Genomic DNA, 54768 nt, shown 5'->3' on the forward strand with positions numbered 1-54768 from the left:
TTTGTGATTGTATTGACAAAATCAACTGATTATTGCTTTTGGAGATCAGTGGAGTTGACAGAAAATTGAATGATGAAAGTTGGTTTCCAGTAATGTCAAGATGCTAGCCCATCATAACAAACAAAGTACATTATTACAAATCTCTTCATGCCCAATCTTCCAGGAAGATTGGTCAGGTTCTGTTTATTAAACCTCATCTCTTCCACCTGTCCACATGTTGCAATTATGTCTCACCCTCAGTTAAAACCATTAGCCTTAAGATTTTCTATAAACTCCAAGACAGTGTTCTGTGAGATGTAATTACAGAGATTTTCTTTTGTAAAATGGATTGATTTTAGCAGTTCCCATAGAGACCATTTATTTTTTAGACAATGAAAAGTGCTCAGAGTGAAGTCTGTGGATCTTTATAGCCAGTGCACAATGATTCAGTACTTGGTGGTTTTTTTCTGTTTTTTAACAGAACTATTCAGTCAAATGCATTAATAATTTATGTAATAGACAGATGGAAGGATTAATCTGAAATAAGTGAACAGCTAATTAAGTTTATAAGAAAATAAAAAGTAAAAAAAGTAATGGGCAATTTTTCTCCAATTATAGACTAACAAAAGCAGTTAAAGTTATACTTTGAATTTAGATTTGGAAATTAGAAAATAGTTATGATTTTATTTTAGATTTATTCAAACATTGTAGTTAATTGGCCTTATTCAAAATAAATAAAAAATAGTGACCCAAAAAAAAAAAGAAATAGAAACAAATTAAGTATTTTCTGGCACCAATTTTAAAGAACGTGTGTTGTTTGTTAAGATACCCTGTTTTAAGGTCCTGCTGTAATGTGTAAATATATGTTAAATATATATATATATATATATATATATATATATATATATATATATATATATATATATATATTTATTTATTTATTTATTTATTTTTTAAATACCGGATATCATTATAGAATATTACTTTAAATGTTGTCACAACATGAACACTGACATAATGATCAAAACTGACTGTTAGTTGGGGAAGAAAATTTGTTATTGCAGCTGTTCACAGCAGTAACCTCTCCTGAGGTATTTCTTATTTTCTAGTGCTTTTATTTTGTATTTTTTTGAGTGCTGAAAATTTTGTTTGTAAACTAATTATGCTGCTGTGTAACTAAGGTATGACATAGTAAAAGAGTTGATCTGAACTAATCTTCAAAGTAGGAAAGAAAAGGGAAAGTGCCATTCTAAAAAGCCAGATGTTTTCTGCATCATGGTAAGACAGGAAATGGTTACAAGAAAATTATCATAATCACTTTTTATCTACAGTAAGAGGAACAGATAAACAGCTAAAAAAAACTGGAACAGTCAGAAACAAAGCTGGCCAAGAACCGAAGTTCATCTTGCCAACCATAAACAGTGAGGAGGGTGGAAAAATAATTATATATGAAAAACTAATTAAATTAAATAAATTTAATTAGTTTTTATAGTAAGCTTAATATATTTCACAGTTTTTTTTATTATTTTAATGTACTTTACTTTCTACTTTTTAATGGATCAGCTTTAAAATACATTAAGATAATGAATTTTAAAACCTACTGTGGACTTTAGAATTCTCCTAGTTTTGGTGAGGACACAAGCAGCATTGTTCTGGATCAGCTGCAGCTTTCTCAGGCTGACCTGCGAAGACACTTGCAGTAGTCAATCTACTTGAAAATAAATAAGATGAAAGAGTTTATCAGCGTTGATCATTTATTTGTGTCAAATACTGTATATTTGCATACATCTCTGAAGGATCAGAGCTTATAATGAAGAGGATTATTAGTAACATCTAACTGCATGATCTATATCATGACCTCATGATGACCAACTGCTTTGACACTTTCCAGTCTGGTTTTCGTGCTCACCACAGCACGGAGACTGCCCTCGTAAAAGTATTCAATGATATCCATATAAATACGGACTGTGGCAGAACCACAGTGCTGGTTCTGTTGGACCTCAGTGCAGCTTTTGATACTGTCGACCACGACATATTATTGAATCGACCTGAAAGTTGGGTTGGACTCTCTGGTTCGGTGCTCGACTGGTTTGAATCTTACATAAAGAACAGGAATTTATTTGTTTCAATTGAAAACTTCTTATCAAAGAGGTCAAAGGTCACATGTGGGGTACCCCAAGGTTCAATCTTAGGACCCCTCTTATTTAATATTTATATTCTCCCACTAGCTCAGGTCATAACAGGAAATAATATTAGCTACCATAACTATGCTCTACATTACGATGTCACCAGGTGTCTCTGAACCCATCCAATCACTGAATAAATGTTTAGAACAGATAAATGTGTGGATGTGCCAAAACTTTCTCCAGCTGAACAAAAACAAAACTGAAGTCATTATATTTGGACCTAAAGAGGAACGATCTAGAGTCAATGCACAGCTTCAGTTATTACAACTAAAAACTAGCGATCAGGCCCGAAACCTGGGAGTAGTGATGGACTCGGACTTGAACATTGCGAGCCACATAAAGGCAATTACAAAGTCAGCCTTCTATCACCTGAAGAACATCTCCAAGATTAGAGGACTAATGTCTCAGCCAGATCTAGAGAAACTCATTCATGCGTTTATTTTTAGTCGCATTGATTATTGTAACAGCGTCTTCACAGGCCTGTCTAACAAATCAATCAAACAGCTGCAACTGATCCAGAAGCTGCTGCTCGCGTTCTCACTAGAACCAGGAAGAAAGAGACATAACACCAGTTTTAAAGTCCCTCCACTGGCTCCCTGTAGCTCAAAGAACAGATTTTAAAATACTGTTGTTAGTTTATAAATCACTGAACGGTTTAGCACCACAATACATCAAAGATCTGCTGTTGTTGTATCAACCTTCCAGACCTCTCAGGTCTTCTGGTTCTGGTCTGCTCTGCATCCCCAGAACCAGAACCAAGAGAGGAGAAGCAGCTTTCAGCATCTATGCACCAAAAATTTGGAACAAACTTCCAGACAACTGTAAAACAGCAGAAACCCTGACTTCTTTTAAATCGCAACTAAAAACACACCTGTTTAGAATTGTTTTTGAAATGTAATATGTAACAATGTATTGTCTATTATATGTTGCATGACTTTGTGTTCTTGTGTTTATGATGTAAAGCACTTTGAAATGCCTTGCTGAAATGTGCTATACAAATAAAATTTGATTGATTGATTCACAAACTGTCATATTTTAAAAATGCAACCTGTGTGTTGGCTGTCAATGGTTAAAGTTCTGTCCCCCTAGAAAATAGCAAAAGTGAAGAGAGGACCCTTTTCTTCATATTTTAACTTTCATTTCAGTAAAACTGAACCACCAACAGAAGCCAGCAGCAACATCACTGCCTCCTCCTGCTTTCAGGCTTAGAGCAGAGAATGTGATGATTGGAATATTAAGCAGAATGAGGGTTTAAATTAGAGGTGCTTCCTATCTCTTAAAACTGTAAAGTGCTTATGCAGCAGTCACTGTGCACCTGCACAAGCACAAATAATATTTTAACATTTTATGGCTGGGCATGTTTAGAGGCTCTCAAATTTGAGATCCAATGAAAAAACTACAACTTACCATACCTGATGTTGGCACTGGACGAAGTTGGCGACGTCTTGTAAAAGCATCTGAACCCCTTGATTTTATTTGATTTTTTTCTTGTATTTTGTCATTTTTCAGCTACAAACGTCAATGTATTTTATAGTAATTTTGTGTGCCTAAGTGGAAGGAAAAAGTAACATTATCTATTTTTTTAGTATATATATAAATATTATTAAAGATGTTTAGATATTTATCTACTTTCCATCCATCACTACATTGGAGAAGAGTTGGGGTTCACACTGAACAGGTTGCCAGTACTTCATGGACCCTATTTTCCTTCTACTTAAAAATAATTTACTACTTAGTGTTAGTCTATTCTAAAAGTCCAAGCGGTGTGAACACTCTTGTGAGGCATTGTGTTTCTGGTACAGTCTCTTCTGTGCCAGACTTTGATAGGCATGTGAAATGACCTGACAGAAGGAATCAATTTTATAAAAAAAATATTAAGAAATATTTTGAGTAAAAATAAGTTGTATATTTAAACCAATTTTACCAATAACAGGCTGCAAAGAAATATTAAATATAATGTTAATGGCCTTACTCAATATATTATCAATTGCTCAGATTCGTGCAAAACAATTTATTTTTCTAAAATAAACTAATGTAATAGAGTAAGATCCATGGCAAATTTGTAAACTTGGCTCACATTTGTTTATTTTAATTAATGCTGGGAGACGTTCTGAAAATAGACAAAAGCCTCAAAGGATGCACAGCTTAATTAATCCAAAAAAAAAAGGGGGGGGGGGGAAATCCTCTTATGTGAAGAAATTAATTTTCGGTCTGAAATTTGTTAGCAATGTATGGAGTCCAGAAGGCAAAAACAGACCGTTTTGGTTTTCTTACGTTTTCCCAAATAGAGCAAATAGATAAATTATCCATTTGCCATTAGAAGTGGAGCAGTGCCAAGCAAGTGACCATGATCACATACAAACTAAACCAAGACTGCTGAAGTCAAACGGACAAAGCTTCCACAGCCCCAGGCTAAAGAGAAGCTGAACATCACATCAGCAAAATCACCAACAATGATGCTATGTTAAAGAAAAAGACTCACTGAAAATCAGAGGAAGGACAAGGATGAGGCAAATGTGAATCAGAGACACTGACACGAGTAGGGACTGGAGGGAAAGAGAGTGTGGGTTAGTGTTATGCAAACCCCAGGTGGCCCTGGTAAGATGAAGTATCATTGGGCAGAAATAAGAAGAGGAGGGCTTTAAAGAAGTCAGGTTTAAAAGGAGAAATAATATGCACAGACAGTAGAGATAAATGTGCTGAATTAAAAAAAAGGAAAAGAAGCAAGAAGTTTGATGTGCCAAAATAAATTTCAAATTATAAATTCTTTATTACTTCACCTTTGGTTTCTTGTATGAGAGAGCAAATTTATTTGGCAAATGATGTCTTGATCTTTTGGTTCCCTCTCTGTGCGAGTAACAGTTTCTAATGAGCACAACATCAAGAAACAGCTCTCACAGATACATCCCCCACACACACCCACACGAAAAACTCAACTCCCATGGGGGCTGTTGTCGATAACAGCTTGTACTCTACACCTGATGCCTCTGTAGGGATAGTTGTCTTCATGCTGAAGCAGCGGGAAAGAACATCCGCAGAGATATTTTATGATGCCTGCCTGACTTCTGACTTAGGAAGGGCTTCACTGTTCCAGATCTTGACCTGGCTATTGCTTTGGAAATCCCAACTCTGACCTCACATCAGCACTTAAAACTGATGTCACCCTGCTGAGCCATTGAAGCGATAGAAAAGAAGCCGGCAGCCAGATCTAGGGCAACATTGCCCCCTAACGGTTGAGATGTGAAAGCATGTCTGGAGGAGATGACGTAAGCCTGTAGTATGTAGTGTATTCATGGTAAAGATGCAGAAATTAAACAGTCATTATTCTGTAATAATTTCAAAATGATAAGCAAAACTTATCTGAATTTGTGTCAAATTCTATCATGTGACTAATAAATTAAAAATTACAAAGTATGTATGGTTATGTCTTAATAGACCCTAAATTACATGGTAGATGAAACCCAACAAGGAAGAGGAAAACACCCCAATTGATCTTATACTTTTTCTTTGGTGCACCCTGAACAATGTTTAAGCCTTCCTATGAATGCAGAAGTTGAACTTCAATTCATTGAAATCAATTTTTCAATTTCTGAAGAAAAAATGTAAATAAATAAATAAAAAGAACATTGGAGGATTAATTTTTACATCAACATTAAATACAGAAATTATAAATTAATTAAACTCCTCTTGCCGTCTTGACGTCTTACTGTTGCCCATCATTGTGTCTGATAAATTAAAATAATAAACGTGTCTCTCCTATCAGGTGTTTTTTCCCCAGGCTTTGGAAACAGCAGTTATCAAACGGCTGTTAAAGAAAGAACAATCTGTACAAATCACTTCTGCAAAATTACAGAACAATATCTTACCTTAAATCTGTAAAAAAAAATACAGGAAAAACTGTGTTTTAACAGCTGAACAGCATCTAAACAATGACCAATTGCTCTGATGTCTACTGGTCTGCTCTTCTTGTTCAACACATTCCTGGCTGCCCTCATCAAAGTGTTCAATAAACATAAATATAGACTGTAGAAGAATTTCAGCGCAGCATTTGTCACTGTCGACTAAGACATATGCAAGTGACTGGAGAGCTGGGTTGGATTCTCTGGTCCAGTATTTGACTGGTTTGAATCTTATTTCTTTGAGTCAATAAGTTATATCTCATTGAAACATATATCAGTCACTTGTGGGGTACCACAAGGTTCAATCCTGGGACCCCTTTCATATACTGTATACTCCCGCTTCCAAAGAGAATAGCAAGTAATAAAAAGATTAGGTATCATAACTACACAGGTGATACACAGTTCAACAATACAATGTCACCACGTGACTCTGAATCCATCCAAGCATTGAGCAGATGCTTAGCAGATATGCTAAGCATCAAACGTGCATAAATATTTGCACGTTTGTGAGTGTGACTGGGTGGATGTGTCTGTAGTGTAAAGTGCTTAGCGTGGTCAGTATGAGTGAAAGGAAACAAAAACAGCACCATAGGTGTAAGGTGCAGTCTTTAACAGACTCTTCCATTTTGCTGTGGTATATTTTTAAATAGTTTGTGTTCTCTATATGTTGATTGCTCCTCCCTAACCCTTTTCCAACATGTAACTAGTGTTCTGCCTGCTAAGTCAAAGATCTTCATTACCATTTGTCATCTCTATGCTTTGATCCATAGCGCATCTCGGCTGCAAATTTACAGAGATGAGCTCAACTCTGCTCTTAACAATGATTTCTTAAAGAAATGCAGCCATTCCTCTTTAACATTCAAATGGATGTAAAAGTAATCCATAATGAAAAACAAACCATAAAAATAAAACAACAAAAAATACCAAACTAATAGAATGAAAAAAGAATCAACTTTTCAGTTTGAAGTTACAAAAGCATCTTGATGATGATTTAATAGTTCAAAACTAGAACAAATAGTCTTGATGAAGCTAAGACCTGCCCTTACACTCTCTAATAAATTGAACCAATTTTAAAACTTTTACATTTCATCACACAGCTTTCCACCAAAGAACAATCAGATTTATATCTTTATCTTGACTTAAACCCAATTTTTTCTATTTTCCCATTTCATTCACAAAAGCTGCCAGATGGGAGACTGACTGCAAGAGTTATCAAATTACATATTTGCCCTTTGAGGATCCATCTGCCTTTGTGAATAAATAACATTTTCATATCCGCTCAGTCTGGTTGGCATTTCAGGTTCAGGGAAGCAGGGCAATCAGGACTGGGTTAATAAAATGATTCAATGTCTATGGATAAATCAAGGAATGCATGTTTAAAGGAATAACAGGAATAGAAAAACTGTTTGGTTTTTTCGTGTTGAAAGACTGCAAACTGTACTGCTGGTGCTGCATACAGAACACAAGTAAATCTGTTACAATAGTAATTAGGTCTTCTAATAGCAAACCGTATATTGCAAGTTCATTTACAGTGTTCTGGATCTGTCCTCTGACATTCAAACATAATTTATCATTTTGATCTGTAAAGACTTCCTGTCAAAATGAATTATCTGCTCTGTCTTGCCCTTCATTGAGTGGTGACCTTTTCTTAATAAAGAGAAAGAAAGTGTCAGAGAATCTAAAAATAAAAAGAATTTTCAGTTTATTAAAAAAATTTACATTTACAAATTAATTCAATGAAGTCGGAGAAAAAGTAAGCAATGCAAAGTCAAAGGCATTGCATTTGGGGAACATACAGACTGGCGTTTGCATCTACTTATTTTCATTATATGCATATGAGTCAATTTCTCTTTACAAAACTGGGTACACAATACAGAAAATTAACCTTATAACTCACATTTGTGTAAGAAAATGTTCAACTGCACCACCTGCTGATGAAGTTCTGTAAAGTAACAATTATTACATTTGGGGTTTTTAAAAATAAATTTAGTACTTAAAAATAAATCAGGCTAGAAAATGACTTGATCAGTGCCATGAAATATTAGTGTAAACAGTTACAATAAAATGTGTATTTAAAAAAAAAACGATAATTAACTTGTCATACAAATACTTTGGGTGTTCAGAACAGTCAGAATAAAAAGGTTTATAATGAAAACGCATATCCAATATAAGAAAAAAACAGAAAATGCTAACCGTTTTTTAGCTTAAAATCTTATCTAATCTTGAATTTTGTGACAAGTATCTCACATTTGATTTTCTTTGACAATTTAAAGCACATTGTAACACAAGTGACAAGGTCAGTTCAGATGCTGACTGAAAAAGTGCCAAGAAAAGGTCTAATTGGGTTCAAAGTAATCTGAAAGAGGGCATTAAATTATTAGAACCATCAAGTTGTAAAGTCTTATCTTTTGTAGCAAATAAATCTTAGATTTTGAAAGCAATGTCATAAGAGTAAAAGCAGAATTATAGTTGTGATAAATGCAATATTTAATCCATTTTAAGGATGACTTCAGAGTGTCAGCTAATATGCCTACATGGTGAACACAATAACAGGACTATTGTTTTTGTAAAACAGGTTTAACTGTATGTTCTTTTCTTCTCTGTGTTTGATTACATTTTTTACCAGCTGTTTGTTTGATGTCAGTTGGAATTGAAAAACAGGAAAATCCTTCATCTTCCCACCTGTTTTTCATACATATGCAAATGTGACCACAAAATCATTTCTTTCAGAGAAATAATTCAAGCTATTAATATTCAAACAGCAATTACAATGTTTTTTTTTTTTTTTTCTCTCTTTGTATTTACAAATCTTATATCCCTCAGTGGAGCTTTAAAACCTGGACATTTGGCTCCATTGTTTCACCCTGTTTTGATTTCCAGTCTTTACATTTTAGAGCAAATGTTTTAAAAGGCTAATCCTATGCCAGTGATATATTATGCTAATCTCAGTTCACTTCACTGATCCGTGTTGCAAAGTTAAAGCAAAGGACACAGTTGTGGACAACAGTTTCTTCAGGAAGATTCCATCACTGTAGACACTTGATATGTCTGGGTCTTCATCCTGCACTTCATCTCTCTTATCATTTGACATACAGCCAGAGGGTAACAGCAATACACTGCACTCCAGTCCTCACACACACTTCCCTGTGGGTAAACATGCAGGACAACGAGGAGCAGACATGCAGCACATGCAAGCAAGTGGAGGAAGCAAACAAAATGAGGTAGTAGAAAAACAGAGAGAACACATTTTTAACTACAAAGGCATAATATAGAAATGCACATTTTACTTTTAAAACACATAGAACTATGTACTGCACTTACCCGAATCTTGTAACGTTCCCTGATTCCAACTCTGATGGCAAAAGTGGATCCTGGTAGGAGAGGCATGCAAAGACACTCCCCAAACTGCTGGGCTAAACTCAGATCTAAATAGCACGGCACCAGCGCCCCAATAATACCTGAAAGAATGTAAGAAGGAAACTATAGTTTCTGTGTGAGGATTTCTAAGTGTTTTGCTCAAGATATAAATTCTTGTTCTTTGAAGGTATTTAAAAAGTAGAACCGACTAAAATACAAAAGAAACAAATGTATTTTGCTGATGCTTTCTTTTGAGTGCTTTGTAGAAAAAAATATTCAAAATGTTGATGCATGTTAAATTACTATGTGGATGAAATTCACACCGTCCCACAAAACTACAGGATAAATAATAATGACAAAAAAAAAATTTTTGATTATTTTTTGCTTTTGTAAAGAAGTTTATTAGCTGTATTTTGTTTTACACTTTAGTTGTTTTAGGTTTGGTAATATATGTGTAAGACTGATGGAATTGGGAAAATCAGAATAGAACACAGCTTGAATGAATGAATGAATTTTATTATTAACATCAATGTTAATTTAGAAATGTGCTTTAGTGTAGTGTGTGAGTGCCTCTTACATGTTGTCTTGTCTCCACAGACATTAAAAAGTCCAGTGCTCCAGTCTCCCCCTGTTTGTGTGACGGTGGTGATGGTTGTTGTAGCGATGCCAGGCCCAGGCTGAGTTAGCACTGGGCTCATCGTCACAGGGAATTCATTTGACCTCTGACTATCATCAGTTTGTGTGTCAAAGCCTTCCACTTCTTCATCTTGACACATCGACGCCGAAACATTTTTGACTGAAAGTTCTGATCTAAAAAACAAAGAAAAAGCAGCTTTAAATGCAAGCTGATGCTCTTTTTGCATAAAAGGGATATAATCTAAAGGTCTGATTTATTCCTTGTCCATATTGTTCACGAAATAGACAAAAAAAAAAAAACAGGATTATACAGTTATTGCAGTAAATATGATGAGAAAATACTTACTTTTGCACACCAATGATATGCAAAATAAGTAAATCAAGAAGTGATACATAGGATGTGGTGAAACTGTTGCCTTTAATTACATTGTGCCAAGTACTGGGAACTTAATGAAGCAGTTTGGAACAACATAAAACACTTACTGGTCAGTAACTGTCGTCTCCTCCATTACTTGCTTCTACCAGAAGCTCCTTGAGACGGGTGACACAAGGAGGAGATACGAGAGTGGAGCTGGGAGTCAGCAGGAAAGAGGAGCCGAAGTGACACTCTCCCAGTGAGAGGCTGTGTGTCGGAGCAGATAAACCTGCAGTCAGAGGGCTCAGCCAGAAGCTGCGTGACTAAGATAAGTCTTGCTGTCTTCAGTCTGAGACTTTGCTGTGCACCCTGCTAATACAGCAAATAAAGAGAGGGCAAATGAACGTCAGAGTGCAAAAAACATAAAATGTTCAGCATGGGAGTACAAGGATGCATTCAAATTAGAGGATATCTGACAAAATTTTAAAAGAAAATTAAAAGAAAATGTATGCAAATAATTACAAAAAAAAGAAAAAAAAACAAACCAAATAAATCAAATCTAACACTTTATCTGATTCATTATATGTAGTTATTAATTTACATAAATTCTTAAACAATGAATGCAACACTTACCTCTGAGGTAAAGAACTCTTGTATGAGGCGCTGAGAGGGAAAATCTTGGTTTTTGAAGTCATGAAACTTCTGCGGTTTTCATTTAAAAGGGCTCATTTCCTCTGCTCTGACAATGACCTCTTATTTAGATTGATGCACTTTGTACTTGAGACTTAGTAGGTGACAGAAAAAAAGGAAGAGGCGCTTTGTACGTGCTGAAAAGTCATGCAGTGAAACTAAGAGGTTCAGAAGCTTAAACCATCTTCCAAATTATAATGCAAGTGATATTTTCTCAGATTCTCTTCAATCGTCAATGGAAGTGATGGTCATCAAGTCATTACAGTATAAATCAAATTTTATAGAACAAAGCAAATAAATGTTTGCTGCTTTGTAAGGGCATTTTAACAGCTGCTCTGTTAAGCCCATGATTTTGTCTAACAGAAACCTTCCTCATTATGCCTTTATCTGCACAAACCATCTTTGTTCTGAATCAGCCACAAATCACTTCACAGAATGATAACACTTCAGTTTTCGTTCACTATCTAATGTTTCCATGCGTTGTCATACGACACTACACTATATGATGATTTTTGTCAGCAGAGATCCTTTCTCTTTCTCTTATTGCTTGAAACCGGTGGCCTGCTTAATAATCTGGAACATCCTTCTTAAGTAATTTTCTTTAAGTGAGCTCATCAAACAAACTGATCAACCAGCTCTCTGAAATTAATTATAGAGACCTGACACACAAAACCATCTATAAATTTGATAGCACAACAAAAAATGTAATTTTTATGACACTTAAATCCAATTTGCATAATAATTTGGAACACAGTGTAGATTAAACATATGTACACTCCCAAACAGCATTTCTGATTTATTATTTCTCCTCAAGTCACTGATGATTTCTGTAAGAATATTTAAAACAAGTCAGGCTGATACAATTCCTTGGGTGAAAGTGACTTTGCTGCCTCAAATACAGAGGGTAATACAAAGTGTGGTCAGTTTTCATTAAAAAAGGGCTTCCACAGAGGAAGTCCAGACTGAAAAACCAAAGCTCAGCAAAACAAAAGGGCAGAGTAAAGGTTTGAAAGACCCATCTTGAGGATCCCAACATTTGAGGAAATATTCTGTGTACTGATGAGACAAAAAGTAGACCTGTTTGGAAACAGTGCATCCTTTTATACCTTGTATAAATCTAACAAAATTTCAAAAAACAAAGCAGCAACCCAACATCTGAGTGAGAGAAAAAATACTAAAAGAAAGTGTTTGAAGAAGCCTAGTCAAAGTCCAGAGTTAAATTTGATCAGGATGCAGTGGTACGACCCAAGCAGGCTGTTCATGCTCAAAACCCCTCCAGGTTGGCTTAATAAAAACAAAGTCATAAAATACTTCACACAGCAAAAACAGACACGGTCTGAAAACGTTCCTTTGAAAACAAACAAGCGTCTGTTTTTGTTTCTTTGAATGCATCCAGAAAATCCCTTTATTGCATTTTAAATAGAAATGTGATGTTTTTGGATAAATAATATTAGCAAAACAAAACATTCAAACTGACTTTATGCTTCACATAATATTCAGGCATATCAACTTTATGGCTAACATTAAGGAAGGAAACAGGATTTTGCAGAAAATGTATTCACTTAAAAATGCAAACCTAATGCTGCCAGTTTAGTTCTCATGTGGAGTATTTTTCTACTATAGCTTAGACTGTATAAACAAGTAGAGACAAACAACTTGAAAACATTCAAATGTTTTATTTTTGTGGAAAATCCAGACAAGCACAACTGACAGCTAGAAAATATAAAAGCTGCCCAACAAGCTGAAGAGACATAATATCCCTCACATTTGATGTATAAAATAACACCAGACACATTTCCATTTATATGACAACATCAGGCAGTCAGAGCACAGCAGGAGCTGCCTGACAATGAACACAAGTGCTCACCCTGTGAGGAGGAGGTGGTGGTGGATGGTTTGTTCAGTATAGATCTGTTTAAAAGCTTAAAATTTCAAAATACCAGACAGGAAAAGACTGACCATTTACAAAACTGCCAAACCTGAACCCTCTAAAAAAGACTATTTGACACAGTAGGCTGATGTACTAGTACTGTGAAACAAATGCTAGATTCTTGTGTTATTTAGCTGTCAATTCTAATTAACTGTAACAAATTAAAAGGAAAAGTGATCCTTTAAACTGAAAAGGCTTTTGTTCTAACTGCAATAGCTTTTGAAATTTTACAAACAAACTGCTGAACCTGCTCCTTTGTGCCTGTGAGACAGCCTTTTGTACGTTATTGGATAAGATAAACCAAAGTATCTCCAATGTCTACAGTGAGGCCGTTGTCAGCCAGAGTGACCTTCTTCTCATCCAGATTTATATTGAACACAGATTTGCTGGAGATGGGCAGCTTGCCTTGCTCCTCCTGTCCCAATATGGGGACACGCCGTGAGCCCAGTACAGGATCCTCATACCTCATCAGCTTCACTCTGGACAGATCTAGTGGTGAGGTTAAGAAAACAAGAGTCAGGATATGCAGAAAATTAAGATAAAAAATAAATAAATAAAAAACAGAAAATAGACAAAAAAGACAAAGTATGGGTTAAAGGGGAAATAGATGGAAGGAAGTGAGATAAAACAAAATGTGGTCATGAATTGGATGACATAGTCACAAAGTTCATGTTGATTTATAGGAGCCATATTTTTCCCCAGACAGAGTTGAAGTGTTGTGCAAGATTACGAGTGATCATAAAAACCCCAATAAAAATATGACGGACATAACAGAAACCTTTGGTAAAAAATGAAAGAAAGGACTACTAATTCAAAAAAACACTATACTTAATACTGTTAAGTATTAGACAAATACTTAACAGACATGCATAAATGTGTTTTAAATCATGGTGATTAACATGAACACAAATGAGTTAAGTTGTTTCTTAACATCTAAACTTTGTGTTTGAGGAATTGTGAACCCATTTTGATATTAATAACAAAACAACACGAAACTGCTTTAATCAGAAAATTTGATGCCCGACTATTTATTGCTTTTTGTATTTAATAGATTAGAAAATGATTGAGCAATAAGAGACATTTTCTCTTATATATAAGAGAAAAACAATTATATATATATGAAAAACAATCACAGTGAGATAAATCTTTAAATAAATCTTCAAACTGCTTTACAATACATGTTTCATTAAGGTTTCGTATTTATTCTTTATGAGCAATGCTCTTCCAAGACAGTAACAATTACGCTTTTCTTTAAAGCCTGAATGGCTGATTCTGAATTACATCTATTTGAATGTTATGATTTCAAACTACAACTTGGCTGTTGCATTTATAGTCCAAAAAATAAGGAGTTTTACTTAAAAAAGATAAAAATATATATATATTTTAATATCAACAAATTAAGAAAGTTAATTAACCTGACTACCTGTCAGGTTAATCGTAAAAAGTGAATAAATTACAAAACAACTAATGCAGCACAATAAAATTTTCTTTAGACTGCATGATGTTCTGGCTTCGTTGACCTAATCTTACTAAATTTGTAACAGCTGGACTTCCAAGCTGTGGGCAAATCTCAGGGGTAATTTCAGCAATCAGCATGCATCTAGCTGCAGTTTACATTGCAAAAACGTCAAAATACTAGTGAATGAGCCATTTTCGTTTTCTACATTTCTATACTGGCAGATGGCAAAGGCTCAGAGAAGTAATTTCCGAGGCAGATTTGTAAACAACGTGCATCTGAATTTGCTTATCCACCAGGAGGTGTGACAAACCAAAAATATGAATCTGCACAACTCCGAAGTGACTCACTGGTTTACAGATTATTTTATCAAAACAGAATGGATACTCTCTAAAATACAGATTTATAATAAGACGTTTTTGGGCTTCAAAATGATACAATCATGTTAGTAATCTGTGTTGCTAACCTTTTATGAGTCTGTTGACTTTGGCTAGTCGACGGACAATGGCGTCTTTGCTGTCTCCCTGCCGGATGTCGAGCTTTGTGGAAAACAGGCCGGTGAATGGTTGAGGGTTGACCAGGGACACGGCTACTCCAGGCTGGGAAGGAACAAGAAAGTTTATTTTGCTATCATTTTGTTAATCATCAACATAAAGACAACAAACCTGCAGTTGAACATAAAAATAGTATCTGCTGACATTCATAAAACATTCAGAAATAACTATTTTGTGTCTTTTTTTTCCCTTTTTTTGCATCCATCACACATCAGGAGCCTTTACCTCTGATCTAAACACACAGAACGGTTTCCCAGGGCAACAATCCTCCTTCACTTTGTCATCAGCCTCTGATGCAAATAAGACATCAATCTGCTCCAACTGTATGGGGGGGAGACAGGAGAAAACATATCAGTGCACAGCTGAGCAGACTATCCACAACGGTGCTTTGCTTAGATGTTTTGTGTGTGTTTGCTCTACTGACACAGACCGGCAGTGTTAACTCGACTCTGACAGTAATCCCAGACTTATCGCCTGGTCTTACACCAGAATATCACACATTTTGTGTATTTTTGGAGAGAAAACAGCAACTGGAGGTTAAACTAAATGTAAAACAGAATACTGAACAGAGATGCACAACAGAATTTTTTTACTACTATTATTATTTTTTTTTTTTACACCATTTGCTCATTTAGTTTCCAATGCAAAGCATGCTGCACCCAGCATGCTTTACATTGGATGGAATTTGGCCTCTGCATTTTACCATTATTTTTATCCATGTGGACAGGCTGGGAGCAATCTAAGGCCACTTTATTACTTAGAAAGCATCAGCTCCCCGGTGATCTGAGTTCAGCAGAAGCCATTTTATAGCAGCAAACTGAAGTCATTTAACCATCTACACCTCTTCTCTGCTGACCGTTCTTTTTTCAGTGAAGTATCACTGATGGGACCCTTGTCTAACTACTGGTTTGTGCAGCAAGAAATACACCACGTAATATCCAGTCCTTCAAATGCACAACAATTCTAGGTTAGCTTATTAGTTTACTGTGTAAACATATAGGTTTAATTTTTTAAATATGTGTAAGTTTGTAAACAAAATATTATCTGGAGTTGTAGGTTTAGTTATTTGTCAGTACTAAGCCTTTAAGGAGAAAAATACAGTCGGTTACAGATAAATATTACAGAAAATCATTGCTAGGTTGGTCACAGAACATTGTGAACAACAAAAGATACAACTTTGTGTTTGTTGAATCTGAAGAGAGTAAAGTGACAGACCTCCAGAGAATTTGTTAAGTACACCAGGTTCTCCGTGAGAACCGTTCGCTCATCAAACTCCAGCTCTAGATCCAAAACCCTGGGTCCGTTTTTCTCCAGGTTCTCCTAAAAAACACAAACGCAATCAAACAGTAAGTAGGATGTGATTATGATGCTAAAAGTACTAACAACTCAGCTGCAGAGAATAATTATTGAAAACCGGACACTTTACTCTAAATGCACACCATCTGCAGGATGAGCTTAAAAGTCGTAAAGAGCCATAAATAAATAAAGAAGCTTATCATGAATATTACCAGCGTTATTCTGTTTGATCACTTGAATAAAGACTAATGCACCTAAGAGAAGTGACTCATACATTTTTAAAAGAGAAATGCCTTTGATCAGCATTATTATTAGCTGCTGTAATCAAACTATATATATATAGATATATATATATCTATATATATATATAGATATATATATATTATCTCTCTCTCTCTCTCTCTCTCTCTCTCTCTCTCTCTCTCTCTCTCTCTCTCTCTCTCTCTCTCTCTATATATATATATATATATATAGTCAAGCTCTTAATTAGGTAAGAAAAGCACAATCTTTGATGACATTTTAGTGCAGGTATAACATTGTTCTGCCCACCATTGAATGCTTCACACTGACTATGCATTATAATAACATATACAAAACATTAGCTACCTTAACCCTACCACAGGAGACAGTTCAAAATGGGAATATATCTTAATGATGAAAAATACATTTTAAGATAATCTTGTGTTTGTGAAAGTTTGGAGTAATTTTCACAAAAACTGGACAAAAAATCTGCTAAATTCTACAGACCTGCATTAGTAAATAAAAAATATATAGTTTTTATGCATTAACAGGGATAAATCTCATGACTGCATCTTTTCTAAAATATTCAATCAATCAAAAAAAACCTACAACATATTAGTTTCACATTAGACTTACTAGGCCTTAAAACAAAGAAGAGAAGAAGTGGTCAAAATCACAATCAAAAACTGGTATTTGCCTCAATAATGTTCTTTCAATGTGACCCTTAAAACTAATAATAAATACCTTGATCATGGCAACAAATGGCATGACTCTCTTCATGTACTTCTTCAGCTCTGGGAGGCCTCCCAACTCGCTGGCTATGACTTTGTTGTCTGGCAGGATCCCGTTGTTGCTCTGGTCACAAACACAAAGAGGTGCCACAGATTTAAACAAAAGCTGAGTGTGAACAGTCAGAAGAAAAGGACAGCTGGACGAGTCCCAGGATTAACTTGCATTGTGTCTTAAATACAATTATATAAAAAATAAAGAGCAAAAAAAACGTTGTTCTGAGGAAGGTTTCTTTTTTTATTTATTTTTACCTTGTAGTGCTTGCCGAGCAGAGATAAGGCGCTGTGTTGCCATGGAGGGTAGCTCTTAGCCACATAAATAGTGCAGTGGGACGGCTTAGCAGGGGGCTTAGAGTCACCTTTCTATGAAAGGAGGAAAATGCATTTAAGAAAAAATAAATAAATAAAAATAACCTTTTAGATGTGATGGATTCGTTGTTAACTCACAACACTAGGTGGTCGCAATGGAATACAACTTTGGTGTTACTTAGGATGATATAACAAATGCATATGCTTTTTGATCCTCATAGGAGAGTGATTGGTTCATTTAATTTACATGGCAGCTCTGTACCTACAGATTGTACCACATGAGTCATGATGGGAAAAAGATTCATAGTAGAAATATAATTTCTATAAAGTCACATGGCTTTTTAGCTCAATTAATTGTGCATAATTTACATTTAATTGAAACAAAATATTTGTTTCAAGCTATTTTAGTCATTTTTAAATAAGCATATTACACAAGTGACAGATGGAACCTTTCAGGGCTAATATAAAATATATTATCAGAAATCTCTACTTTCTAACAAAGATCAAATATGAAACTATATCATAAAATTAAAGTCAGTCCATCTAGTTGTTTGTTTCCCTCTTTTCCTATTCTCTCCCAGTTCTGCCCCTGTACTCCCAAAACATTGGTAACAAATCAATAACTTCGGCCTGGAAGCCCAAGATATCACCTGTCTTAGATAACATTGTCAATACCTGCTTTGTTTTTCCCTCTCAGCTGCAGAAATCCACATAATGAACAGACAAACTTTTCCATTGTGAACACAAGACTTAACACTTTTGGTTTATCTAAAAGGATAACAGCTGTTGCAGGAAGCTCGACGTCAATAATCCACACCTGCTGCATTTCAGGCATGACGCACAGAGAAAGAAAGAAAACCCCAAAGCAACATTTCTTGTTTCATTTTGCTTCTGAAACCAGTAAAAACGTGGTACATCCTTTTTACCCTGATGGTCAAGAAAAAAAATTCTCATTTGTATTAAAAAAAAAAAAAAATTCTAAACAAAGGCCTTCTCTAGTCTGACGTCTTTTTTATTATTCATTTTTTCCACCATTGTTGTGCTTCCCGTGCAAACAATAATGAACTGTGAAACATCTGTTGACAGAGAAAAAACACTCCAGTTTCAGACTGTTGGGAGTTTTTGTGCACAAAAGGTTTGGTTTTCATTCAACAAGGAACAAAAGAAACGATGAAAAGAATGCGATCAATTTTAAAATTGATTTTTACTCTTACAAAAAGCCCTATCTACAATGTAAAGAACATGCAATAGCTTTTACATGTTTCAGAATGTTAAATTTAAATGTGAAACCTTTCCAAGGTCCTCAAAATTTAAATTTAATACCTATGTGAATAAGACATTTTATCAATTGATAACTAATCTTTAATGATAAACAACATAGGTGGTTTTGATTTTAACTCCCTAAAGCCAGACGTGTTGTGTTAGTTTTGTCAAAGGATAAACCGAAAACTCCAGAATTTATGAGAAAGTGATTTATAAAACAGAATAAAAAATATGCAACAAGTTGGATTTCTCACTAAAATCTGTTTCTGAAAGCATAAAGGTTCACTGAAGAAACTGCGAATTAGTAAGCACATGGATTTAGGACACAACCAAATATATTATACCTTGTTTTTGGGAGGAAGCATGTATGCTTTGAGTCTCAAACGGAGGTCGTGTGCCGTCTCCATCAGGTACTGAGAAGAACGAATCAGAACCTCATCGACAGGGCCGGCCACGGGCCACGATGCCTTCATTAAAGAACCGGTCTGTGAGAGGCAAGCAGGAGAAGAGTGAAAGGAGATTCTTATTTTTAAAAAGTAGAAACAAAAACTGGTCTCATCAATTACATAATCAAAAGCAACAGTGCTTATGTAACGCCCCCAGCAGGAATCAGTTGTGCTTGAGTGTGTGGAAAAACAACATATGATTTCAGCTTGTGGTACCAAGCGCAGGATGAGGGAAAAATAAAGGTAGTTGAGGGGGGCTCTTTTGTTGTTGCTAAGCAACAACTGAAAAACATGTCTCCAACACAGCAACACTCCTTTATATTCACAAATTTGAGTGTTAAAAATATTCATGGCTCTCAGTGCTACAGGAAACATGTAACAGTGAGCGCACTTGCTTCATGGTGCAGAGGAAATGGCTCAGTGTGAGACAGGCTCCCAGCAGACTTGGATTTCACCAGTGCAAACTTGTCAGTAGCCATTTCACACCAGTAAATGAGCAGTGGGAACAAGTGCTACTGCAGGCCAGCCGTGAACCTGAAAGTTTAAGCTTGCCAATCCCAGGTGCTCTTCATGAATGTAAATTAACACATTACGGTGACCCGTTTTGGTTGGCTGCATTTCTCTGTTGTATGTAAAAGTCTATGACGAGGAAAAAGCCCAAAGAGAGGATGGGAGGAAAGAATCACAGCCAGATTTATACCCTGAGAGCACTCTGTGAACACTAAAAGCAGAGAAATACCCAAAGTCTGTGTTACATACCTTGCCCAGTAGACTCCATGTGTATTCACAGAGGTGTGGACAGATGGGGGCCAGCAGCAGTGTTTGTCTCTCTATGAACTGGAAGACAAGATCTCTGTGCATGCCTTCAATAGCCAGCTCACGGTACTTATCTTTAGCCGCCTAAAGCAAAAACATAAACAATTTCAAACTTCCACATCAGTTACAATATGCACAATGCTTCAACAACAAAACAATAGTACTATCATTGATAAGTGCTTAGAAATGGATACATGAAAAAGTAAAAGGTGATGAAGAAAAACAGATCAGTAAGAGTCAGTGTATACTGTAGTAGCATGATCCAACAGGAACAAAACAAAATAAATGTGCTTTCTGTCAAAGCTGATCCGATTTGCATATTAACTTAAATGACTTCTTAATAGAATTGTGTTTAATCAGAGCTATTCCTCTGATGCATCACTCAATTGTTTTTTGATATCAACCAAGAATTTCATGAGGCATTCCTTTAGAATCAGCATCAATAACAGCAAGCATGTTCAGTTTAGAAGATGTCAAGATTTACTAAGATTAACTATTCTCAGTACTGGTACGGTTTTTCATATAAAGCAAATGGTATAAAGAATATAACATATTTTTTAGGGTCGCAAATAACAGACTAATCATATCACAGCAGCCGGAATGCTTCATCTTCTTTGAGTTTGTAAACACATCTGTTATGGAGAATGCTGAATTTGAAAATGTTGGCAGAATTTTAGAAATTTGAGCTGAGGAAGTTTAAGTTTTTTTATCAAGTACATAAAGAGACTGCTGTGTTTGATGTCATTACAAACCACACTAATAACGAACAGAGGAAAGAAATGCAAAATTAGTAATCTTTTAAAGGTAGAAAAACTAAAAAATTAAAAAAACAAACATATTGTAGGCTGGATCACATTGAGAACTATTTATAAACACCTCTTAGACCTTTAAACCCTTGCCTTCCAAGTTTTAATTGCTATTTTTTTTTTATAACAATTACAGAGACTTTAATGGTTCATAACACGTCTCATAATAGCGTAACCTCAACTCTTTAGAGACATTCTTATTTTTTGAGCTAAAGACATTTCTCAGAAAGTTAATGTACTTACCTGGAACTCAAAAAAGCCGCTCTTCAAAGCCTCCTTGTACATCATCCTCTCATAATGCTGCTCTGTCTTCAAGATGCCTGCATTCATTTCACTGGAGAAAAGATAAAGTCCATGCAATTATATTATATAAAGACATAAGAATAGCATGAGCTGTTGCTCTGGAGATAAAATGCTCATTTTCATAAAACCTCAGTGTTTAGGGTGAATTTTAATCAAATTCAAAACAATTTTTAACAAAAATTAAGAGAAAACAGAATTATTATGAATACGGACTCCAGATAATATGAAACAAAATACATACCATCTAGCTTAACTTGAACATTTTATCAAGTTCTTGATCTTTACAAACCTCATTACTTAGCTCATTTTACTGCATACCTTGCAAACACACGATCGTTGAACGTGTCCGCAGGCCCCGTCCTCAGGTTGTTCTGGTTGGCAATCATCTCCTTCACCCACTCCACCCAAGTGTAGAGACGAAGAATGCCAGCGTCAGCCATGGTCTCCACAAAGTTAGCGTCTTCTATCGTGTCCCCAGCATCAGCTAGAGCCAGACGCATACCTGAAAAGAACAAAGTGATGCAAAATCCACAGAACACAAACTTCACTTAGATTATGTAGTCTGAAAAATGGGTTGTGTTTAAAACAAATGTGTTTTGTGCACACACACAAAGCAAACACCATGCAGAGCACTTCCTAAGTTTATAATTTGCTTTATTGAAACTGGGGATACAGAATGCATTTGCATTAATGTCATTTTTTAACATGTGAGTGTCTGTTCCATTAATAAAAGTGGGCTGATATTAATAACTGATTTCCATTTTTCTCTTGTTTTTACTTATGTACGTGTTTCCGGTTGAGGAGGGGGGGTTGGTCATGTGGTGTTTGTTTGGTCATATGACAGTGACGCAGCACAGGAAGTGGAAATGAGGAGGGAAATATATTCAACATTAGTAAATATCAGTTATAAGTCATAACATCACTAATAATATTGAATATTGATATAAATATTGCAACTTTTTGAATTGGTGAATCTTTAATTTCTGTTTCTCTAAAGGCTTTGGAGAAAGAGAACCTTTTATTTCAAAAATATTGTATTCAAAAATATTTTGATGATGGTCTAGGTAATACTTGTAGCAGTTCACACAAACACAGCACACAAGATTTTTTTTTTTAACATATCCAAATGAATTCTTATTGGCCCCTATGATAATCCTAAAATTGTCTCTACTTTTTTGTTTCTATTTTGAAGGCAGCCTCTTGAGTCAACTATGTGAATGCATGATTTAGGATTTAGGACACATAATCTGACTACCCAAGCACAATAAAAATTATTTAGCCCGCATGCATCGGGCATTATTTGTGGTTCTTTTAAATGTTTTATAAGAATATTCAAACTTAAGCAAACACTAACCTACTTTCATGCTGCAATTAAGAGTTGCTATAGGCTGTTATGAACAGCTTAAAAAAAAAAAAGCTGTGTTTAGATTTTCATAACAGCCTGGAGCAACTCTAATTGTAACCTCGGAATACAATTGTGCTCATGTTCAATTATAACCACGACTTGGACAGAAAATGTTTACAACATAATCCAGTGGAATACCCTATGTAGTGTAAATATACATTGTAATGGGCAAGGAAACTCTTACGAGGAGAAAAGAAGAAAAGATTGAAGATGATACATAAAATGCAAAAACATCCAGAATAGATGAAGAAATTGACATTACCGTCAGCTGAAAACTTGCTGATGGCTTGGCTGAGAGTGAGAAAGTTTCCTGTTGATTTGGACATCTAGTAAAAGAACGAAACCATTTTTTTCCATACAAGTTCAAAACAGATGCATTGAATCAGAACTCTAGATAAAAACTCATCATCTTCAGATGACTAAAAAGTAGGTGCATATTAAAAACAGAAATACTAAAAATGAATTGATTTTTTAATAAATCAGTTTTTTGCACCAAAGAGTGCAAACAACTCTTTGAAGTTTTTTAAATGTGTATATATTTGAAATTTTAAAATGGCATTTGTGACTGTATACAAAATAAACCAGAAATTATTGCAAGGTAATGCAAAATAAAACTTTTCCTATGTCCTCTCGAGGGCTTTGTGACAAACTACTTCCAGCTTTAGTCATAAAAAACAATTACCTTAAACAACAAAACAAAAATGCAGAATGGTTATTTAAAGTCTGAATTTCGCAAAAAATACATTTAAAGATTTATTTCTAAATCTTTCATAAAAACAAAATATTTTCTGCCTTCATCCAAAAAATAAAGAAGCAAAATTGCTTTATATTGTCTTCAGGTTTTAGTATCACTAAAAATAAAAAAAAATTATTATGATCTAAAAATGCTTGACTTACCTTTTCCGAGTTAAGGAGCAGGTGTCCGTTTGCTCGAACTGCTTGAGGCCACTTTCCACTGTAATAGAAAAAAAAACATTAATTCTATTAATGTTGGGTTTCCAAAATAAATTTCCTCCCCCGTTGTTTTGCTGATGGTGGAGAGCAGCACCTGAAACTTTGTTGAAAAATATAAAACAAAAATACAGTTTAGGCTCTGTTAGTGCTCCACGCCTCATTATTCAAAAAGTTTCAAGTCATTTGGAGACTTCATCCCCCACATCAATGGTTCTCTAAGAAACTTCTGTAAAGAATAGAAATGTTTTCAGCACAAAGGCATTACAGGGAAATAAAATATAAACATTGACTCAAGTGTGAAGAACATTCACAATGGTACACATTGGAGTGGCTGAAATCTGTAACAATTTGCACAAACCATAACAAAACCTGATTTTTTTTTTTTAAGCGCTTGTGAATTATAATCCAGAAACATGGACAACAACATTAGTCTCACAAGAAAAAAGATGGACTGCAACAAATTTTGACTCACTATCCTCCGGGTGCAGACCTCTACAGTGTGTGTAGAACTTGATCAGTTAAAAAATAAATAAATAAATAAAATTAAATTAAAAAAAAATATATATATATATATATATATATATATATAAAAAAATTAAATCAAAGTCGTGTCCACTATCTTGATGTGCAAAGTTGAGAGAGAAAAAACAACAACAGCAGCAGGTGAACTAGAGAATGATTTCACAAAGCACAGGGCTGAACACACACCACACTGAAACCACATTTCTAAAACCAACTTGATATTTCTTACATTTCATAGTTTTGTATTCCTTTGCATTGGTATATTAAATTAAATCCCCAAAACACAAGAGTTTATGGCATAATGTGTCAAAATGTGATAAAAATAAATAAGCAAGGGTATTTTTGAAAGGCATTGTAATAATTCACATTTTTCATGTGAATTATAACTCCCAACTTTAAACTAAATAAATAAAACTAAAAGTTTAACCCACATTATACCGGCAGGTCAAACAGGAAAAACTCACCTGTCTTTGGGCCACATGGCTACATGGTTATACAGATAATAGGAGAGGTGGTTGGGCACAAGATCCTTTCCAGACACACGGACATCCACAGGGTACCAGTACTCAAACTCCCTCCGCAGCCTCTGTAGATGCTCCTTAGGGATGTCGGTCTTGGGAAAAGGAGACGACTTAAAGAAGATAAAGTCCCACACCTCTCTAGTCATCTGCTCTGGCCTGTCAAAGAATGAAAACATGGCTAAGGGCAGGAGGAACAGAATACTGGGCTTATGTGCATTAAATGCTGGGGGTGAATATAAGCTTTAACGAATCTAGTATTCTACTGAGAGAGCGATGTATTTAGGTGCTTATAGCAAACTTCAGTGATACGAAGTTGTGGATTCCAGCATCAGTTTTCTTCATTTGTTTCATGTTAGAAGATGTTTTTAAAGAGTCTGCTCTATTCTAACTCTCTGGAATTAAATGTCTGGTTGATTGTTGCAGAGAAAAAAGGAAACAAAGAAAACAAGGAGTGAAAAAAACAACAACACACAAATAGCTTCAAGTTCTAGATTTCCTTTAAGTGCAGGTCTGTGTGTGACGAATAATTACTTGATGCCCAGTGGAGAGTCCCCTTGTCCATTCAGCACACCTCCCTGGAGGAGGTGGGCGACAGTGTAGTAAGCCATATAGATTGTGGAGTCTGATAAAGACTCGATCAGCCACTGCTCGTCCCAAGGCAGCCGTGTTCCTATGGTAACACAGACAGACAACCAAAGATACATAACAAAAATACTTTGAAAGATGAAATAATATTTATTACTTTGTACTGATTAAATGTTTAAGACTGCTAATTAAATAAATCAGCAGTCTTGTTCCACTTGGTTCACATTCTGACAAAAGAATTCTTGGTAGATAACCAAGGATTTGGATTGAGTTGTGTAATCCTTCCAAAAATAAACAGCGATGCAATCTGGTGATGCCAGAAGACAAAACCACAAGTAATCTCTAAACAGCTGTTATGACAGATAACCTGGATTTTATATACTTTAAAAAATTAGCAATGGTGAAGAAGAGCAAAAACCCATTTTTAGTTTGTTTTTAGATTCAGATCCTCTTGGCTCATCTTTTTGTATTAAAAGTATTGATGGAAAATGATGGTATCAGTTACCATACTAGAGAAAAACAATTAGGCATCATGTGATAATCAGCAAGAAACTCCAACTTAAATCTCTGAATGAATGTGTCATTTAAACTTTTTGACCCATTTCCACTATTAGTTCCTGGAGGGCATGCATAACTGCTCTATATACGCTCCAAAATATAGCTGATTTGCAATTATTATTTTTAGAGTACTATTTACATTTGTTAAGCAGTGACACATTTTAGCCAAAAACAGATTTTTTAGATTCTTTTTCACAATACTGAGATTTCAATAAATGCAACATCTATTATTTCTGTGTTGTCCTTATTCTGTATTGTAATGTTTGCACTACATCAAATCCATTTTTATGTCTTCAAATTATAAAACTCTAGCTGTCTATCAAATATTTCATTTATTTTTTGAAAAAAACTTTAATAAAACATTGAATCTATAAGAATGCAGGATATATAAAGTATTTTATTCAGGTTCCATACTGCATCTATTCTTACAGGAACACAAGCTAGGGCTAGATGCTCTGTGACCAGGCCTTTGTCTCCATCTGTAGACAGAAAATCTTTACACAAGCAGCAGTTTGAAACTTTCAGGTATCACACTGTTCTCTTACATCTTTTAAATGGTTGCATGTCAGGTAAACAAGAAACAAAGAATAAATAGAATTATGGGTATTTTTTTATGTTGTTGAACATATTACACAAAACTGTACACTAGTCTACCTACCAAGTCCATAGGTGCGAGAGCAAGCATGTTCCTGTAGCCAGGCTAAAGTAGCCTCAAAGTTTCTTCTTGTCTCCTCACAAAATCTAGAATTTTGTACACAAAAAATACAGAGTAGGTCAATTATTTTGACCTTGCAATGTTTTATCTTTTCTTCTAATTTTTTTCAGCCGTTTCCAAAAATGCTTAAGAACAATGGAGATAAATATGCATTTCCATTATAGCAAACAAGCATTTCTGACTTGTTATATGACCCCTGAGAAATTGGCTCAAACCACAGGAAACAAACAAAAAATATTTAGATAATGAAGTCATTGCTTTTACGTTTCCAGAGACTTGAGGGCTGCACTGGCCTGCTGCTTCCACTCAGCATCCCCGTAGTCCAAATACCTGTCCAAATACGAAAACGATAGTTGTATAGATCTTTTTAGAAACTGAAGCAAAACACAAATCTAAAATTCTCTACAAAGAATGAACGAAATAGAGCATGTATCTTAGATAAAAATTCAAAACACTCAATACCCAAAAATAGAAATAAAAATGTAGTCAAATGACAAAAATACAATTCTATATAACAAATATTGCTCTTACCACTGGTCACAAAGTGCCACCACACACTCATCAGCTGAACGTGACATGACCTGTTTCTCAGGCTCCATGTAAATCAAGGCCTCACCCTGTAACAAATAAACATTAAAGTAATATGAAAACATGCATTCTACAAACACCCCATGCTAACACATCTGTGCACAGATGTATGAAGAACTAAATCCAGATGAAGTTAAGCATGGTACCTTCTCAACCATCATCCTCTGGATCGGCTTCTTCACATCTTGAACCTTCTGCCCCTTGTATCCCTCAACTAGCATGATCTAAGACATTTATTCACAAAAGTTCATTAATATTAATGAAATTTAATTATTTTAAAACTTCTTACATCAATAAGTGGGCAATGTATCTGTAGAGTTTCAAGACAAACCGGAATTGTGTGCAACAATTTATTAACACGACAACTTTGTGACATGAAACAAAACAAGCTCTTAATAAAGAAAAAAAACAATCAAAACCAGTTGAAAGAAATGCAAACATCAGTGGACAATTTTATATTCATAAAGGATTTATAAAGAAACTTTTCAAACCTAAAGGTAAATCCTCATGTAGTTGTTTGAAACCTACCCCTTCATAAAATCCCTTCAGGTAAACCTTTTCTTTGGCTTCAGCCAGTTTGTCTTTGTCATTTTGGCTCTGGATCTTCAGCTCATCACAGACGAGAGGGGCTGAAAGGTTTCCAAAGCCTGGGATTTCAATGATGGGGACCTGAGGTGTAGGCATTTAGAAATTATAAATAATGTTATACTGGGAAAGTACCATTAAATAAGTATGTTCAGTGTAAGTGAAACCAAAATTACTTTTATAAGAGTCACTTACCGGCTCAAAAGGCAACACCATCTTATCCTCAATTCCATATTTTTCCCTCAGAGCCTTTGGGAAATGCAAGAATTAATAATTATTTATTTAATTTTTTTCAATGAATTCTCAATGAAATGCACAGCAGACATTATTTAAGCAGAAAAAGATTCACATAGGTGTTATTCTCTTAGAGCAGAAGGTTATGTCACCTGCTTCTTTTTGATGTCCCTGAGAGCAGCAATGTCATCAGGAGCATCAGACGGCACGCTGGTAACAACCCCAGTACCTGGAGACAAGGAGAAAAAAAGTTCAAGAAAATGCACATGAACGAAACTAATTTATTTCATTTTACTTGGTTCCAAATCTAATAAATGCCCCATGCTGCCACATTTCATTATCTGCTGTGCAGCAAGCACTGGAGCAACAAACGAACTGTGAAAAAGGACACACAAACATGATCTCATTTACTGTTGCTCATTACACTCCATAACCCTTCTAGACAAGATGACAGATTGAGCATGAGAAATTCATTATTATTCATATGGATATTGTGACATTTCGATTTAGTGATTCAGAAATTCAATTTATGAATATTTACAGAAATCCATCAACAGGGCAAAGAATTACTTAGGAGCAAACAGCAGCTTTTCAGCAACAAATGCTAAAAATAAAATGTTTGCAATAATAAAGGTCTATTTCGACCAATTAAACTCCAAGTGAAGAAAAACAGAAAAACATTCAATATCTCATCAGGACATCACTATATACACCTGTTAAAGGATTCAAACCCCTTCAAATTTGTTACATTAACTTGTGACAAAAGTGTTTAGGGCATTTGTAGCCAATTCCTCTTAATTGACTGTAATATAATCTGAAATATAATGTATCTTACCCATTGAAAAATTGCAAAAAACAAACAAAACAACAATGTTTGACAAAAACTAAACAAGCGCATGATAGCTAAACAGACTAAATACGAGAGATCTAAAAAATTGTTATAGCAACAGTGGCAAACAGACTAATACAAATTAATGCAGTAAAGAACTATATTCATAAATTTTGAAGGACTCATACCTTTGTCCTCCTTAATGGTGAGCATTGGCAAAGCATAGATGATCTTATAGGAGGTCAGAGGAGCACTTAGGGCACAGCCAAGGATGTCCTAAACAAAGAAGCAATGTTATGTCAGTGAAAACTTATGCTCCTTTAAGAATCATATTTCAATTCAGATTCAAAGTTCATGTTTGTAGGAAACTCAGAATCAACTGACAAGTAGCAAATTATTGTGGATTATATTTTAGATGCACTTACATTTATACATGGCTGCTAAACATTTTTGAGCTCTTATTAAGGACATTATGACTGAAACTTACAACCTCCATGTAAACCATTAACTTCATAAGTTAGACAAGTTTTCAGCTCTAGTTTGTGATTGTTTAAAATACAGTAAGTTTCATTACAGTTACTGAAGGCAAGTTTTAGTCAGGTATTGAAATCTCTGCCTTAAAAGGCAGATGTTAATAAATACCATCTTCCTTGACAGAAAACCTGGCAGTGGATGAAGTAAAAATGATGTTCAGATTCCAATTCCCCTAACAACTATAACCCAGTTTCAGGAGCTTCCAGTAACAGACTGAATCCTAACCTTCTCCACAATCTTTCTGAAGGGGCTATTTGCTGCTCTTCATCATAGGCATGTGGTTTTTTTTCACAGCATTTCAACACCAGTCAGAACTACGTCACACAGAATGGATGATAACCATTCGTGCAGTCTGAGAGGAAATGTCACTCTGACAAGGAGCTGAATCCTCTGAATAGAGCACAGAGAACAGCCTGAAACTGGTCAGTCTGAGCTTATCACAGGCAGCCTTTTGATAATTCAAAATGTTCTTCTCTTCATCCATGTAGAACTTCTTTTTCCCTCTGAATAAATGTGAAAACAGATAAGTTCATCGCTTCTTTTGTATAACTGTTGTCCTGGAGTTATTTTGATCTAGAACATGTCAGATATTGAGGCTTTGTTTCTTAATTAAATAATTTATCTCCCAAATCAAAATGCAAATTAGTCTGGCAAACTATCAACATGGCTTCCTGCCTCTCTCTCACTCGTCTAGACTTTTTATTATTATCTTAGTATCTCTTCTGTTTGTTGGGTGCAAAACATTACAGGCTCTCTACCTGCCCAAGTATTTCCATGATCACTGGCACCACTCCATTCTCCTTGGTGAAGCCCTGGAAGGACATGTTTCTGGCAGACCTCCTGGTGGAGATGAAGACGTCTCCGTTGGCCGTTTCAAAGGCGACATACGTCATGTCGGGTCTTATCCAGCAGTTGGTCTGACCGAACATGGTTTCTGGTCTCAGAGTGGCAGCAACCAGGAAGATGTTTTTGCCTTTCATACCACTGTGGGGAGGACAGCAAGTATTCAAATCTGACTATTTGTGAAGAATTAGTATATTCAGTAATATTAGTTTCAAATTCATTTACATAAACTTGATAAAAAATAAAAATAAAAAAATCCTAGGAAATTGCAAAAAGAAAAGAAGAGGAGTCATCACACAATTCAGTTCAAACAAGCAATTTGGCAACAGGAAATTATGAGATTATGCGTTTAAAAGCCAGTGCAAAAAAGAAAACAAGAATTAGCTTAGTCACCAATACATATCATAGCAAGTAAGACCAGTCATGATATTTTACCTGCTATAAAACACTTTGGATTTAAATTTTGCAGTGTAAGGTTCAACCACCTTCATCTTGATGAGTGTGTATTCCTGAGGTCCCACACCCTGCAAAATACAAAAATTAAACAAAATGTTACACTTTGGTCATCATAGTGTGAATAAGGTTACATTTGATGTCTTTGAATGAAAAACAAATTTATATTGAATCACAAGCCATCAGTTTAGATAAACTGGTGTTATAATATAGCTGAATATTTTAAATGCATAGTAAATTGAATAAACATTGTTTATGCACACTACAACATTTTGAATTTGGTGTTTGATACTTTAATAAGCACAATGTGCATACCTCCCCAGTTTGCCTGTCATGATCCATGCATGGCTGTCCGTCCTTGGGAGAGTAGATGGTGTACCTGTAGAGAGGTAAACAATATTCAGACTAAACTCCACTGAAACAACTTTAAAGTTAGTTGTCATCCTTTATTTTTCATAAACACTCCATGAAACTGGTTTTACATTCAATTGGTAACAAGGAAGACAACATAGAACAGGAAAATATGCTGCCTTACTAAAGTGTCCACAACCCCGGAGCATATATTTTGACATTGAAGGATGCGTGGTTTTCCAAATTTTTCTTAAACAACTGAAAACATGAAGTTTGGTGTACACTGATTTCACGTCAGATTTGTTGTGCGATTCTGTCAACAGATCTCTCCAACTCCACAAGAGTTACCACCATCCTTTTGGCTTCTTCTTTACATATCAATTTTCTCTCTCTGCAGCTTGTCAGTTTTGATGGACAACCATGTCTTGGTAAGTCTGAACTTTTTTCCAAATGTATTATAGTAAAAAGAGTTAAACATAAAATGCACTCCAAACTTTATGATTTTAAAATTAAAACATTTTGAAAACACATTTAAATTTTCTTCCATTTCAAAACTATGTTCTAAATTTTGAAATTCATGTACAATATGATAAAAGTTTGTAGCTGTAACCTGACAAAACATCAACAAGTCAAAGGGGTATAAAAACGTGTGCCAAGCAGTAAAATTCAACTGATGTAAGAAATAAAAACTGCATAGGTTTATGCAACTAAACAAATGTACTACTGTTCAAAAAGCCCCAATTCAAAATGTACCTTTTGCCAAACTTGATCTTCTTCCTGTCTTTCAGGGTGAGAAAATGCCACCTGATGAAAGAGTCGTAGAAGGGGTTCACATCAGTAGTGATGAAAGACCGCCTCCAATCCACCTACGGAATAACATCTTATTAATTGTCTTTTAATTTTGATGAAAGGGTTTTACATCAATGATACAACAAAAAAAGCACAAAAGGTTCAGATTTATAGAAATCTAATTACCTTGAGTATAACCAAAATAGAAAACAAGTAATTTTGCAAGCAATAGTTTTATATGTTTAGTCACCTTAACTCCCATTTGTTTGAGGTCTTTGATTGCCAAAGGAGGGAAGTACTCCAGCCAATGTTCTGCATGAGCAAACTTGGCAATTTCATCGTCATTCAGACCTAAAGATCTCATGATGTCCCACTGATATGTGAAAGATCCAGATTTGGCCACCGCTTTACTCTGACAAAGAGATTTTCAGTCAGTGAAAACAGTTTACATGAAAGCAGTTAAAAACATACATACAAGCACAAACATAGAATACCATTCCGTTTACACAAAGACACAATTTCAATGTAGGAAATTATTTCAGCTGTCAGATGATCCCAACCTTCTTGCCCTTTGCTTTGTCCTTGATGATGATTTCATCAGCAGCTCTGGGTTTCTCCTTTTCCTCTTCATCCTCGACTGGAAACAGGGGAGGATTTCCGTACAGCTCCATCTCTCTCTTCAGCTTGTCTGCACAGGCCTGAAAAAGTAAAAAATGTATGAGACATAGCATGTGGGTGCTTTAAAATAGAGTTGGTGATGGAAATGAAGATCACATTCTCGATTGATTTAAGTGGAATACACGGAGCAGAAATGCAAATGTGATGTTACCGCAACCTACTTTCATAAAACTCTTTAACGAAAACCATCAGATTCAACATGTACTTGTTGCAGAATGCAACTTACATTAATTTTCTGGTGGGAATTCTTATTCTATTAAACATTTTATTGTTTAAAGTAAAAGCAAAGACAGATTGTAGTAACTAAAAATGAAAATAACAAGAACATGCCAACCTTGATTGGCATTCCTGTGCAGTGCAGACCAAATGGGAAGAGGCATTTCTTCCCCTTCAGAGACTGGAAGCCAACAGCAAACTGCAGGAACAAATCACAACAAGAGAAGCTCAGAGGAAAAAGTGGAAGATCTTTCAAGCAACCAGTGGAAGAGCATCCTGAAATATTTTTATGCAATATATTATTTCAACCACGGGCACATCAATAAATTTCTTAGGACGTCACACTTCTATGAACAGTCCATTAAACATTAAACTAATAATTCTCAATTAAAACCAAATTAAGCTCAGGATTCTGATTTGTTTTAACATTAAAATTACAGTGATTTTTTCTTCTTCCATACCTTGTTTTTGAATTTACAACAAGTAATACTGTTGTTTAAAAAACTGCTAACAATTTCATAAGTGAACAGAATGAACTTAATTTCTCTATGTTCACCTTAGTCTGAGTATAAAACTTACCTCACACTTTGACAAGCTGAAAGTATGGCCAAGATGCAATCGACCATTCATATACGGATAAGGAAAGGTGACAAAGTACTTGTTTTTGCTGTAAAAAAAAAAAAAAGAAAGAAAATTAAAGTTAAAATGAAAGACCTTTTAGACTCTTCCTGTTTTGGTAATTGGGGTCTTACACCAGACAGTAACATATTTGTAACTGAAGAGGCAGTTATTTGATTTTTATCCTGAAATGAAAAAATGTCACCCTAAAATTTCACATTTTATGGTGTTTCTGTAATTTCTTAACAGAAACATTTGATCTGGGTGTCATGTAAAAGTTTGTTACCCGTTTGATTAAATGCATTTAAATTCTCTCTGTACCCATGATCTCTTTCACTTCAACAGGCATCATAATTCATAATATAATAATGAGAACATATTCATTACAATAAGTTAAACATCTGCAGAAGAAATAATGTATTTAACGTTCACTGAATGCTAAAGTGTCTATAAAATATGACTTCCGTTTTGTTTCCTCAACAAAGCTAAATTTCAAGGCAAACTAAATGACAGTGACAGCAGCAACTCACTTTGAAGTTTCTCCCACAGTTGACGGTGCGTCATTCTCAAACGCTCCCTCCTTCTCCCATTTCTCCTGGATTTCCAATTCAATCTTTCTCAAGTAGTCCAACTTGGCTGTTCCCTTTCGTTCCTTGAATACAATGTTAAGCAAGCATTTACTTATTGGACAAAAATTTCAACTGTTTAAAATATCAGTGTTGATGATCATGTTGATGATGTGATAGCAAACATGACGACACTGATCTCATTTTTGCCATAAGATTTAGGCAGCTGGCTCGGGAGCTCATGCTAGCTAAAGTAGCATTCAGCTACAATAAGTTCACGCATAAAGATAGAAAGTGTTTTCATTTACTCTATAGAGGTACAAATCACTCTGAAATACATGCTTAGAACTTACCGCCATTCTGTAACAATTTCACAACCACGTGCTTTTCTGTAGCTTAAAGAGAGGAAATAATATAAAACTCTAATGACAAGAGAAACCCACGCCACCGGTGTCTGGATGATGACACCGACAGTCAGCTTTCCGCAGAGCATTCTGGGTAATGCAGTCTCCACGAGGTCTTAAGCGTTAACTTTGAAAAAACAGATAGCTGACCGCTCGATTTAAATATGGAAGGTTTTGCTAATGTTCAAATAATATGTGAATCTGCTTGTGTTAATATTTAATTATCATTTTCAAATCGACGCTTTAATATTAAATATTACAACGTCCCTCGTCAGGCCTACGTTACGACAATCCGACTCGTGTTGCCATGCCGTAAAACAGTGCGTGCGACCTGCCAGTAGAGAAGACAGAAGGCCTAAAAGCTTATAAATGTATAGACGATGAAAGTAGGGTTGACGAAGCACATTTTCTATTTATAGGCAGTATTAAAGTCTTTTTCACAATGATCATAGAAAATGTGGAAGCCTTCAAGACGTGGCTGGCAAAACTCCTGGAGCCGATGTGAGTATTGAATTGAAATGACATTTAGCTCGCATGCTACGTTAGCTGGCGAGCCTGACCAAAGCATCATTGGAGCCGTGCTATAATCAGGGCCTTTGAAGGAAGAGACCAGCTATAATCCTTGCTCACTTAGCTCAGGAAATCCACGTTTAACGTGCCTCATTTGGGGTAGTTGTATATGTTTTCCACTCCGATTTTGTAATAATTTGGTGTTAGATTTGGAGCACAAGCTGTGACTTTATCACGACTCTAGGATATTACTAAGCTCCAATGCAAGACATATAACTTGTGGTTATGTTTCTACTTGTGGCTGCAGTACAAGCTCGATGTACGTAGCTGCAGTCCGCTTTAAGCTAGTAACTTGACTTTTTGAGTTACCATAGTTACACACTCGAGTGGTACACGTAATTGTATATACGCAGACGTTTTTAAGGGTTTTTAGAAACGAAATGAATCTTGTTGGCCACTTTAGTCGCCATTGCTACGGTTTTATGTTTTTTTTTATGTCTCTATGGAAACTGACGTTTCTAAAATTTTGAATAATTGTCTGGAAGAATCAGTGGTGATGGATATTAAATGAATCCACTTGTAGATTGATCATAGTTCTGTGGCGTGCCGAATGTTTGCAAGTTGTTTGCATTGAGTTTTGTGATTAAGTAGGGTCTTTTTTTCAGTCTTTAAAAATACTGTCCATTGATCTGTGTTGCTTTCTGCTGCAAACGTTCACTTACGAAAAAAAAATCCATTTGTTTAACGAAGTATGAATTTTTACATATGCATTTCACAACATAATTGTTTCTAAAATGTGCATTGAAGAAAGCAACTACTTCTGGTTTGTGTTTACTTGAGTCAATGACATCACAAGAGACATCGGAGCTAATCAGCTGCAAATACTAGTAAACAAACTAACTCGGTTTTTTCCATTCCCACAATATTTGCACCTCTGTTCTTGAGCTTTAGCATCTTGATCCCTAACATCTTGATCAGATGTGGTCTCAAAAGAGAGTAAAAGTTCATCCAACTGCCCAAATACATCACTGGCATAAAAAGTTTGAAAGTATGAATAACTGATGTTGAACACCCTCATACATGTTGTTTCAAAGCAGTTCTTTTTTATTTGTAATATTGCAATCATTAAAATTGTGATCAAATTTGTGACTTAAGCTGAAATCTTTTGAAAATGAAATTCAGAGCTCACAGTCCTAGTCCACTTCATAAATTGTTTCCACATTTGTCTTTAATTTTTGTTAATTCCATGAAGTGTTCTCACATTTGACTTGAAAACTTTGCTGGAGCGGTACACCATACAGATAAATACCTTTTTAAAGGAGCATCGTATGTATATATAAAAAAACAAAAACAACATTTAAATAGGAGGGAGGACATTCCATATGCTTTCAGTTCCTGTATTCTGAATTGTTAAAGAAAGGAACAATGGATAATTAATGTAAATTAATCAACCATTAATTTAGATTAATGGGTGACTAATATGTGACTCTAAAATATGTTATGCTTAACAATTTGGATGTCAAAAATGATCTGAAAATAAACAAAGATGTAATTGTTTCTTTAAAAAGTAGTTTATATTTTTTACCTGAAAGGATAACAGAAAGATAAACATCAAGTTGGTTTTGGTTTGATGCTTTGGGGATTGAGAAAAACTGATAGTTCTTAAATATTTGTTTAGTTTGTTGGGTAGCAGTTTTTGTGTGTGTTTGGAAAGTTTAAACTGTTGTAAACAGCTATGAGTCAAGATGCTTTGGGTCTGTTTGTACTTGTTGTGTAGAAGGAGCATATTTTGGACCCTTTCTTTAAACTGTTTTAAAGTGTAATCTTGTTAACCCCTTAACCCTCACTCCAGGAAAAAACAATGGAAACGGCACGTAGGCATTCTGCTGCTGTGGTTAATTAAGTTTTATATTTGCATCTAATGATCTCCAGTCTTCCTCTGTCTTAAATGTCTGGCTAATGCTATTGTAGCAAGCTGTATTTCAAGCAATAATACAGTCTAAAAGTATGGATACAAATGGCTGTGCATATTGGTAAATGATTCACCTGTCTGGCTGTGCATTACCAAACAGGTGACTGGTACAGTTATGTTTTCTCAGAGGTGATTATGGAGACAACCCATCTCAAGTTGTCAGATTCCTTAGTTTAAAGTTGAAAATTTTCACAGCTTCTTATCTTTATATATTTCTGCAACTTGTTAAAATCAACATGACTTAAACCATTAATAACTGGCTAATCTATTAACTTTACGAAGAAATTGCCTAAGCTACGTGGCTCAATTGAAACATGATTTTAGACTTTTTGAATAAATATTCCATCCTTTCTCACTTGCAGATGTGATGCTGATCCTGCTGCATTGGCCAACTACGTAGTGGCTCTTGTGAAGAAAGACAAACCAGAGAAGGAGCTGAAAGCACTTTGTGCTGACCAGCTTGATGTTTTCCTACAAAAGGGTAAGAAGTTTGTATTTAAAGCTTCTTTTAAGCTGATTGGATGCAGAAAGACATCCTTTTTCTGTTTTAAAAATGTGTGTTGCTTTCTCAGTTAGCTGAAATGGAAAAAGGAAAAAACTAAAAACAGTTAGTTTAGTCTTTCACCCCTTGTTGTCCCCTGCTCTGTTATGATGGGACTCAAGTAGGGAAGTTATAGTTTAAAGAATGGTTAGAAACGTATATTAATTCAGTCATTAAATGTTGATTATTAAAGAATGATATGGTCCCTTTTCAGAGGTATTAGTTTTTTATAAAACACAAAATATACTTAACGCTAAAATAACATAATAGAATCTCCAATTTGTTGTTGCATTTATGGACTAAAGAAGTGAAAGTTCTCATATCTTGATGCACTTGGCAGGCAGAGAAATAAGAGTTTTTCTTATTTGACCTTCCAATCAAAGGGAAATTTTGCTGGTCCATCACATGGCTAGATATATTTGGATCACTTTGAAAGTATAGGTTATTTAAAAAATAATAATTGTAACATATTGCTTGAGAGAGTTTTTGATAAATTGGTTCATTCAGAAAGACATATTAAGCGATTTACATACAAAAAAACCTCAAATATATTTACCCACTTTATGCAAAATTAGTATTTGATAAAGTTCTGGCTATCTCAAAAGGTTAAATGAGACAGCATTGTTTCAGATTATTTCCAGAGTGATTTGTTGTAAGCCTTGTAAGAAATGATAAAAGTAATTTACGTCAGTGATGGATAGTCAAACCTAGCTGTACAGAGAGTGAGAAATTTGCATGTTTCAAATGGCATCATGTAAATAAACCATAATGTTTCCAAGCTGTACGTTAGATTATCTCCTCTATGACCTTAAGAGGGAAACTGTAAACGTTTGATTTTATTTTATTTTATTTTTGACATGTAACAATGACTTGTGATCCAAACACTATTATTTTCAGAAAGAATGCTGAAGTTTGCTGATTGAAGCTACTAGTTTTCTTCTTAGAGAGCATATAAGATTATTTACTGCATCGCAAATGGTGAAAACGAAAATAATGTCTTTGAGTTTGTTTATATCATATAACATTATAGATATTCACCAATTGCTTCTCCAGTGGCTGAAAAACATGTTTTTGTATTATCTAGCATTTTTTGTATTAGTTGTATTACATTTATTTACATATTCACATTGTTTTTGTACTGTATGACATTATAATTGATTATACTGTGCTATACTGGGATAAACATAGAAATAATAAAATGATTGGTTTCTAGACAATAGACATATCATCAATGCAGAGTATTATCCAGTCCAACTATATAACTGGCCACACATCTAACAAAATAAAAAAAATTTCATTGCTTTTGTTTTGCTTTTCTAGAAACCATAGGATTTGTAGATAAACTTTTTGAGTCGTTGACAACAAAGAGCTACCTGGGTAACCCTGCTGCCAAGGAGGGTCCAAAAGAGGAGGTGAAACCAGCGACTCTCAAGGCTGATGTTGTTGAGGTAAGAACAGTGGACAAGGACACATTAAAAAAATTAGTATAAAGTTTCTTAAAGAGAAGAGCTACCTTATCTTTTTAATATTTACATCAAAACAAATTTATATTTGAAATGTTGATTTTTTTTTATTTATATTTTTTTAAATCTCTTCCTGTGTAACCTAATTATTGTTTCCCTGAAGGCTGAAACTCCAGAGGAAGAGAGAGAAAACAGACGCAGGAGAAGTCCCCTGAGAAACCGCGTTGACTTCAACGAATCCAGGCAAGGCTGTGGCTTCAACTGTATTCTTCATATGTTGTTATATTTCTATGGCTACTCTCATGAATATAGAGAGGTGTGTGATTATACTTAACATCTGCAAAACATCGGCAGTGTCTTTGACATAAAAGCCTAGTCGCCACCTTTAACTCCCTTTGCGACAGGCATAAATAACACATTTCTGTAGAAGAAATCCCTATTGACATATATATATATATATATATATATATATATATATATATATATATATATATATATATAATATATATATATATATATATATATATATATATATATATATATATATATATATATATATATATGTGTGTGTGTATGTATATATATAAATATATGTATGTATATATATATATATATACATATGTATGTATATATATATATATATATACATATATGTATGTATATGTATGTATATACATATACATACATATGTGTATATATATATATACATGTGTGTATATATATATATATACACACACACAAGTTTTCATTAGCTGTAATCACAATAAATAAAGTTTTCAGAAATGAATACTAAATTGAAACAACTTTTTAACTGCTTGAGATACATGCCAACTGGATTAAGACCCAGAACAGATTGATCTTGGATGGAAGGATGACATTGTAATTTATCGAAATGCCCTTTTGATAAAGATATTAAGACCTTTATCAAAAGTCTTTCTTGTTGGAAAATTGCTTGGCTCATGGTTTCATCCAAAGCAGTTACGGCGCAGATAAGTCATTCAAACGTGTTTCCTCTAATAAACCCTGCAGGAGCCGCGAAGACAGGAGGCGAGATGAGCGCAAACGCAGAGACTTCGAGCGGCACAGCAAAGCCGGCGATGCCCACCGCGAGCGAGAGCGTCATGAGCGGCGCAGAGGCAGCCCCCGGGGGAGGAGCTACAGCCGCAGTCGGAGCAGGAGCGGCAGCCGAGGGAAGAGCAGGGACCGGGAGCACAGAGGAGGCAGAGGTGAGAGAGGAACAGAGCAAGTGTTCCCACACAAGCCGAGATAAAGTCACAGGGGACCAGACCCAGGTGTGGAGCAGCTCTTTAACTGTGCAGTAGAAAAGCTGCCAGGAGCAGTGTGGAGCTGAGCTGGTTTGGACTGTTTCGAGAAGGTCGAATGTAGCGGATTGTATTGTTTTTAGTTGCGCTGTCGAGACTTAATAGGACAATGTGGACAGCTTTGCAGTCACATCATTGGGGATTCAACAACATGGGTTGGAATTGGCTAAATCATCCACAAGGTTCAGCTTGTGTATTGCAAGAAGTTGCTGTTTTCAAAATGGATCTTTAAACCCTTCAGTCTTACATTAGTTTTATCGATACATTTTTCAAATGTTTCTTCTTGTTTTTAACAGATTTCAAGTCAAAGTTTGATGTGGAAAGAAAGGACAATGATGGATACAACGCTTCGCAAGCATCTGGCCCCCAGCAGCAGCAGCATCCACCGCCTCTACTGCCCCTTCCCACCCCTCCGCATCCCTTCTCCTCTGCTACCTCGTCTGCTGCGATCTCAGGAGTTGGAGGGGTTCCTGTCGTGACGCCGGCTCACCTGCCCGACAGCACTACAGACAGCTGGTCCAGCTACTACATCGCTCAGCGGCAAGATGGTGTCGGAAAGCCCTTCGGCAGCAAGAATACTCCACTCAAGCAGCGCTGCAGGGACTATGATGGTAGGAGCTGAGTTTATGTTTTTGTAAAAAAAAAAAGGGGGGGGGGAGGGCATTGAAGGTCTTACTTAGAAAAGTTTAGCTGTATTTGGTTAGTATAAAGCTGGCGTTTCTCTTTCCCTCAAGGGTTCAGGCCCTTGTTGAGTCTCTTTACTAATGACCACTGTTTAGCTCTCTGTCCTTTGTCCCCAGTGGGAGGTAGCACAGCGCTAGGCCTTCTCTGCACACACACAGGAGAGTTTAAACTTAAAACCTCTGTCCCTGCAGCTCTCTGCTGTCACAGTGCTCAAACAGCCACAGGAGACCTGCTGCTTTAATGAGGCTGTGGGGTAAACTCACACTGGATGTGTCAACATACCTTTTGTCCTCAACATTTGCTTTTTATTTAGTCACCTTGATCAGTGTTGATACTCTTGTGGTGGATTTTAAATTTGCAATGGAACCTGTTGGGATTGACTTATGTTTTTGTGTCTTTTTTGCTCAAACAGAGAAAGGATTCTGCGTCCTTGGTGACCTGTGTCCCTTCGACCACGGCAGCGACCCTCTCATTGTCGATGACGTCACCTTGCCCAAAATGATTCCTTTTCCGCCTCCTCCCGTCATGCCTCCTGCTGGCTTGCCCATGCCCCCCATCACTGAGCCACCCCCCTCACTCAGGATGCCAGCAATGCCCCATTATGCCCAGCCACCACCACCAGGTGTCTTCCCAATGACAGGTGAGTTTTAGTGACACTTATTTTGTATCTTTATTTCTTCTTGTCTCTTTCTTTGACATTTATTTTATTTTTTTTATCATGTGTCTTCTTAAAAACAGTTTCTGTGTGGTTAGCCCATCTACAATTGCTCTCTCTACCCTGGTATAAATAATCATCCTGGCTCATCAGAATTTAGTTGTAGTAATTAGATGAGCCTAACAATCCTCCACCGGAAGCCAGTGCAGTTAGCGTCTTCACATGCAAATAAATTTTAGTCACATGTCAGTGTGTGCTGTCAGCTGGGGATCCACTATGAAAAGCTCCGTGAATGTTTCCTAATTGTCTCAGATGTATTCAGTCACTTGATCTACGTTATTATTCCAGGATTTCTACTCAGTTTGGAAGAGTCTGGAAATGTCTGGAATTTGGTTTTAGTAATTTCAAGATCAGGATATTTATTATATTAAAAAAACCTGTTAGGGTTTTGTTCCCTGTCCCTTTGGCCAAATTTTGTGTTCCTCCTTTTGTCGTTCATTCTTTTTGTCGTTTTATTTCTGTTATCTTAATTTATTTGTTCATTATATTATTTTTTTCTACTCTTTCCTGCTTCTTTTTCCCCTTATTTCTATTTTAAGTTGTTCTATTCTTTATTCTCTGTATTTCTCTCCACTTCTTATCTCCTTTGTTGTCTTTGCTTCTTTATTTCCTTCAATTTTCCTTGAGTATTTGTGTCCTTTCTTTCTTTGGGCCTTTCCTGCCTTGTGTTCTTGCTTTCTTTTTGCCTCCCTTTCTTGTTTCCATCATTGCATTAACAATCTGTCTTTTCCTGTTTCCTCTTATCATCCATTCTTCCTTCATTTCTATTCCCACTTCTGTCCCTCTTCCCTTGTGTCCTTCTTTTCATCCTTCTTTACATTTCTGAATCATTTCTTCTGTCCTTCCAGTTGCATTTTCTTCAATGTTTAAATAAAAATCATTGTCACTAAACCAAAAGGACAACACTGCCATTCTGCATCTTTTCCAAACATCCCTAAACTGACTGCAAATTTCACATATGGAGAGACTTTATCTGCTTTGCATGAGTCAATTTTCAGTCCAGTGTTTGTAAATCATGGTATCTCCTCAGATGAATGTTGCAGCCAAGATGTGAACAAAAATCTTTTAGACTTTACTTGTACATTTTCTTGAAATGGAAAAAGTGCCTTTTCTGAGTTCTGGTAGATTTTTAGGTCAGTTCTATGCTCTCACTTATTGGTTGTGGTTGCTACTTTTCATGGCTCTTCATGGATCTTCTACTCTTTAGGTTTTGGCCCAAATATTTAGGAATCTTTTAAAACTTTAAAGAGATTATACCTCTTATTTCTATAGATGTTTTTCCATTTGTCTGTGTAAATTTTATGTAAAAACTATTGCCCATATTTCTTGGTTTTTGTATAGAGTGAATACATTTTTCAGTGTAGAAAACAATCTCATACACTGCTGTTCATACGATACATCTGAGACATTGGATTGGACCTTTGTCTCCTCCAGGACCCCCACTGATAGCTACCAGTGGGATCGATACCCCCAACCATCAATCTGCAATCACTTCTTCTCCCCCCATTGGACCACCAGGAGTGGGGCTCCCACCTACTCTTCCTCCTCCTCCTCCTGCTCCTCCTCAACCTCCTTCCTCGTCCTCATCTGTGTCTCTGCGGCCCCAATATGTCCAGTCTGAATGTAAGCAGAAATGCTTTTCCTATTCAGATTGGGACTGTGTGGCTTTTTGTTTCAGTTTCCGTTCTTTATTTTTCTTCTTTTTCTTTATGTTGACTTTTCTGTTCAGACAGTAAATTTTTCTGCTGACTAAAGCATGTTTTACATACTATGGAGATTTTGGTTATTTGTTTTATTATGTGTTGGATGAGCTTCTTTGCATGTTCTTTGAGTTTTGCAGTATCCCTTCCTGGCCATATGGTGGTGGTGTTTATTTCTAATGTGACAGTTTGCAGCTTCAGATTACTGATAGTTGTACAACATATATTTTTCTGTTCCAGTTGAACTTATTTGCTTTCTAATCTCTTGTTTTACTTCTACCACATTAAGCTGCAGCTCACACTAATAATCATTAGCATTTTGTTTTAAATTATTTTATTTTATTTTATATGCAGGTGTTTTTTAAAAACTTGGGCATATATGGAAGCTCCAGCTTTACTTTAGATTTTAATAAATAAAATATTTTAATCTTCATTACTTCCAGTTTGTAAATTAATGGTTATCTCTTTTTAGATAACTATGATCCGGAAGGCTACAACCCAGAATCTCCAGGACTGACGGCTGCGGGTCGTAATTCTTATCGCCAGTTTATTCCCCGAGTCCAGACCCAACGCTCTAACCTCATTGGCCTCACCTCCAGCGAAGGACAAGGATCCAGAGGTAACAATTGTGGTCTTGCTAAATGACCCAGTCTTCAGAAAATTAGCTTTATTCCACATCGTCCTCATAAATCCAAAAATATTATTACTGTGTCTCTAACACAGTAAATATGAAATGCAGTCAATGCATTTCATCTTTTGATTTCTCATTTTTAACTAAAAAGCATTTCTTGTCTTTCTATTTCCTCTTCAAGCGGCCAACATAGTGATCCAAACAGAGCCAGCAACTGCATCCAACTCTCCTGGAAATAATGTGTCTCGCTTCAACGCTGAGCAGGACAGCAGGAAGAGGATGATGGGAGGCAGTATAGCCGATGGTTCAGCAGCTAAGAAACCCTGGATGGAGAAGTAAGGAGTCAAAAGATTCACATAAACATAAAGAAAATGTAGAATGACAGAATAAGATAAACACAGAAGCTACATTTCTCCTACTTAGGTAAGGTTTATTTAAAAAAAAAAAAAAAGATTTTTTAAGATTCTTAAAATTATTTACCAGACACAAAGCTGCTACATCTTCCCTTATGAAGACCTCGGACGATTTAGTCATGGTGTTTGTAGAATATAAAGCATAGTGCAAACATTTTAAAAAGGTTTTTCGATTAGTTTGAATTGTTAGTTATTGTTGTTTTTACTTTTTTAATATTTTATTGGGTCATATGGATATAAAATATGTTAGAAAAAAAACATGCTCTCATTGGATATCCATTTTTTTTCCACCTGAGTATACTTCTAGTGTTCAATTACAGATGCTGTACTTTGATATTTATTACAACTTATTATAGAGCATAAACTGTAATCTTGACTACAGTAATCTGTAATCAAGATTACATAAACTTAATTTTATATTTAACTTTACTGTTAAATATAAAACACATTTTTGTGAAATTAATGAATTTGGAACAGAAAAGAAGGAAAACTAAAACATACAATCTGTCGACAATGAGTTTTTCTTATCATTTTGAATTTTCTTTAGGTTTATTTGTTCTTTTGGACCCAAAAGTCAGCTCTTATTTTACATGATCAAAACTAAGTTATTTCGAAGATTAACATCACTGTTTTTGTTGTCATTTTTCTGTTGTTTTAGGCCAAATTTTGCTGGTCAGGATAAGAATATTTTTCCAAAGAGAAACCACTATGTGAACACAAAGCTGGAGGTGCGCAAGATCCCACGGGAGCTGAATAATATCACCAAGCTCAATGAGCATTTCAGCAAGTTTGGAACCATCGTCAATATACAGGTGCGGTATTTATTGGATGCAATAAAGCAGATGAAAAGTGATACAGATTAAAGCAATAGAGAACTTTATGTTGTGCTGACCAGTTCACTTTCACTCTCTACCTAGGTTGTGTTTGGCGGTGATCCAGAGGCCGCTCTGATTCAGTACACAAAGAACGAAGAGGCCAGACGCGCCATATCCAGCATCGAGGCCGTCCTCAACAACCGCTTCATCCGTGTGTACTGGCACCGGGAGCCCAGCACCAACACCGCTGGTCAAGAGCCCACCTCAGGGAACCAGGGGCCCGGGTCGGTGCCAGGCCAAGGCTTGTCGCACAGCAACATGCATAAGGTTAGCTTAAAGAGCTAACAATAAAAAATCAAAAACACTTTCATCTCAGAAGGAAAGACACAGAGCCTTGTGTACAAAATATATTTTTATACAGCAAAAGTTGTGCATAAACAGTGGTTTGTGTGTGAAGATTCCTACCTTAGTTCAGAGATTTCCAAAAGACAACCAATATTTCCAGGATGATCCCTAACAGACGGAGGTTGAATTTTTTTGATGTCTGAAAAGACATTTATGTTTCAGTGCTGGAAAAGAGTCCATCTTTTGTTCTTAGGCCTGTTTAAAAACAGCGACACCTGGCGGCGAAATAAAGCCAAAGCAATTCAGCAAGTGAAGCATAATTCGTGGCAGTGGCAAATAAAAATCCATACGATGTGGTTATTTTAACCTGCTGCTGATTTGGTGATGTAATTAATGATTGCATCACCATAAAAATGATCATATACTTGATTTTTAGCATCACTTATGCAGCAAAAGTACAACTAAGTTCTTTACTAAACTGAATTAAAAAATTTTTTTCCCAGAAATACCTTTATATGTTTGCACACATATTCATCAACATGCATGGCGTATTTTGCAAAACATTGCAGACTAGAACAATGAAACGCTTCATAACATTACAAAGTGAAGCTTTTAAATGCTATTGATTTTCTGACAGTGCTGTTTTGAGAAAAGCTGCAGCAAGGCAGAGTGGTGCAAATGCTGAAGCCTCGGTATCATTATTTTTAACAATGACACTCATACTGAAAATGCCGTAAGTCTTCTTATCTTAGAAACAACTACCACATTAAATACTTCTGAGTCTTCAACTAAACAAAGTGTGCAAATGGTTCTTTCTCTGATAGAGAGTTCATATCTGTCCACAGAAAACAATGACAGATTTGAGTTTGCAAACAGTCAGTCAAGAAAACATCAGCAAACTCAAGCTAATAGTCATCCAATTTCAAGTCGCCAGTTGATTTCTCTTTAAATTTCTTAAAATTTTTAATTGTCTATTTTTTTTTTTCTTTTATTGCCATTTGTAATGTTTCTGCAGGGGATTAAACAACACAGTCCAGGTGCCTACGTGCTGAACAAGACGGTACCCAAGCATCACCTGAACGCAGCACCTGGAACCACAATCGCAACAAAGACGGACGGCATGAATCCGAACTCTGACGCTCTCATTGTACGCTTTTATTCTCATCAGTATACAAAAATATGTTTGCTGACGTTTTTTTTGCGTGAAGATATATCATTTAACTAATGATGCAGCTTTATATGGCTGTACTGAACCACAGTGATGCTATGGACATCATCAGACATCATGAAGGTTTTCATATCATCAAGTTAAGGAAGGTGTAAAATTAAAAGATTTGATGTCTTTAATATTTTTAGAATATGTCATGTTCTGCACTATTTTAAGCTCCTTACGAGCCATTTTTCAGGATTGCCTTCCAAGCTGGTGGTTCCAGGCAAAGCCTTCTACTGTGAACAAAGATTTACAGCCATGTGTATTTCTGATGACCTATATGGTTCTATTTCTTTTTCCTCTTCTTCTTGTGACACATAGGTGGCACCAAACACCCAGAAAGGCCCCTACACACCCACAGCTGCCAAATCGTCCTCAAAGAGTCTTGGGAAAACTGGAAAAGCACTAGAAGTGCAGGAAGCTATTAAAAAGAAGCAAGTAAGTAGGATATATGTTTTTTATTTGCTAGCATATTCCAGAATACATGCAAAAGATCGAGTATTTTGTTTGTGAAATATTTTTTCACTGATAGCTTGTAGTTTACTAAGGGCTTGTTTTCTGTTGTAGGAGGCGATGAAACTCCAACAAGACATGAGGAAAAAGAAACAGGAGATGCTGAAGACGCAGATCGAGTGTCAGAAAGTAACATACCCTCTTTTGTCTTCTCTTCACTGGGTTTTGACATGACCTTTGCTCTAAGGTTTTCTCTTGCCTTGTGTTCTTGATTGCATTCAATTCATTTTCCTCTTACTGCTTTTCCTTAAGGCTCTGATCAACCGCTTGGAGAAAAACCGAGCAATGAAGCCCGAGGAGCGGGCCAACATTATGAAAACCCTCAAGGAGCTAACGGAGAAGATTACCCAGCTGCAGAATGAAATGAACCCCACCTCTCAGGTCTCAAGTGGCAAAACCAACCACAGCCAACCTAAGACTAAAACTGATGTAAGTTTAGAAATACATGTCTGTGCTGTACAAATATTTTACAAATAAGTTTTAAGATATACTAAATAAGTAGTGCTACTTTGGTAATCCTTAAAATCTCTTTTCTTTTTCTTCTGTTGACTTACTTTATTAAGTAAACAAACATATAATCAGGGTGTTTTTATATGTCTTGGTTTTCTCATCAGGCCCAGAAGGAGTTACTCGATGCTGAATTAGACTTTCATAAAAAAATTAGCTCTGGAGAAGACACAACAGACCTTAAGAGGAAACTGGTGGAGCTACGGGTGGAGGTACAAAAATTACACTGACATCATTTTCTAAACAAAGTCCTGAAAGTACTTATATAAATCAACCCTAAAGGAGTCAAATTAAAATTCATTAATACAACCAGAGAGAGTTGCCCCATATATATTAAGGTTCCCCAAACGGGGACCACAAACACACACAAACATCAGACATTTTTGTTTCCACAAGCTGAATTTGAGGATGTGATTCTTAGGAATGTCAGAGAGGAAGTTTACTGATAAGATTACTTTTTTTTTCTTTTCCACACATGCATAAATATGCAACAAAAGTAAACATTTAAAGCAAAATCTTAACACAAAATAAATAAAAGAGCTGGCATGAGTCAAAGCAACACTCTGGATAGGAGTTTGATGAGAGAATGATGGTATAACATAATATAAAGCTAAAAAAATTACCCTAACGCCTGACTATTAAAAAAAGGTCTATATTTCAAATATTTTAACAGTTTTACACTCATGAGTCCCATTAATTAATTTTGATTGCTGCACTAAAACATGTATATTTTAATCAATCAATCAAATTTTATTTGTATAGCACATTTCAGCTACAAGGCATTTCAAAGTGCTTTACATCATAAACACAAAACACAAAGGCATGCAACATAGAATAACATACCAAGGGGTTTTTTTCCCTTTTTTTCCCCCTTTTTTTCTTACCCTTTCCTTTGTCACGGAATTTAAGCGCCTGTTAGCGCCGGACTCCGCCGTCCGTTTAACCAGTGTATATTTAGTGTGTATATTAAAATAAACAAGCATAAGCAATAAAACAACAAGAGAGTGTTTAAGACAAGTGGGGTGAAAAATGCCAAGAGTCTGAAAAGCTGGAATCAAACCTGTTTGGTGCTGCTGTCAAAAACCAACTAGTCAGAACATTCTTTGTGTTTACTGCAACAAATTATTGTTTTCTTTTTATTCTTATTAGTGTTATCAGGGTCCTCTTTGGTCACTTTTCCCTGACCATCCAGAGTGAGTGTACATCTAAATGTACTGTAAATATAGACACTAATGGACTTTGTCCCTCAATCAGCATAACATCAACTTAGCTTTAGTTTGCTACACCTTATGTCCCTCTTCCTTGCTTCATCCCAGCGGTCCTTAATTAACTGGTTGTTAAAAATGCATATCCTCTGCCCCCCATCCCGCCTCATCCATCCAAGCCCAAACCTCTTTCTGCACATTAAACCGCAGCCACTTAAGCAATCCCAGAGGAGAAGCCGCTAACGAAGGCAATTCAGACACAAGTCGTTACACTGATGTGGGCCCGTCTCATTAAAGTTTGAGCTGCTGGTCTGTGTCGGAAAATTGCAGAATGACAATTAAAGGCAGAAGTATGGCAGGGACAAACAGAGAAGAGACGGGCTGTTAGGTTGTGGAGTGGTTAAGAAGTGAGATGTCATATTAAAAATGGAGGAGGGACAACTAATGGTGAAGTGAGAGAGCAGAACGCTTACAGGCCCTTCCAAAAGTATTTACACCCCTTAAACTTTTTCTTAAATGCATTTTATTTGAATTTTTTGTGACAGGCAAAGTCAAATAAGTGCTTAATTGTGAAGTGGAACGAAAATAAATAGGTTTCGATAAAGTGTTGCGTCCTACTACCGGGTTTGGACAGAAATAGAAATTTCTTCTCATTTAGCTTTGCTTTGTGTAGACACTTGCAATCAAATCTGACTGACCTTGAGCTATTTAGCCACACATTTTTAATATGATTTAATTCACAACTTTAACTAGGCCATTCTAACAGTAACATTCTTTGAGCAGACCCCTTCTATTGTATCTCTGGCTCTATGTTTAAGTCTCTAGTGGAAAATTTTGTTTGAACTTCTCTACAATTTCATCCCTGATCTGTCTGCTGTTAGTGCTCCTAATGATGCTGTTTGTTTAGGAATATTCTCTGACACATTGTTTGCAAATGTTGGACTGAAGATCCAAAGAGGGGTCACAAATCGATCATTGGGGGTCTTCAGATCCTCTTCAGAAATGAAAATAAATAATGAGAGATAATTGTTAAACATAATCATGCTACTGGTTAACAAACAGTATTTATAAATAAATTACTTAATTAATTGTATTGACTGTTGATGCTGCTGATGCTATTGTTATACTTCTGTTTAATCATTTAGTAATATACTTATATGGTATAATTTTGAAAACTATCATGCTTTTTTTCCAATTTAGTTACTTTGTCCCTTGAAGGAAATAAGCAAACAGTCTCTTTATTTTCTTTAGGCAAAGCGACTTGGTCTTATCATCCCACCAGCAGGCCGAGGCAGAGGCCGAGGGAAGATGGCGCCGGATCCCGGGGTGATGCACGCAGGCCGCGGCAGGAGCCGAAGCCGAGAGATGATGGCTCGCGGTGGAGTCGTAAACCGCATGGTTGTCGACCACAGGCCCAGAACGCTCGCTATTTTAGGAGTCACGCAGGAGGAAAAGGAAGAGCTAATGCTTCATTTTGTGGTGTGTAATTACATAATTTCACAGAACTAACCGCAGGAATTGTGCTAATCTTTTTCTCTGTCGTTCAGAAATTTGGGGAAATTGAAGAACTGCGTTACCAAGATGCCAACACTGTCATCATGACCTTTAAGACACGAAGCGAAGCGGAGAATGTAAGCTGCATGCTCCAAATAAGGCCAGATTTTTTGTCCTTTTTATGTTTTGAAAATAATCAGTGTATTTTGTATTCTAGGCAGCAAATCAGGGAGCTAAGTTCAAAGGTCGCGTTCTGCAGATTTCCTGGTACAAGCCCAAGTCATCATCCGTTATGTCTGAACCTGAGGCAGAAGAGACTAAAGACGAGGAGAAGGCGGTACGGCACGTCATACACACTCAGTTCAGGCTGAGCTTTTGTGCTTTGACACATTTTTTCAGAAAAGTTGGTCAACTTTTCTGAAGTTTTAGTTAAATTCACAGGTTGGAGTTGGATGTTTTTAGTGCTTGTGAATTTTTCACTGCTGCTCCCAGAGAGGGGAAACCTCTCTGTGCTAAGAGCATTCCAGCCTCTTGAGTAAATCTGCATTAAATCAGGTGAAATCCTTCTACTATGGTTTCTTTTAGCTGTTTAAGGGTGGATTCCCTTCCATATCACTTTAACGTGTTTTGCTCTTTTTTTAAGAAGGGTATTTTTATATATATATATTTTTTTTCCGAGGTTAGGTTTGTTTTTTAGGATTAATTTAGCTGTCACTATATCTCCTTAAGTCTGCATACAGTTGGTCTTCTCACAGAGCCATGTGCAGGATCCAGGGATATATTTTTATCTGAAACGGAAATTGGTTCAAGACTTTAACAGGACCAAGTGTTGGAAAAAAAGAGAATGAGTTTGGAAAGAATATTTGTATTTGTAATTATTCTCTATCATATATTCTAAATGTTATATCTACCCTTCCTTTAATCCTTCTGTGTTTCAATCATTCCTTTCTTCCTTATGACCTGTTATCCTCCATCTTTACTCCTTCTTTTTCACTTTCTTACAGCTTTCCTTGCTACTTTCCCTCCTTCAGTCATGTTTTCTTTTTCTTATTTTTTTGTAATTTCTTCCCCTATTTCCTTCTCATTTGTGTCCTTCCTTCCATCCTTCTGCCCCCTTTGTCCCTCCTTTTAATCCTTAATGTCCATATTCCATCCTTTTTATGTGTCCTTCCTCCTTTACCTGCACATATTTTCTTTGTCAGTGGTTTACTTTTTTCTTTCTTTCATGTGTTCTTTTTTCTTTTTTGTAATTGTTTTGTTTTCTTCCATGCCTCCTTATGTTCTTTCCTTAGGACATTTTATAATTTTCCTTTGCTTTATTTACAAAGCAAAGGAACATAATGTTCTCAAAAGAACTGTAAAGTTCTCGTGAGAGAAACTTCACAGTTTGTGTAAAGTTTCTCTCAAAGTGAAATGCTACATTTCTAAAATATGTTAAAACCAGAACAGCATAGAGATGTTTACTTGGTGTGTTTTAACTTGAACAGAAGGAAGCAAGCTCGTATCTCCCAGGAAACGAAGAGGGGAGGGAGGACGAAGAGGAGGAGGAAGACGACGATGAAGATGACGAGAATGAGAGCCGGTCTTGGAGACGATAAGGAGGCCAATGTGTCCCTGCATGCCCTCCAGTGGATTCAGTTCTTTTTATTATTTTTACCCTGCATACAAGGAAACAGTTTTTTTTTTTTATTTACATTAATTTTAGACTTGAATTAAAGGAAAACATCTTTTCTTTGTGATAAACAATTAAAAAAGCTCAGAGGGTCATTAGTTTTTGGATCCCTCGATGAAACATGAACAACATCTCACTTTTGCTGAGAGTGATAAATGTTTTGCTCTTATAGATAGAAAAATCTATGTATGTTGTAGTGTGCTTATCAGATGACTAATATCAGTAATGCACAACATTTGTGTCTACTGTGAATAGGTATTTTTATACATACTGTATTTAAGCTTTTTCTCACCAGTTTTTTGTAAGGAAAAAAAAAGATAAAACAAAACAATCTCACCCCCAGTTCAGGGACAGCCATTCCATCACCAGTAGAAAGTACTCTATTACTTCCAGAGAGAGGTCTGTTTATTTTTTTTCACCACATCGATGCACTGTGTTGTACCTGGTATGGTTTCAATTTCACTTTACTCTCAGTGGAATTGTTTGGTAGTAATTACGCAGAAAAATGTTAAAGATCTCAAGTATTTTTGATTCCATATCTTCGATTTGGCACGCCCAGCACATCGAGGTTCTGTTGAACCATAAGAGAGAGTGCGCAGGTACTGACGGATCCTGGTGCAGCAGATCAGTGTTCACAAATTACTGTTTCTGTGTCAACTGACAGATTTGTAGCATATATCCCCAGTTTTTCCCACTTTGATTTTCTTTCTCGCTCGGTCCAGTGCCACTCTGTGAAAACACATCCACACAGGCGTTTAGGAGAGAGTGGAAAATCCTGGTCGGATCACCTATTTTCAAAATGTGACATCCATAGACAGGTGTTTGAATGTAGTACTGAACATTTTGATTTTATTATAAAGAAATATATATAAATGTGTAATTTCTTTGCCTTAAACTATCAGCTCATTGCTGAGTTTTTACAGGATTTGTGATTTACTTTTGTAAATTTTGTAAATGCTTTGAAGAGAAATTACTGTTAACTTTGGATTTTTTTTCGTCATTTTTTTTCTCATAAATGGATTGTATATCAGGTAGAAGAGGTCAGACATGAGTGCACAATTTTGCCTATGTGTTGAATAGTCCACCCTGTTTTGTTTCCTTTTACTCCTCATTTAAGTAGAACAGTTTGCTCTAACCCAGTTCTCAGAGCCGCTCTGAGTTGTAAAAACACTTTTGAAAGACACTTGAGTCACGCAGCACACCCTAACTTATTTGCATGATTGCAGCGCTGTCTCACATCGTGAGATGCCAAGCTTAGGTGTGAAAGTTTGACAACTGAAGATTCTGCTTCCTGTTTTTGCCTTTTTATAACATACTGTGTTCCAAAGTCATCTGGATGGGATGAGCTCAGTTTGCTCAAATAAAAGCAAGATGACTTTAAATGCCCCTTCAGCAGACAATTGTTTACATTTCGATAATCAGAACTCAACTCGGTTGAGCATATCCAGAATGAAGCCAAGCTAAAGGTGAGATTAACTCATTAGCAGGCATAACTTTGCCTACTTGTAAATACATTAGCTCCACAACAGAGGCACAATTTAGGAGGTTATAGAACACTTTTAAACACATTTCATTCTCAGTGAAGTTTGATAAGAACCTGATGTGTTTCATTTTAGATCTTTACATTTCACTTTGCCACAAAGAGGTTTAAGTGTTGTGTTTTTGCATTTTTTTTTTCTTCTCTCTTTTGATTCTGAGCATCTCCCAGTTTTTGTACAACCTTCTGTAATGCTACTATCACCCAATAGTGTACAAAATGTAAAATGTTTATTGGATAATAGTTTTGGATTTGTTACTGTTTATATTTGCGGGATGTGTGTGTATTTTCTTCATGTATTTTATTTGTATAAATGGATTTATAATTTACTAGCATGTTTGCTTTTGCCAATAAAGACAAAGGAATGGGGTGCTTGTAAAATTATAAAAAAAAGAAATATAAATCATTGGATTTGGAAAAGAAAAAAGTAAATTAAAGAAAATTGAGCAAAAAGGTTAGAATATTGGCCATGGGGAGATAAAAGATACAAGCAAAAGCATTCCAGAAAACATTACCTTTAAAATAACGTGTGGTCTCCTTCATTGTATTTTTTATTTATTTTGTTGCTTCCCATACTGCAATTATGAGCATTATCACCCAAGTGTTGATGTGCTTCCACTTTCAGACATAATTTAAAATAATTGATAAAATTGGTAAAGTTCTAATGTTTTGTAAATGTCTAATGTTTTAGCTTCAATGCTAAAACACTTTGGAAAATGTCACATTCTATCCAAAATCTACATAAAGTGAGAAAAAAAGGGAACAGATTCTTCCAAGTTTTTTTTTTTTTATTACAATCAAGCTTTTACTGTATAAGTTGAAAAAGCTTGGGAATTTATCATTGCTGTGAAGCACTGACCTAATGTTTACCTGTGTAACCACACTAAACACCCATTTCAAAGACATTACATCTTCAGCATAGGGCAGCATGATGTATATTTAGTATCTTTTATATTGTAAAAAGGTATTAAATATTCATGTTAGTGTGTGAACATAAGTTACATGCACTAACTTTGAAAAGAAAAGGGGGTTGAACCCCTGCTGTCTTAAGTCCCACATAATTACATAGATTTTTTTTTTTACTTTTTAAATTAAAACTGCTATAAATATTCTTTCCTAACAGTGCCTGTGAAAAAAGTGGCTGCTAATAGTTTGAGAATTATGATATTTGACCTGATCCATGACCTCTGTTTAGCAGTGAATAGAGCTGGCTCTACAGTTTTAAAAAGAAACAAATGATAAAACTTCTCTTTTTAACACAA

The 54768-nt window shown here is 35.7% G+C and overlaps 3 protein-coding genes across 4 annotated transcripts; 1 reads left to right on the top strand and 2 right to left on the bottom strand.

The window, feature by feature from the left end:
- Positions 1 to 7749: 7749 nt before the first annotated feature.
- plac8l1 (PLAC8 like 1) lies at positions 7750 to 11058 on the bottom strand. The gene is made up of 5 exons (XM_055051565.1): positions 11046 to 11058; positions 10541 to 10784; positions 9999 to 10231; positions 9386 to 9522; positions 7750 to 9208 (listed from the first exon to the last, which is right to left on the bottom strand). The coding sequence occupies exons 2-5, from the start codon at positions 10564 to 10566 to the stop codon at positions 9077 to 9079; spliced, it is 528 nt and encodes a 175-aa protein (XP_054907540.1). The 5' UTR covers positions 10567 to 10784; positions 11046 to 11058; the 3' UTR covers positions 7750 to 9076.
- Positions 11059 to 12762: 1704 nt separating this feature from the next.
- On the bottom strand, positions 12763 to 34311 carry lars1b (leucyl-tRNA synthetase 1b). The gene is made up of 32 exons (XM_055051676.1): positions 34207 to 34311; positions 33818 to 33939; positions 33249 to 33336; positions 32788 to 32868; positions 32336 to 32473; positions 32026 to 32187; positions 31740 to 31852; positions 30951 to 31014; positions 30618 to 30706; positions 30098 to 30323; positions 28994 to 29081; positions 28129 to 28205; positions 27938 to 27991; positions 27686 to 27826; positions 27304 to 27381; positions 27101 to 27186; positions 26834 to 26899; positions 26513 to 26595; positions 25243 to 25381; positions 24655 to 24867; positions 23612 to 23669; positions 22977 to 23040; positions 21628 to 21811; positions 21250 to 21340; positions 20144 to 20284; positions 19283 to 19423; positions 17619 to 17729; positions 17323 to 17433; positions 16258 to 16362; positions 15268 to 15363; positions 14955 to 15087; positions 12763 to 13521 (listed from the first exon to the last, which is right to left on the bottom strand). Exons 1-32 carry the CDS (start codon positions 34210 to 34212, stop codon positions 13316 to 13318), a joined length of 3555 nt encoding a protein of 1184 aa, XP_054907651.1. The 5' UTR covers positions 34213 to 34311; the 3' UTR covers positions 12763 to 13315.
- A 263-nt stretch (positions 34312 to 34574) lies between these two features.
- rbm27 (RNA binding motif protein 27) lies at positions 34575 to 54032 on the top strand. 2 transcript variants are annotated; one of them, XM_055051531.1, is made up of 21 exons: positions 34575 to 34758; positions 37102 to 37220; positions 38601 to 38728; positions 38907 to 38986; positions 39773 to 39969; positions 40362 to 40676; positions 41162 to 41389; positions 42899 to 43087; positions 43637 to 43783; positions 43977 to 44130; positions 44867 to 45020; positions 45126 to 45350; positions 46384 to 46515; positions 46900 to 47016; positions 47146 to 47220; positions 47344 to 47520; positions 47706 to 47810; positions 50055 to 50282; positions 50351 to 50434; positions 50515 to 50634; positions 51785 to 54032. In XM_055051531.1, exons 1-21 carry the CDS (start codon positions 34700 to 34702, stop codon positions 51893 to 51895), a joined length of 3144 nt encoding a protein of 1047 aa, XP_054907506.1. In that variant the 5' UTR covers positions 34575 to 34699; the 3' UTR covers positions 51896 to 54032. The 2 variants fall into 2 exon arrangements, with proteins under 2 accessions (XP_054907506.1, XP_054907505.1); XM_055051530.1 differs by lacking the exon at positions 42899 to 43087 and having other exon boundaries at positions 34591 to 34758.
- The last annotated feature ends 736 nt before the right edge of the window (positions 54033 to 54768 follow it).

This window comes from Poeciliopsis prolifica, unplaced genomic scaffold (genome assembly GCF_027474105.1).
Source record: "Poeciliopsis prolifica strain line A6 unplaced genomic scaffold, Auburn_PproV2 SCAFFOLD033, whole genome shotgun sequence".
In the NCBI taxonomy this organism is placed as follows: Eukaryota; Metazoa; Chordata; class Actinopteri; order Cyprinodontiformes; family Poeciliidae; genus Poeciliopsis; species Poeciliopsis prolifica.

Bases quoted from the DNA above. Each gene is read 5' to 3' on its own strand.
- plac8l1 (XM_055051565.1), bottom strand. From the start codon at position 10,566: ATGGAGGAGACGACAGTTACTGACCA. The intron at 9,523-9,998 runs GTAAGAGGCACT...ACATTCTTTCAG, and splicing joins CTGTGGAGACAAGACAACAT to GTATTATTGGGGCGCTGGTG. The intron at 9,209-9,385 runs GTAAGTGCAGTA...GTTTACCCACAG, and splicing joins GGGAACGTTACAAGATTCGG to GGAAGTGTGTGTGAGGACTG.
- rbm27 (XM_055051531.1), top strand. From the start codon at position 34,700: ATGATCATAGAAAATGTGGAAGCCTTCAAGACGTGGCTGGCAAAACTC. The intron at 34,759-37,101 runs GTGAGTATTGAA...TCTCACTTGCAG, and splicing joins GCAAAACTCCTGGAGCCGAT to ATGTGATGCTGATCCTGCTG. The intron at 47,017-47,145 runs GTAAGTAGGATA...TTTCTGTTGTAG, and splicing joins AAGCTATTAAAAAGAAGCAA to GAGGCGATGAAACTCCAACA.
- lars1b (XM_055051676.1), bottom strand. The intron at 31,015-31,739 runs GTACATTTTGAA...ACCTCTCTACAG, and splicing joins AAGATCAAGTTTGGCAAAAG to GTACACCATCTACTCTCCCA. The intron at 17,730-19,282 runs GTATAATATATT...CTCCTTTCATAG, and splicing joins TGCTTCCTCCCAAAAACAAG to AAAGGTGACTCTAAGCCCCC.